This window comes from Papaver somniferum, chromosome 5 (assembly GCF_003573695.1).
Source record: "Papaver somniferum cultivar HN1 chromosome 5, ASM357369v1, whole genome shotgun sequence".
Classification (NCBI taxonomy): domain Eukaryota; kingdom Viridiplantae; phylum Streptophyta; class Magnoliopsida; order Ranunculales; family Papaveraceae; genus Papaver; species Papaver somniferum.
This window is the reverse complement of record NC_039362.1, coordinates 149867782-149939870: the sequence shown is the minus strand read 5'-3', so window position 1 is coordinate 149939870 and position 72089 is coordinate 149867782. Positions and strand designations below refer to the sequence as shown.

At 36.3% G+C, this 72089-nt stretch overlaps 2 protein-coding genes and 1 pseudogene across 2 annotated transcripts; 1 reads left to right on the top strand and 2 right to left on the bottom strand.

Annotated features, from left to right (window-relative positions):
• The first annotated feature begins 31449 nt into the window (after window positions 1-31449).
• On the top strand, window positions 31450-32198 carry LOC113279854. Its single transcript, XM_026528506.1, has 2 exons — window positions 31450-31725; window positions 31818-32198. The coding sequence occupies exons 1-2, from the start codon at window positions 31450-31452 to the stop codon at window positions 32196-32198; spliced, it is 657 nt and encodes a 218-aa protein (XP_026384291.1).
• A 5422-nt stretch (window positions 32199-37620) lies between these two features.
• LOC113277966 lies at window positions 37621-39995 on the bottom strand (annotated as a pseudogene).
• A 23501-nt stretch (window positions 39996-63496) lies between these two features.
• On the bottom strand, window positions 63497-66529 carry LOC113283178 (COBRA-like protein 7). The gene is made up of 2 exons (XM_026532352.1): window positions 65712-66529; window positions 63497-65280 (listed from the first exon to the last, which is right to left on the bottom strand). The coding sequence occupies exons 1-2, from the start codon at window positions 66322-66324 to the stop codon at window positions 63866-63868; spliced, it is 2028 nt and encodes a 675-aa protein (XP_026388137.1). The 5' UTR covers window positions 66325-66529; the 3' UTR covers window positions 63497-63865.
• Between the last annotated feature and the right edge of the window lie 5560 nt (window positions 66530-72089).

Genomic DNA, 72089 nt, shown 5'->3' with positions numbered 1-72089 from the left:
TTTTTCAATGAAATGAGTATTGATTGATGGATTGCTGGCATTGAAAAACCATACCTAAAACTACAATGAAATATCCCCAACTAGTTTATGTATATCTCAATTAATTGTTCCTTATCGTAGTCCGCAATTCATTAAGTATAAAGAGCTATCTTAATTGTGGGACCCAAAAATCTATTTTATGACTAAAATTATTAGTATTTTTTAGCGGTAAGGCCAAGTGATGAGGGATTTTTCTCAACTATAACTTATTTAAAGCTAAGGTAAAGGGATTTTAGGGCAACTTCACTATAGTGTCGTGCAATCCCTTAGCTATACTGTACAGAAACTTAGTTTCCGTGCAAATAGTGCAAAATGAGAACTTAGTTTCCGCTTATTTTTTCCCAATTTTTTTACCGTGGAATATTTGTATAGGTTAAAAGATAATTAAGAGGAAAAAAATAGATATAATAGGTAAAAAAAAAGTTTTAGTAAAAAAAAAAAGAATGAAAAAGAGAAGTTTTAGTATAAAACTGCGAAAACCAGAAACGGATACTCAATTTCCGTGTACAATCTCACGGGTACTCAGTATCCGTCTCAACTAACAAACGGATACTCAGTTTCTGTAAAGTATAAATCTACACGAAAACTGAATTTCCATGTGATTTCCCTTCTCTACCACCCGCATCAGATGTGATACACTTTTAAATATAGATAAGAGATATCGCTACACTTAATTAACTACATGGAAGACCATAATGGTTGGATTTCACTACAGATAGGGAACAACTAAGGAAAATCCCTCGTCATAGTGTTTGGCTTAAGACGGATCAGATGTGTTCTCTTCACTAGCTAAGCCAAAGCTTTTAACTATATTATAGTTAAGATATGCGTCATAGTATTTGTCCATAGCTATCTTGTAGCTAAAGCTAAAAACTAGATCCCCATGGTGCTTGACATTAGAACCGCCTACAACTAGCTAAAAAATTGGAAACACGTTTGCAATTCTTCGTTCCCCTTTCGTACCCATTGAGCTTTCCCATAATGCTGGAATTATACATGTCTCCACGAAAAAGTTGTGATAAGTATCCCCAGTTGTAATAAAAATAAATTATCAAGATAGAACCAAAATCCCTTCTATCAAGATGGATATATAGAAGTGCCAGAATGGCTTATACTGTTATACATGACAGGAGGTCGTCTTCGTGATTAAGAAAGATGTTCAAGTCATCTCACTTGAACATTTGCTGCTAGATGAAAGTTAAATCTAGAAAAAAATAATATGGAACCATATAAAATTTTCCAAAATGATACATAACCAGCATTGATTTCCACATCGCTGATATAACATCCCAAAATTCAACTACTTCATAAATTGAACCATAAAGATCGTCTGAAGAATGTACTTCGGGCAGATGGTAGGAGTGTAGAAGTCTACAAGGAGTTTGGTGAGGTTGTAATGTTTGACACAACATGTTTGGCAAACAAGTATGACTTACCATTCATGTCCTTTGTCGGGGTGAATCACCATGGTCAATCACTCTTACTTGGGTGTGGATTGATTCCAAATGAAGATGCACAAACTTTTGTTTGGATATTTAGCAAGTGTCTTGCATGCATGTCCGGATGTGCTCCTCAAGGAATAGTAACTGACCAAGACAGTGGAATGTAGAATGCCATTGAGATCGTTTTTCCTCAAACAAAGCACAGGTGGTAGAAGCAGGCCTGCCAGGCCACCAAATGTTGGGATAGGAGTAATATATATCCCACCACAAAGCCAAAAAATCCCGCCCTCCAAAAATTCCCGCCCTGTGCTGTTGCCCAAGACGCGCCACTTCAGAACCGGGCCTGGTTCTGTTCACTGCAGTTCTCCAATGTTTGAGTTTAAAGGCACACTTTGTAGGCATGCAGTTAATGTACTACTAATCCGTAATGATGTACGGTTGCTTCTAGATAAGTACATCCTAAGGAGATGGAGAAAGTATGTGAAGAGATGCTACTCAAAAGTTAAAGTGAGTTTTAATTGTTTGGAGAATGACATCGAAAGTGTGCGTCGTAATGAGCTTTGCTCAAACTTTAGCAAGATTGCGGAGTGGGGAACAGCGAATGAGGAACAGTACAATCATATTAAACAGTGGTTAGCTTATCTAGAGAATGAACTAAAACTTGGTGGACGGAGTTGTACGTGTGTTAAATGGAGCCAATCAAATAATGGTTGAATTTTTATTTTGTAGAAACTTTTAATACTTGCAGTTGATTATGTCGGACAAAATGAGTTTTTAATGTTTTGATTTTATGGTTTACCTTCGAACTTGTAGGGGGAAGCTACCTCTAGGCCTTCTATATCCTGAATAGAGTACCCTTTAAAGGATCAGATAAAATCCAAATGATTTGTAGAAAGGTAGACAACCTTCTTTTGCATACTTCAAAGTGTGGAGGTGTTTGGCTAAGGTTCAGATCCCTAAACCTAAAGCAACCAAGATAGGACCCAAAACTGTTGATTGTGTCTTCATAGGGTATCCTGAGCATACACCTGCATATAGATTTATGGTTGTGAGTTCTGATATTTCTGAAATTGGTGTGAATACTATTATGGAGTCTAGGGATGCTGTGTTTTTTGAAAATGTTTTTCCATTAAAATCTGACTCTCGTAAGAGAGGTGTTGATCCCCTAGATGTCCCTTCAACCAGTCAGACTTTACCTTTAGAGGAAGATGAAGTAGAAATTGATCCTAGGAGAAGTAAAAGGGCTAGAACCAAAACCTCCTTTGGACCTGACTTCGTAACACTAGAAGAGTCTAATCCTCAGACCTATAGAGAAGCCATGAGTTCTTCTGAAGCTCCGTGGTGGAAAGAGTCTTCTTTTAGTGAAATGGACTCAGTCCATCTGAACCAGACTTGGGAGCTTGCTAATTTACCTCCAGGGAGTAAGACCATAGGATGTAAATGAGTCTTTAATAGGAAACGTAAGGTAGATGGAACTATGAAAAAAATATAAGGCTAGGTTGGTAGCTAAAGGCTATAAACTGAAAGAAGGTGTAAATTTCCTTGATTCTTATTCACATGTGACGAGAATTACTTCCGTTGAGATGCTAATTGCTATTGCTTTCATAAGAAAAAACTTAGAGATACATCAGATGGATGTTAAGAATTTTTTTTTAGAAAAGTGAATTAGATAAAGAAATTTACATAGACCAACCGGAGGACTTTGTAGTGAAAGGTTATGAAGACAAAGTTTGTAAGTTGAACAAATTTTTATATGTTTTTTTTTTAAAAACAGTGATATGAAAATTTGATCATATGATAATGAGTAGTGGATTTAAGTTAATAAATGAAATAAGTATATTTACAAGTAACTTGTTGAGGATGCATGTGTGATTGTATGTATGTTGCTGATATGCTTATACTTGATACAAACATAGATGTGATTAATTCCACTAAAAACATGCGTTGAATGAGAACGTTGACTTGAAAGACTTAGGCCTTGTTGATGTAATCTTAGGGATGAGGATTAATTTGTGGTTAAGAGATTCAATCAGTATGATTGTAATCATGTTTGTACTCCGTACGATTCTTCTTATAGACTCACGATAAATAAGGGTAAGGAGTATCTTAACTTGAATACTCAAGAGTTATAGGATGTCTGATGAATTTAATGAACTATAAGAGTCCAGACATTGCCTATATTGTGAGTAAGTTAGGTAGATATAACCTGTAATCCAGAACAAGCGCATTGGGATATACTTAGTAGAGTAATATGGTACCTAAATTATTCTATAACCTTTTGTTTGGTTTGTGAAAGGTATCTTGCTGTCCTTGAGGGATTTTGTGATGCTAACTGGATAGTTAACTCAGAGGAGTCTAATCTACGAGTGGATATATTTTCGCTCTAGTTTGAGGGTCTGTTTTTGGAAGATTTCCAAACAGAAATGTTTTGCTCAAATTCACCATGGAATTTGAGAGTATTACGTTAGATAAAGCACGAGAGGGGTCCGAGTGACTAAGATGCTTTTTAGAAGACATTCCTCTCTGGCATAGGCCTGTGCCAGCTATATCTATACTTTGTGTTAGCCAAGCAGTAATAGCTAAAGCTAAGTATAACTAATCTCAATTGGCGTTTTTTCCATTGATTGGATTATGTTCAAGGAGGATATCGCAGACCCTTTGACGAAAGGTTTGTCCAAAGAGATAGTTAATAATGCATCAAAGGGGATTGGGCTTAAGCTCATTAAATAAACTTTCCATGAAGGATACTCTACCTTGATGACTGGAGATCCCAAGATCAAGGTTTTGAATGAGACAACTAATTTTTGGTGGGTCAAGGTAAACACTATCAGAGAATTTCATTCTCTGCCCCTTCCCTATGTTGTAGACGTGATAGTGTGACTGCATGTGAAGGATGACTTTTAACTAAGTCTTAATGAGTTCTATAGTTTCAATTTAAGATTGAAGTGGGATGTAGCAGTAAACACTCTTGATGGAACTCACCTATCTGAATGTGGAAGTGGGTCGCTTCCTATGAGAATATAGCTGATTCTCTAGAGCATTCTGAGAAACGGGATTTGTACAGGGCCAAAAAGGACACAACGGCACGAACTTGAAAGCACCTAGAGAGATATCACGCGTGGTTATTATCGCGGATTACACCAAGCGATGGAAGTTCAAGACATCGCGTTCACTGTCCTTCAAGTAGTTCCGGCAATTTCTAACTAAGCAAAGGTTCAAGACCTCATGGACACCTCTTGCCTAAGTGGTATTTATCGCTTTCTGTTTTCTGATTTGTATCGGTATTTCATTCATGTGGGGGATTGTTGGAGAAAATGAGTTTTTAATGTTTTGATTTTATGGTCTTGGTGAGAATGGAACTTAGGACCTTTGGGTCTCTAAGAGCTCTTACTCATTTTCTATGAGTGAATGAAATAGGTCCTTTAGTCCCACATTGGACATAACTAAAAAGGAGTTCCAATATATAGATATTCCTTTATGGATAGTTAGTAAAAAAATGTGGGTGGAACGGGTGGGTCGAAATATTTTGTTTCCACTAAGGGCTTGGGCTTAGGGATCGAGTTCGTGCTTGCGCCATGGACTTTGATCGACCAAGACTTTCCTTTTTGGAAAAAATTCTTATGATTTGTTTCCTAATCATTTTGAAAATCAAAACAAATTCTGTCTTAAATATGGGGGCGTGTGACCCGGGTGAATTTATTCTCTTACCAAAAACATTTTTCTTAACGTATTTATTTGCACGGATGTCGACATTTTCTTACCGTTTTTTGAATGTTGATGACAGAATTATGTCGACATCATGGCAGCATTATTTCTCATGCAGTATTGATTCGCACATTAATGTGCATTGATTTCACTCTCTCTGTTTGCCTATAAAAAGAATTCAAAACTTTCATTTTCATTTGTGTCCAGAAGAGCTACTATCCTCTTCTTTTCGTCTCTCTCCCTCTGTGTGGTCTTTTTCTTTTCTTCCATGCTTTGCTGTTGAGTTCCTATGAGTGGGAAAGTATTGTAGTGATAAAAATATTTGCAACGGTCAGTTTTATCCTGTATACAACTTGACCATAGGGTATAGGCATCACTCATTCTTGAGGCGTACCGGTCAACTATTGTGTTAAGGACAGCGTGTTGAACATGTGACTCTGTCCTCTGTTTGCTGTCCATTTGAGTGTTTATTTACTTTCCAGAAATTTTACTTCTAACATCTTTCTTTGAGTGTTTATTGTTACAGTTTCAACAATCTTAACACAATAGTCTTTTCTATCTGTAACAATGGGTAAGAACGATGTTGATGGGTCAGCAAAATTTTCTGGGGAGCTCATCCGTTTTGTCAAATCGATCACTTCCATTATAAAGGAGATAAGTATCAATAATTTTTGTTTATTTGATTGTTACTTGTATTTAATTATTGCACCCAACAATCATGGATGTTATTTGTGGAGTGAAAAAGCAAAAATGAATTTTTGGGTCAGCTGTAGAGTTTCGAGTTTATCTCTTAACCTAGAAAGAATTTTGATAAACCCTTTTGGAATAATGTAGTAGACATATTGATAGTTACCCACGTAAAATTTCAGAATTTTTTGAGTCGTAAAATTATTTTTTCGATACTTTACAAAACAGAGAAATGTTCCTGAAAAATTCTGACGAACTGAAATTTGTTGTTGACAATATTAGTTTTTATGGGGTAACCATGAGTTTTTTTTTGAAGTTGTGGTTCAAACAAAGTTTGTAAATCTAGATGTTATCTTCAAAATTCATATTTTATTTTCAGATTCGGAATTTTGGTTTGTGAATAAAGGTTCCATCTACAAGGGACATGGCTAATAGGCGCATGTGGCTGAAAGTAAATCTTCCAAAGATAGCAAATGTGAGAACATCAAATGCAACACTTTGCATAGCTCTCATAAAAAAGGTTGTTTCACAGACCTAAATCTAGCATTACTTTAATTAAGGGTGTTTGTTATGTTTGTAAAATTCCTGGTCAAATGGCAGTATTTGTAGATAACGTAAAACCTTAATAAGTTGAAAGTTAATGCTAATTTAGTTGAAAACAAACTAGTACAAGTTTAGTGGCATGATGTCAGAAGTTATTTTAATAACCAATGTGAGATATTTGTGAGTGGATTCTGGAGCCACCAAGCATGTTTCTTGAAACATAGACCTGTTCACCTTCTATCATAGGATAAAGGATGTAGAGAAACTTTATATGAGTAACTCATTTGCGACAGAAGTTGCATAAAAAAGAAAGGTCGAACAGCAGCTCATATCTGTAATATCCTCACGTTAAATGAAGTTTTCATGTTCTGGGCATATGCAAGAATCTTGTATGTTGTTCAGTTGAAGTTGATAAAAGACTTAAATTTTAACTGAATCAGGAAAACTTGTCGTAACTAAGGGAAATGATTTTTTTAAGCAACGGTTAATTGACTTGGGGTCCATATAAGCTTAACGAAAATCTGATGAAGTGAACATGATTGATTCGTGTGCTTTCTTTTGTGTGATTGAATGTTTTGCATGTTAGATTTGGAAATGTAAATTAAGTCAATGCATAAACTAGCTAATGAAGGCTGCATACCCAAATTTAGTTTGGAATACGGACACAAATGTGAAATATGCGTAGAATCAAGTATGCTAGAAAACCTTTTAGCAAAAATGTTCACAGAAATTCTAAACCCTTAGAATTAATTCACTCAAACCTAGTTGGCATGAAATCGGTTCAAACTAGAAGTGGTAAGAAATGGTTTGTTACTTTTATAGACGATTGTACGAGATATTGTCATTTATATTTTCTTAGAGGTAAGGATGATGCCTTAGAAGCCTTTAAGATATATAAACTATAATTTCAAAACCAATTAAATGATACCATTAAAACAGTTAGGTCTGACCGTGGTGGTGAATATAAAATACTTATAGGATATTTTTGTATATAAACTGGCTTAATACACGAAGTTACCCCTCATTATTTACCTCAGTCTAATGGTGTAGTTGAACGTAAGAACCGTACCATTAAAGAGATGATGAATGCCATGTTAATTAGTTCAGGATTACCTTCGAACTTGTAGGGGGGAAGCTACCTCTAGGCCTTCTATATCCTGAATAGAGTACCCTTTAAAGGATCAGATAAAATCCAAATGATTTGTAGAAAGGTAGACAACCTTCTTTTGCATACTTCAAAGTGTGGAGGTGTTTGGCTAAGGTTCAGATCCCTAAACCTAAAGCAACCAAGATAGGACCCAAAACTGTTGATTGTGTCTTCATAGGGTATCCTGAGCATACACCTGCATATAGATTTATGGTTGTGAGTTCTGATATTTCTGAAATTGGTGTGAATACTATTATGGAGTCTAGGGATGCTTTGTTTTTTGAAAATATTTTCCATCAAAATCTGACTCTCGTAAGAGAGGTGTTGATTTCCTAGATGTCCCTTCAACCAGTCAAACTTTACCTTTAGATGAAGATGAAGTAGAAATTGATCCTAGGATAAGTAAAAGGGCTAGAACCAAAACCTCCTCTGGACCTGACTTCGTAACACTAGAAGAGTCTAATCCTCAGACCTATAGAGAAGCCATGAGTTCTTCTGAAGCTCCGTGGTGGAAAGAGTCTTCTTTTAGTGAAATGGACTCAATCCATCTGAACCAGACTTGGGAGCTTGCTAGTTTACCTCCAGGTAGTAAGACCATAGGATGTAAATGAGTCTTTAAGAGGAAACGTAAGGTAGATGGAACTATGAAAAAATATAAGGCTAGGTTGGCAGCTAAAGGCTATAAACTGAAAGAGGGTGTAAATTTCCTTTTCACATGTGACGAGAATTACTTCCGCTGAGATGCTAATTGCTATTGCTTTCATAAAAATAAAATTCAGAGATACATCAGATGGATGTTAAGAAAACTTTTTTAGAAACGTGAATTAGAGCAAACAATATCCACAGTTAGATGAAAACCTGATTTAGATTCAAGCTAATATTTCTCAACCGTTAGATCGAAAACTTAGCTTGTTATACACACTTGACAATGCACATTTCTAGGTTTGTTAACCGTACCCAAACGTATGCACTTGTTGGTTCAACAATAGTTAACCAAAAGGTTAGCCATATGAGCATTTCATATCAACCATGTTCTTGTTCACCATAACTAGTTCAAATGACTTCAAGATAAACTAGTTAGAGAGTTGTTCAATTGCAAGGAAATCTCATGTACTACACAAGATACAATTGAAGCAAAGATGATTTGATTCACTTGAATAGGTTCATGAACTTTTATAGGCATGGTTTGAAAACTGCATTCCTTAGTCTTTTTAAGTTTAAGCTCAGAAATCATCTTTAGATATATAACCTTCTCAAGTTCGCAGACTAGGTTCGCGGACTTAAGCAACCGGGCAGAGTTCAAAATCTCAAAATCTCGGCAAAAGACTGTCCGCCGGTTCGCGGACACAGCTAGTTCGTAAACTCCAGCAGAATTTCTCGGGAAGAGAAGTTCGGTAGTTCGCGGACTGAGTTCACGGACTTGGCAAAGCCATTCTTCCGGTTTCTCTTGATCAACAAAGTTCGCAAACTTTGGTTCAAGCAATAGGACTTATACATAAATGTGTTTCCATAACAATGCTTATGTTCATCATTGGTTATTTAATCTAAACTCTCATTAAAACCATTGAAACATTCTTAGAGGACTTTATATAGTTGTTATACTATTTATCGTCAAAAAATTTTTCAAGATGATTGAAACATACTAGGTAAAGATAAACTTGATCGAAGCGAAAAGCTTACCAACACATATTTCGAGATATAGATAAGAGAGGTGTACTCGGCTCGAAATACCAAATGTGTATCATCCAAGTCTATATATATAGCATACGACTTCTTGTCTCAAAGAGTAGGAGATAGAGTAAATAGACTTTTGAGTGGCATATAAGTTCAAGTCTTCACATACCTTTTTGTCGAGAAGTTCCACCGGTTCCTTGAGTAGTTCTTCTACTTGTACGATGAATCGCCATGAAGTCCTTGAGTTCAACTACACTTTCTATCCTAGTCCGAGACTTAGCTATAATAGACTAGAAATCAAGACTTATAGTTTTGATCACTAACATTGACAAACATGCTTGAGATAGCAACGCATGCGAGTTCGACCGAGCAATGCTCTAACAATCTCCCTCTTTGTCGATTTTAGTGACAAAATTATCAATACATATGAAATAAAAAAAAAAAGATAAAGAAACTTTAGTAGCTCCTAATCCACATGTCTAATCTTCAACATTCCTCGAAATCTTTGTCGCTTCCTAGTACTCCAATGATCCCAAAGGTTGTAATTTTAACATCACCGTTGTTGAAGATCCGTAGCTATAACAATGAGAAATCATCGGTCTCGATCATTGTTATATAGTATCGTAGTATTATCACACAGTGTCAAAGTCCAATTGTATCACAACTTCAACAATAATACTATGGTGATATGTATCACTCCCCCTTAGTCAATACTCCATCTTACATGGAAACCACTCCCCCTTACACAATGATCTGAAAACCATATGTATTTGTAGTGTAAACTACATATTAATTCTCCCCCTTTTTGTCAATAAAATTGGCAAAGGTACAAGAACGGGATCATAATGAAATTTCCGTAAGAGACATTTCATGACTAAAATAAAATACATACCATCTAATTTAGATGCAATCATATAGCTGAAGCTAATAGCATTCATCAAGGAGTTTAAAGATACAAGATAACCCCTCTAATATTCCACAACCGAACACCCCTCAAGATATGACCATTAAGCACAGGTTTAAAAGAACTCTCCCCCATTTGATGTCATTCCCTAAAGAACAATAAGAGCGACCTTAATTTCAAAGGAAAAGAAGGATTTTTATTGGACACCAAAAAAGAATGATTTAATATATCCAAAAACTCAATTAAATTAATCACAAGTAAAACCCATGATTAATTTAATCGGAATACACAATCAAATTAAACACAAAGGTGATCCACTTAATTGATTATGCTCGACATAAGAGAACTTACTGAGCATACGACTAACATAACCATTAGACAATGAATAGGATAGTCGTTCATATACTCAACATAAGAGGAATCTTACGGAGTATGAAAATATTCAACTAGATTAATTACAAGAGAACCCATAATTAATCTAATTGGAATACACAACCAAACTAATTACAAAAGTAATCAATTTAATTGTCATTTGTTTTGCTCAACATAAGAAGACTTACTGAGCAATAACTAAATAACCAAACAAGATGATTAATTTTGTTCAAAAATGCTCAACATAAAGTACCTTATGGAACAACCAACAAAGCTAATCAAAATAATCAACTTGGTTGTATCGTGCTCAACATAAGACACATTACGGAGCCTCAAAGTATTACATAAAAATGGATCAGGGATGATCAATACTGCGGAATACACAAGGATTCATTCTATCTTTCCATCACTATTTGTATAACGATATTAATAAACATTGTTAGAGCATTTCTCGGTCAACCTCGCATGCGTTGCTATCTCAAGCATGTTTGTCAATGTTAGTGATCAAAACTATAAGTCTTGATTTCTAGTCTATTTTAGCTAATTCTCGGACTAGGATAGAAAGTGTAGTTGAGCTCAAAGACTTCATGGAAATTCATCATATAAGAAGAAGAACTACTCAAGGAACCGGTGGAACTTCTCGACAAAAAGGTATGTGAAGACTTGAACTTATCTGTCACTCAAAAGTCTATCTACTCTATCTCCTACTCTTTGAGACAAGAAGTCGTGTGCTATATATATAGACTGGATTACACACATTTGGTATTTCGAGACGAGTATACCTCGCCTATCTATATCTCAAAATATGTGTTGGTAAGCGTTTCGCTTCGATTAAGTTTATCTTTACCTAGTGACGAAAGTCATGATATGTTTCAATCACTTTGAAAATTGCTTTGACGAGAAATGGTTTGTGAATAACAACAATATAATGTCCTCTAAGAATGTTTCAATGATTGAAATGAGAGTTTAGAGTACATAACCAATGGTGGACATGAACATTGTTGTGGAAACACATTTATGTATAAGTCCTATTTCTTGAACCAAAGTTTGCGAACTTTGTTGATCAAGAGAAACCGGAGAATGGCGTGAGCCAAGTCCGTGAACTCAGTCCTCGAACTGCCGAACTTCTCATCCCGAGAAATTCTGCTGGAGTTGACAAACTATACTAGTCCGCAAACCCAGTCCGCGAACCGGCGGAAGGTCTTTGCCGAGATTTTCTGCTGGAGTTTGTAAACTCTACCGGTTGCTTAAGTCCATGAACCTAGTCTGCGAACTTGAGAAAGATTATATATCTAAAGATGATTTCTGAACTTAAACTTATAAAGACTAAGGAATGAAGTTTCCAAATTGTGGCTATAAAGTTCATGAACCGATTCGAGTGAATCAAATCATCTTTGCTTCAATTGTGTCTTGTGTAGTACATGAGATTTCCTTGCAATTGAACCAATTATGGTGAAGATGAACATGGTTGATATGAGATGCTCATATAGCTAACCTTTTGGTTGACTATTATTGAACCAACAAGTGCATACGTTTGGGTACGGTTAACAAACCTAGAAACGTGCATTGTCAAGTGTGTATAAAAATCTAAGTTTTTGATCTAACGGTTGAGAAATATTAGCTTGAATCTAAATCAGGTTTTCATCTAACTGTGGATATTGTTTGCTTTGTGACCAAGGAAAAACCCTGATTTGAGAGACTATATAAAGGAGACATCTAGTATTGTGTAAAACTAATCCCCACACCTTATGTGTGATACTAGTTTGCGTACTAGAGTCAATTATCCTTTAACCCTCTGGTTTTCTTTTCTTATACCGGGTTAACGACTTAAAGACTTCATTTGGATTGTGAATCCAGACCGATACTACTTTTATCGTAATTGTGTTATCTGATCTTGCATCTTCTATCGTACGAGTACAATCAGATTGATTGGATTGAGATTGATATCTCCTATAGGCAAGATATAAAAAGCAATCACAAACATCTTCATCTCATCATTTGTGATTCCACAACACCTTGTTTCGCTACCATATGATTAAGATTGTTGTGAGGTGATTGATTAATCTAGGCTGTTCTTCGGGAATATAAGACTGGATTATCAATTGGTTCCTGTTCACCTTGATTATTATCAAAAGACGGAACAAAACCTTTAGGGTTTATCTGTGGGAGACAGATTGATCCTTTGATAGACTTGTCTGTGTGAGACAGATTTATCATTTGATAGACTTGTCTGTGTGAGACAGATTTGTTTATTGTTAAAGCCTGCGATTTTGGGTCGTATCAACTCTTAGTTGTGGGTGAGATCATTTAAGGGAATCAAGTGCGCAGTATTCTGCTGGGATCAGAGGCGTAGGAGCGTAACTGTACCTTGGATCAGTGGGAGATTGATTGGGGTTCATCTACAGTCCAGTCCTGTTAGAGTACTGCTCGGTCAAACTCGCATGCGTTGCTATCTCAAGAATGTTTGTCAATGTTAGTTATTAAAACTATAAGTCTTAATTTCTAGTCTATTATAGCTAAGTCTCAGACTAGGATAGTAAGTGTAGTTGAGCTCAAGGACTTCATGGCGATTCATCATACAAGTGGAAGAAATACTCAAGGAACCGGTGGAACTTCTCGACAAAAAGGTATGTGAAAACTTGAACTTATCTGTCACTCAAAAATATATCTATTCTATCTCCTACTTCTTGAGACAAAAGTCGTATGCTATATATATAGACTTAGATTATACACATTTGGTATTTCGAGCCGAGTATACCTCGCCTATCTATATCTCGAAATATATGTTGGTATGCGTTTTGCTTCTACCATTTTTTTTTACCTAGTGACGCAAGTCATGTAAGTTTCCATCATCTTGAAAATTGCTTTGACGAGAAATAATGTAACAACTATATAACGTCCTCTAAGAATATTTCAATGATTGGAATGAGAGCTTAGATTACATAACCATAGTGGTAATAAGTATGTTGTGGAAACACATATGTGCATAAGTCCCATGCTGGAAATCGTCTTGTAGCCAAGTCCGCGAACTCAGTCCGCGAACTGCCGAAGTTCTCAAACCCGAGAATTTCTGCTGAGTTATCAAACTATGTTGCATGAGCCAAGTCCGTGAACCCAGTCTGCGAACCCGAAAATTTCTGCTGGAGTTTGAAAAATCTTTCCAGTACTTCAAGTCCGCGAACCTAGTCTGCGAACTTGTATAGGTTATATATCTAAAGATGATTTCTGAACTTAACTCATAAAGACTAAAGAATGCTTTTGCAAACCGTGGATATAAAGTTCATGAACCAATTCATGTGAATCGAATCATCTTTGCTTCAATTGTGTCTTGTGCATTACATGAGATTTCCTTGCAATTGAACAACTCTCTAACTAGTTCATGTGAGTTATTTGAACTAGTTATGGTGAAGAAGAAAGTGGTTGGTATGAAATGCTCAAATGGCTAACCTTTTGGTTGACTATTATTGAACCAACAATGCACATGTTTGGGTACGATTTACAAACATAGAAGCTTGCAGTTCATTTGTGTATGAAAAGCTAAGATGTCGATCTAACGGTTGGGATATATTAGCTTGAATCTAAATCAGGTTTTCATTTAACGGTGGATAGCGTTTGCTTTGTGAGCAAGGCGAAACCCTAATTTGAAAGACTATATAAGGGGACATCTAGCAACTCTACAAACTAATCCCCACACGTCCGTGTGATACTAATTTGTAAGCTAGAGTCGATTCTCCTTTAACCCTCTGTTTTTCTTTTCTCAAACCGGGTTAACGACTTAAAGAATTCATTGGGATTGTGAAGCTAGACCGATACTACTTTTATCGTAGTTGTGTGATCTGATCTTTCATCTTCTATCGTATGAGTACAATCAGATTGATTGGTTTGAGATCGTGAGAGTTCTCCGATAGGCAAGATATAAAAGTAATCACAAATATCTTCGTCTCATCGTTTGCGATTCCACGACGTCTTGTTTCGCTACCATACGATTAAGATTGTTGTGAGGTGATTGATTAATATAGGATATTCTTCAGGAATATAAGGCCGGATTATCAATTGGTTTCTGTTCACCTTGATTATATATCAAAAGACGAAACAAAAACTTTAGGGTTTTTCTGTGGGAGACAGATTTATCCTTTGATAGACTTTTATGTGTGAGACAGATTTGTTTATTGTTAAAGCCTGCGATTTTGGGTCGTAGCAACTCTTAGTTGTGGGTGAGATCAGCTAAGGGAATCAAGTGCGTAGTATCCTGCTGGGATCAGAGGCGTAGGGGTGCAACTGTACCTTGGATCAGTGGGAGACTGATTGGGGTGCAACTACAGTCCAATTCGAAGTTAGCTTGGAGTAGGCTAGTGTATGTAGCGGCTTAATACAGTGTGTATTCAATCTGGACTAGGTCCCGGGGTTTTTCTGCATTTGCGGTTTCCTCGTTAATAAAACCTCTGGTGTATATGTTATTCCTTTTCCGCATTATATTTCTTTATATAATAGAAATAATACAGGTTGTGCGTTTGATCTAATCAATTGGAAATCTGACCTTTGGTTGTTGATTTATATTGATTGATCCTTGGATATTGGTCTTGGTACCGTCCAAGTTATTCCTAGTATTTGATTAGTACTCACAGTTTTTATTTGAGGAAATCAAATAAGGATATAGATATAAACTCGTCGATATACTTTTAATTGATTGAGTCTTGTTGATTCTCTTAAAAGTGTATTTGAGTTTGTCCATACAGATTGCTAAAAGAAATATTGGGTGGTGTTGTTAGACCCCCGTTTTTCAATTGGTATCAGAGCAGGCAAACGCGTTTAAAGAACTCAAAAGTTTGTGTTTGTGGCGACCTGACTATATGGACTATAAAGTCTCAATTGACGCTTCACCAGGTTTGAAAAACAACCGTAGAAAAAGGTCTGATAAACTAGTTGCTCTACAAAAGAGGTTAGAAGAACAAATCCGGATCCATTCTGGTCTTGTTGCAGAAATTGCAACTCTTAAGGATTTTATATCTTGCAAGAGTATCTCGTTAATTCAGAGAGAATCCAGTTGTTCCTTTTCAAAGAATAGTCACAATTCAGATAATGTTCAACAACTGTTCGTTGAGAAAACTGACATGATTAGGAGCCACTCAGACAAATATCAAAGGTCTGTCCCATATGGCTGTTCGTTCGATCCTCCTCAACCAGCCTATATGTCATCCCTTAAGAGTGTGGAGGTTGCATGTAATCCTTGCAAGAAAAATATACAACCTCTTGTTACTCTAAAAGGACATGCAAAACTATCAGGAAATTCCAAAAAAAGAAGTACTGATGGTATAGGTAACCTTGCTTCCTGTCCTACCTCTCCTCTTCAATGATGTAGTGATAATAGTTGCAGCCATTCTCTACATGTGTTAGGCGACTCTCCTCTGTGTTGGTCATCCGCCGTCTCTAAAGATAAAGAAGATTATACAACCAAAACGAAAGGATAAACTCTGATTGGTTGTTATTCCTCATGTTCAGAACCATGAAATACTGATATAACTCTGAACAATTCCTCTTGGAAAAAATCAATGAATGACGAGTTGGATCAACTTTATAGACATGACATATGGGATCTTGTACCATGCCGGTCCAAAATATATGATAGTGGTTCTAAATGGACATCCAGGAATGATGAAGATGATGTAGGTTCTGTAAAAGTTAATATCAGGCTTGTCTCTCGAGGATACTCACAATTTGAGGATTTTGAGTTTAAAGGAACTCATGTTCCCGTAAAGTGTTCTGAGTCGATTCAACCTACTAATAAATGTGGTAGGTCCTGTATGACAAGTATTTCCAGGGACAAAAGAAGGAGGATCTCTTCTCATATAACTAACCTTGAAAAATCACAATGTGATAAACAAGGGGAGCTTTTGGATCGCAACGTCTCTATCTAACCCTATTGACGTTCGCATCCCCATTCCTAACTTGAGAAAATGAGGATTTGCGTCTTTTTAACTCAAGTAATGTTTCCTAAAATAGTCTGCTAATATCCATATAAATCCTTAAATCTACTAAAGTTGTTGTATTCCAGGGTTTGAGGCGTTCATAAATGTGTGACTAGTTCTTAAAGGAATACTAGTTCATGGATGCTGTAACTAGAAGCCCCGCAAGAAGGAATGCAGCTGAAGAAGAGTACGTACGTCGGTGTACATGAATTTCCTCTACAAGCACGAAGAAAGTGAAGGCTACAATCTTTAATAAAGATCTCTCCTCGAACTGGTTCGTTTCCTTTTATCAAAGTAGTGCCGATTTCAGGGACCTGGTAAAAGAATTCATCAGCAAAAGAAACGATTTAAAATCTCAAATCGCTTCATCTTTGGAAGAACTTGTTCACTATAAACGAATGATGGCATCAATAACATAAACTGTTCGTAAGCTAAGAAGGGAACCCAGTAAGTTGATACTTATTCCAAAATAATTGGAAGAATTGACTGATCCTATTATCAACAGTTTCTTCAATAGTGAAAAGGAGTTTTATGTAGATGCCCTAAGAAAGATCTACCATGCCTAGAATGTCTTTTTTTGGTTTAGTTGGAAGAATAACTAGTTCTTTGAATAGCGATGATTGTGACTACACATAGCTATTATTTCTCATCTTCTTATATTATTTTTTAGGTTTATTGTGTTTTAAAATTCTAAAAATATTTGGAGGATGATGGTTTACAATAATTAATCTTATGATTTGTTATATTGCAATGTTTATGGGATTTGTGTGTTTACGTCCTTGAACTTTGTTGTCCCATATTTTGTCAAAAGTAAAGTCGTTCATGATCGGTATTCATGTATTGATTTAAAGATGAATAGACTTTTGACATACACAAAAGTTAAGCCTATATTGTCAATTATTTGATGGAAGATAGGTTAAAATCTTTTGTGAACAAGGATAAAGTCTATTATTGTTATGCAAATAATGATTGAAAATTGAATAAATCCTTGTATATTTCACAGTATTGATCTTCTTTGATTCATATCCTATGAAATACTGTGAGGCTCCGTAATATGTCTTATGTTGAGCATGATATGACTAAGTTGATTATTTTTGATTAGCTTGGTTGGTTGTTCCGTAAGGTATGTTATGTTGAGCATTTGTAAACTAAATTAATCATCTCGTTTGGTTATTTGCTCCGTAAGTTCTCTTATGTCGAGCAAAACAAATGACAATTAAATTGATTACTTTCGCGATTAGTTTGGTTGTTTGTATTCTAATTAGATTAATTATGGGTTCTCTTGCAATTAGTCTAGTTGAGCATTCATATATTCCATAGGATTTTTCTTGTGTTGAGTGTATGAACGGCTATCCTAATAATTTTCCAATGGTTTTGGTAGTCATATGTTCCGTAAGTTTACTTATGTTGAGCATAAACAATTAAGTTGATCACCTTGTGTGTTTAATTTGATTGCATACTCCAATTAAATTAATCATGGGTTTACTTGTGATTAATTTGATTGAGTTGTTGGATATAGAAAATCATTTATCATGGTTTTTGGTGTCCAATAAGAAATCCTTCTTTTCTCTCGAAATTAAGGTCGCTCTTGTTGTTCCCTTGGGAATGACATCAAATGGGGGAGAGTTCTTTTGAACTTGTGCTTAATGGTCATATCTTGAGGGGTGTGCGGATGTGGAATTTTAGAGGGGCTATCTTGTATCTTTAAACTCCTTGATTAATGCTATTAGCTTCGGCTATATGATTGCATCTAAATTAAGATGATGTGCGTCTTTTCTTTTAGTCATGAAATGTCTCTTGTGGAAATTTCATTATGATCCCATTCTTGTACCTTTGCCAATTTTATTGACAAAAAGGGGGAGAATTAATATGTAGTTCACACTACAAATACATATGGTTTTCGGATCATTGTGTAAGGGGGAGTAGTTTCCATGATAGAGATGGAGTATTGACTAAGGGGAAGTGATACATATCACCATAGTATTATTGTTGAAGTTGTGATACAATTGGACTTTGACACTGTATAATAATACTATGATACTGTATAACAATGATCGAGAATCTCGAGTTTTCTCATTGTTATGGCTACGGATCTTCAACAACGGTGATGCTAAACTTACAACCTTTGGGATCATTGGAGTACTTGGAAGGACGAAGATTTCAAGGAATGTTGAAGATTAGACTTATGGAATAGGAGCTACTAAAGTTTAATTATCTTTTTTGTATTCCATATGTATTGATAGTTTTGTCACTAAAATTGAAAAAGGGGGAGATTGTTAGAATACTGCTCGGTCAAACTCGCATGTGTTGCTATCTCAAGCATATTTGTCATAGTTAGTGACCAGAACTATAAGTCTTGATTTCTAGTCTATTGTAGATAAGTCTCGGACTAGGATAGTAAGTGTAGTTGAGCTCAAGGACTTCATGGAGATTCATCATACAAGTGGAAGAACTACTCAAGGAACCAGTGGAACTTCTCGACAAAAATGTATGTGAAGACTTGAACTTATCTGTCACTCAAAAGTCTATCTATTCTATCTCCTACTTCTTGAGACAAAAGTCGTATTCTATATATATAGACTTAGATTATACACATTTGGTATTTCGAGCTGAGTATACCTCACCTATATATATCTCGAAATATGTGTTGCTAAGCGTTTTGCTTCGACCATTTTTTTCTTTACCTAGTGAGGCAAGTCATGTACGTTTCGATCATCTTGAAAATTGCTTTGATGAGAAATAGTGTAACAACTATACAACGTCCTCTAAGAATGTTTCAATGATTGGAATGAGAGTTTAGATTACATAACCATAGTGGACATAAGTATGTTGTGGAAACACATATGTGCATAAGTCCCATGCTGGAAATCGGCTTGTAGCCAAGTCCGCAAACTCAGTCCGCGAACTGCCGAAGTTCTCAAACCCGAGAATTTCTGCTAAGTTATCAAACTATGCTGCGTGAGCCAAGTCCGCGAACCCTGTCTGTGAACCAGTGAATCTCTCGAACCCAAGAATTTCTGCTGGAGTTTGAAAACTCTTTCCATTACTTCAAGTACGCGAACCTGGTCTGCGAACTTGTATAGGTTATATATCTAAAGATGATCTCTAAACTTAACTCATAAAGACTAAGGAATGCTTTTGCAAACCGTGGCTATAAAGTTCATAAACCGATTCATATGAATCGAATCATCTTTGCTTCAATTGTGTCTTGTGTAGTACATGAGATTTCCTTGCAATTGAACAACTCTCTAACTAGTTCATGTGAGTTATTTGAACTAGTTATGGTGAAGAAGAAAGTGGTTGGTATGAAATGCTCAAATGGCTAACCTTTTGGTTGACTATTATTGAACCAACAATGCACACGTTTGGGGACGGTTTACAAACCTAGAAGCGTGCAGTTCATTTGTGTATCACAAGCTAAGATTTCGATCTAACGGTTGAGATATATTAGCTTGAATCTAAATCAGGTTTTCATCTAACAGTGGATAGCGTTTTCTTTGTGAGCAAGGCGAAACCATGATTTTAAAGACTATATAAGGGGACATCTAAGAACTCTACAAACTAATCCCCACACGTCTGTGTGATACTAGTTTGTAAGCTAGAGTCGATTCTCCTTTAACCCTCTGGTTTTATTTTCTCAAACCGGGTTAACGACTTAAAAACTTCATTGGGACTGTGAAGCCAGACCGGTACTACTTTTATCGTAGTTGTGTGATCTTATCTTGCATCTTCTATCGTACGAGTACAATCAGATTGATTGGCTTGATATCGTGAGAGTTCTCCGATAGGAAAGATATAAAAGTAATCACAAACATCTTCGTCTCATCATTTGTGATTCCACGACGTCTTGTTTCGCTACCATACGATTAAGATAGTTGTGAGGTAATTGATTAATCTAGGCTGTTCTTCGAGAATATAAGACCGGATTATCAATTGGTTTCTGTTCACCTTGATTATATATCAAAAGACGAAACAAAAACTTTAGGGTTTCTCTATGGGAAACAGATTTATCCATTGATAGACTTTTCTATGTGAGACAGATTTGTTTATTGTTAAAGCCTGCGATTTTGGGTCGTAGCATCTCTTAGTTGTGGGTGAGATCAGCTAAGGGAATCAAGTGCGTAGTATCCTGCTGGGAACAGAGGCGTAGGGGTGCAACTGTACCTTGGATCAGTGGGAGACTGATTGGGGTTCAACTACAGTCCAGTCCGAAGTTATCTTGGAGTAGGCTAGTGTCTGTAGCGGCTTAATACAGTGTGTATTCAATCTGGACTAGGTCCCGGGGTTTTTCTGCATTTGCGGTTTCCTCGTTAACAAAACTTCTGGTGTTCGTGTTAATCATTTTCCGCATTATATTTTTTTATATGTTAAAAATAATACATGTTGTGCGTTTGATCTAATCAATTGGAAATCCGACCTTTGGTTGTTGATTGATCCCTGGACATTGGTCTTTGGTACCGTCCAAGTTTTTCCTTGTATTTGATTAGTACTCACAGTTTCTGTTTGAGGAAATCAAATAAGGATAGAGATATAAACTCGTCGATATACTTTTAATTGATTGAGTCTTGTTGATCCTCTTAAAAGTGTATTCGAGTTTGTCCATACAGATTGCTAAGTGAAATATTGGGTGGTTTTTTTAGACCCCCGTTTTTTCAAGTCCGATATTAGCTTGAAGTAGGCTAGTGTCTGTATCGGCTTAATACAGTGTGTGTTCAATCTGGACTAGGTGCCGGGTTTTTCTGCATTTGCGGTTTCCTCGTTAACAAAATATCTAGTGTCTGTGTTATTTCAATTTCCGCATTATATTGTTTTATCTTTATAATTGAAATAATACAGGTTGTGCGTTAGATCATCAATTAGAGTAATCCAACCTTTGGTTGTTGATTTCCATTGATTGATTCTTGGATATTGGTCTTTAGTATCATCCAAGTTATTCCTTGTGTTTGATTAAAGACTTGCTGATTTTTATTAGCTCGAGTAAATCAAAACAAGAGAGAGATATTAACTCCTTGAGATACTTTTACCTAGATTGAGTCTGACTGTCTAGTTGATTCTCTAGAAAGTATTTCGGAGTTTTTCCATACAGATTGCTAAGCGAAATATTGGGTGGTGTTGTTAGACCCCCGCTTTTTCAGATATGATCCTTGAAAACAAAAGATTTTAACCTATCTTCCATCAAATAAATTGACAATATAGGCTTAACTTTTATATTTGTCAAAAGTACATTCATTCTTTTACCAGTACGTGAATACCGACCACGAAGACTTTACTTTTGAAAAAGTATGGGAGAATCAAAGTTCACGGATGCAAACACACATATCCCATAACAAATTGCAATATCACAAAATCATAAAGATTAATACTACAATAACATCTTTTTAATATTTTTAGAAAATAAAACCAAATCTAGAAAAGAAAAAGATGAAAATAAAAAATAGCTATGTGTAGTCACAATCATTGCTATTCAAAGCACTAGTTATTCTTCCAACTAAACCAAAAAGAAGACATACTAGGCAACAGAAAATAAACTCAGTTTTCCTTGATGATTTCGTACCTCTGGAATGGTCCATCGAAATAGGAGTCACTGATATCCCTGATTTTGTTGTCCGTAGAGACACCATGTTCATGAGTCAGAACGTTAGTTTTTCGATCAACAATGCGTGCAAAGTGTCGAGCCTTAGCGCAGTCAAGAATAACTTTCTTCTGATTCCTGATCAAGATATTCTGAGTACCAAGGATTTTTGCTTGTACATCAATGAGTTGGTTGATCTGCAGTTGAAGGTTAGCAAGTTCGTTCTTTACTTCATTCTGAACGAGAATTAAATCCTTGACAGATTCTCCAATCCAAGAGTTATACTCTTTCCTTTCAATCATCTTCTTCAGAATAAACTCTTGAGAAGGATCACTTCCTTTGAGATCATCCTCTACAGTAGGGTTAACTTCTTCTTTGGGAATAGTTTCCATCGAGTTCCTTTCTAAAGATTAATGAAGGCATATATGAGAAATATATATGTTCAAGTGTACACCCTAGATAGAAACGCTAGAGTTTCTTGAGGAGATATGGACGTTCGTGGTCTAAGCCATGCGCCAAGAAAATGGACCCAACCAGGAAAACTGCCTACTGTGACTCTTTCAAAAAAATTAGCCCTAAATAGAAAGGTCTCAGTGAAGAAAGAAAGAAATACTAAAAACTTTCATTATAAGATATCAAACATACGAACTAATGAAAATCAGCTAATTACTTGAGCATCTCTCAAACATCATCCTTGTATCTCTCAAGTTAGATACAAGAACGATACTTTCTGCTACTAGGTAGCAGAGGGAGACATAGTCTCACCAAAGGTTTTGAAAGAGTAGTTGTGATTTTCACCAGGATATATAATCTCAGTATTTCTTGTCTTCCCATGGTAGTTTCCATCTTTAGGGAAATTTCTCATAACTCTTCCTGAAAGCTCAAGAGAGGGAGCTTTCTGATTACTGAGTCTAGGACCTATAGAGATTGGTTCTAGAGGATTTTCCGAAATGGGTCTCCATACTCTAGACTTAGATTTACCAGAGTTGTTCTTATAAGCACAAGACACGCTTTCATTAGCAGCACACGAATTTATACCACTAGAATGCACCAAAGTCCTGTAATGATTTCTAGGAAGGAGATCATTTTTATAAGATGCCTGGTTTCCTGTGAGCATGAGGTTCACTGCAGTAGTCGACCGACTATTTACTCCGTTGACAGTGGAGAGAAGCAAATTACGAAGTTTAGAAATTTGTTTCTTCCTGGAAAAGCAACGGATAACATAGTGATTTCCCACAAAAGGTACAGGTTCGTGGAGAAGACGCAACTGACGGGATCTGTTTTAACTTTACAGCCCTGTGAGAAGATTGTAAGTTATATAAACTTTTCTCGACACAATCTTCTTTTGAAGGATATTTCTTCATGTACTGTATATCGAGAGGAACAGTTGGAACAGAAGAATTTTTCCTTAAGATATAGTTTTCCTTTTCCAAGGTCATACACTGTTCACGAGCAAGTGAAAGTGATGCTTCTAGGTTTTCTTTCTCAACACGAAGTCCGTCAAGATCAGATGAATGTGTCTTGATCAAACGTTTTTCTCTAATTGAGCCTTCTTTGATGACCTTTTCGAGATCACAAATCTTTTCACGCTGTAGATTATTCTTTTGAAGAAGTTTATCAATATCCTTAAAAAAGGACTCAATAATGTTATAGAGTACACATTCTCGATCAATAGACTTTTCAAATTCATCGATGAGTTGATCATGATTCTGAAGATCAGCAAACTCAGTAGAATTTTTTGCAATTCTGGTGAGCTCTATTTCAGCTTTCGTCATTGTATCCAATGTATCATTGGATAAAGAGTGACCAACACAAAATGAGACAATCTTCCTACCTCGGGATTCGGAAGAATCAACTAAGGAGAAATCCTTTGAGGTATTCCCGAGACAACTGGCATAGTTTAAATCTTTAGAAGACATCTTGGTATGCATAAGAGATTCTGTCCTCAGACTCAGATTGCTACAAACACAGACTTGTAAGGTCTTGAACGTGTTTGCCTGCTCTGATCCCAATTGAAAAAGCGGGGGTCTAACAACACCACCCAATATTTCGCTTAGCAATCTGTATGGACAAACTCGAATATACTTTTAATAGAATCAACAAGACTCAATCAATTAAAAGTACATCAACGAGTTTATATCTCTCTCTCTTGATTTGATTTCCTAAAACAGAAACTGCGAGTACAAATCAAATGCAAGGAATAACTTGGATGGTACCAAAGACCAATATCCAAGGATCAATCAATGACAATCAACAACCAAAGGTTTATTACTCTAATTGATGATCTAACACACAACCTGTATTATTTCAATTATAAAGATAAAACAATATAATGTGAATATTGAAATAACACAGACACCAGAAATTTTGTTGACGAGGAAACCGTAAATGCAGAAAAACCACGGGACCTAGTCCAGATTGAACACACACTGTATTAAGCCGCTACAGACACTAGCCTACTATAAGCTAACTTCGGACTGGACTGTAGTTGAACCCCAATCAGTCTCCCACTGATCCAAGGTACAGTTGTACTCCCCACGCCTCTGATCCCAGCAGGATGCCGCGCACTTGATTCCCTTAACTAATCTCAACCACAACTAAGAGTTTCTACGACCCAAAATCGCAGGCTTTAACAATAAACAAATCTGTCTCACATAGACAAGTCTATCAAAGGATCAATCTGTCTCCCACAGAAAAACCCTAAAAGTTTTTGTTCCATCTTTTGATAATAATCAAGGTGAACAGGAACCAATTGATAATCCGGTCTTATATTCCCGAAGAACATCCTAGATTAATCAATTACCTCACAATAATATTAATCGTATGGTAGCGAAACAATATGTTGCGGAATCAAAAACAATGAGACGAAGATGTTTGTAATTACTTTTTATATCTTGGCTATCGGAGATATTAATCTCAAGGCAATCAATCTGATTGTACTTAGAAGATGCAAGATCAGATCACACAACTAAGATAAAAGTAGTATCGGTCTGGCTTCACAATCGCAATGAAGTCTTTAATTCGTTAACCTGGTTTTAGAAGAATAAAATCAAAAGTTAAAGGAGAATCGACTCTAGTATGCAAACTAGTATCACACGTAAGGTGTGGGGATTAGTTTTGCACAATACTAGATGTCTCCTTTATATAATCTTTCAAATCAGGGTTTTGCCTTGGTCACAAAGCAAACAATATCCACCGTTAGATGAAAACCTGATTTAGGTTCAAGCTAATATTTCTCAACCGTTAGATCGAAAACTTAGCTTGTTATACACACTTGACAATGCACGTTTCTAGGTTTGTTAACCGTACCCAAACGTATGCACTTGTTGGTTAAACAATAGTTAACCAAAAGGTTAGCCATATGAGCATTTCATATCAGCCATGTTCTTCTTCACCATAACTAGTTCAAATGACTTCAAGATGAACTAGTTAGAGAGTTGTTCAATTGCAAGGAAATCTCATGTACTACACAAGACACAATTGAAGCAAAGATGATTTGATTCACTTGAATCGGTTCATGAACTTTTATAGGCACGGTTTGCAAACTGCATTCCTTAGTCTTTTTAAGTTTAAGCTCAGAAATCATCTTTAGATATATAACCTTCTCAAGTTCGCAGACTAGGTTCGCGGACTTAAGCAATCGGGCAGAGTTTACAAACTCCAGCAGAAAATCTCGACAAAATACTTTCCGCCGGTTCGCGTACTGGGTTCGCGGACGCAGCTAGTTCGTAAACTCCAGCAGAATTTCTCGGGAAGAGAAGTTCGGCAGTTCGTGGACTGAGTTCGCGGACTTGGCAAAGCTATTCTTCCGGTTTCTCTTGATCAACAAAGTTCGCAAACTTTGGTTCAAGGAATAGGACTTATACATAAATATGTTTCCACAACAATGCTTATGTCCATCATTAGTTATGTAATCTAAACTCTCATTCCAACCATTGAAACATTCTTAGAGGACGTTATACAGTTGTTACACTATTTCTCGTCAAAGCAATTTTCAAGATGATTGAAACATACTAGGTAAAGATAAACTTGATCGAAGCGAAAATCTTACCAACACATATTTCGAGATATATATAAGCGAGGTATACTCGGCTCGAAATACCAAATGTGTATAATCCAAGTCTATATATATAGCATACGACTTCTTGTCCCAAAGAGTAGGAGATAGAGTAGATAGACTTTTGAGTGACAGATAAGTTCAAGTCTTCACATACCTTTTTGTCGAGAAGTTCCACCGGTTCCTTGAGTAGTTCTTCTACTTGTACGATGAATCTCCATGAAGTCCTTGAGCTTAACTACACTTTCTATCCTAGTCCGAGACTTAGCTATAATAGACTAGAAATCAAGACTATAGTTTTGATCAACATTGACAAACATGCTTGAGATAGAAACGCATGTGAGTTCGACCGAGCAATGCTCTAACAGATTGAGGTAAGAATTTAAAATTTTAGGTTTTTTTTTCTTGATTTTTGAATATGATGAAAATTTGATGAAATTGATGATTGATGGTTGATACAATGCATGATTTAGACGATATTTTTACGTGATTTAAATGATATGTGATTGAAATTGATTTTTAGAATTTTTAGGGTTTAATTTGATTATTTGTGATGAACAAAAAATGAAATTGTTGATAATTTGATTATTTGTGATGAATTGATAATGATAATTTAGTTTGTATGGACGAAAATGAATGATAATAATAATTTAGTTTGTATGGATGAATTGATAATGATCATTTAGTTTGTATGGATGAAAATGAATGACAATGATAATGATATTTGTTTTCATGTTTGTTATTGATTGTAGTATGAGTATGAGTATGGATGAAATGGATGAAATCCTAGATCGGTTGAATATAGTTTCATCAAAGAATTGTGATAGACATGCATGTCACGATGTTACAGAAGACCCTCGCAAAGTAAGATTTAGAGGTAGTTTGAATGAAATTGAAGTGTGTTATAATATTGTAGTGCAAGATAATCCGGTATCAAAACGATATTGTGACAATTGTGGCTTTTCTTCTATTTTCGAGTTTAATTTCGCCAATGGGGATAGAGCCTTAGTTGAAGCCGTAACTGAGAGATGGTGGTCAAAAACGAAGAGCTTTCATTTTCGGGAGTTTGAAATTGGTCTCCTTCCTTTAGATTGGTAGATATTAACGGGAATTCCCACTGGTGACGACCAGTAGTTATGCCGCAGTTGGGTAGTGATCTAACATATCCTGCTCTAGATGATTTATATTTTTTGGATATCAAAAATTATGGTACATGGGACTCTAAGAAAAATTCATTTTCCTTAGAAGTATTGAGAGAGTACATTGAAAGTAGAAAAGTCCAGGATAATACTGGGTGTGCAGATATATTGACACGAGCATTCTTTATGTGGTGTTTTGGTCATTTTCTTCTAGCGCATTCTACTGGAAAAGTAGATAAACGTTGGGTTCTGCTGTTGGCCGACTTAGATAGAGTTGGGGAGTATGATTGGGGTCTAGATTCGTTAGGTAATACCTATAAATATCTCGACGTTTGTTCAACCAAGGGTACGAATATAACTGACATGGCTATGGTACTTGAGTATTGGTACTATTACTACTTCTGCAACATGCAACCCTTGCTTTGCAATACACCTGGAGGACATTTTGATGTTTTCCCAAAGATTTGTCTCTTCAAGAAGATTATGATTGCATCAAGGAAGAGAGGACATCAAGAAGGACAAAAGGATACTTTGAAACACTCAGTCAAAAGCGCAAGAATACAGATTGACACTTGAACAAAGGAAAAGATAGTTTGTATTCTGTAGGAGACCAATATGAGTATGCACTAAATCTATCCAAAAAGAGAATTCTGTTTTTTGACTTTGAAAAACACACAAGAGTTAGTTGTTACTTGGCAGAGAGATTCCAGAGGCAGATTAAAGGTGAGATTGTAGTCCCAACAAATCCTCCAAATTTGGAACAGATTGATGACAGAGATATTGTAGAGGGCACCGACTATTATGTAGTCACTGAGGATCAATATAACATTTAGTGGAATAAGAAGAGTGTTGGAGCTTATGCCACTGAGTCATACCATGCACAAAACGTCGATGAGATAGTATTGGGTAGCTCAGCTGTTCCTCGCCGTTTGTTTCCTAGTCATCCACCTCCTGACATGATGTCCCAAACATATAACTATGACATACAGAATGATACCCCATCATAACTGCCGGAGATAGATTAGATTTTACCATTTTCCAATGAAGCCGGCGTAGCACGTCAATTACAAGTTCCAAGGGTTCCTTGTCCGTATAACTTTCGGGATATGAATTTGACATTGGTAAGTACAATTACATTTTTACTCGTTTTCATTTTAAGTTTCTTGAAAATTTGACTAAATTCTCTAATTTATACTTGTATGAATATTGCATTGGGTTTATGGAACAACAATGTTCATACCAGCTTGGAGCTCGTCAACTCGTATGGGAGGAGACATAAAAAATGGCTACAACTTCATGTTCCTCATCTGGAAGATCTACATCTTCTTCAGTACCATATACTACATCAAAAATACCAAACAATCCAAATGAAGCTTCTTCATCATAAGACCTCACATTAGGTGGTTATGAATGGGCTACAGGTCAACAATTTTACACCCCTACGATCGAAGAAGGAGCTATTTCATCACAATATCAACAACAAATAAATGAATTTACTGCGTTGTTGAAGGAAAGAGAACCTAACATTGTTTATGATACTCAGTCCGCCCAACAACAATCCCTTAATTTCTTTGACCTGAATTAAATTACTTGTCGTAGTGTTTAAAGTACTTGTCGTAGTGTTTATGAAACCATATGGAGTGTTATTTGTTTTTTTATGGAGTATTATACTTTTTAAGTGATTTTTATTTTATGGAGTGTTATTTGTGTTTTTATTTATTTATTTTTATGGCCTGTTTTAAGTTTTTTTTGCTTTATGGGGTGGTATAAGAGCTTTATGTTTTCGTTGTATTAGGTACATTATGCAGGGAGCTTTGAGAAGAACTTTGTCCGGCCTTCCGGATGATGAGGATGATATTGAGACGAATGTTATAGATTGGAGACGCAGAGGAGGCAGGGAATACGTCAACCCGTCCCGAATGTATAAAGACCCGTCAGACAGTGTACAGAAAACGTGTAGATGCCGATGCTCGTATGATGCACCAATACTTCAACTTCAATTGTATGTATGGGCCAAAGAAGTTCAAAGGTCGGTTTGCTCTGCCTCGTCCACTTTTTCTGAGAATTTTAGAGCAAGTTTGTGATTATGACCATGATTTTCGTCAAAAAACGGATGCTTGCGGTATTCCTGGCCATACTCCATATATGAAAATGCTTGCCGTCATGAAACATTTTGCCAAAGGCATTGCACCGAATTCCTTAGATGATTACACACGAATGGGAGGGACCACTATCTACCATTATGCTATGAAGTTTATGCATTGCACCAGATTTATAATGGTCGATACATGCGTCAACCTACCGCTCAAGATACAGAAAGGATTTTAGCAGAAAATGAACTTTGGGGATTTCCTGGTATGTTTGGTAGTGTCGATTTTTTTCACTAGGCATGGAGAGCATGTCCAATAGATCAGGCAGGATCCCACTCCGGCTATAAGCCATATCCCTCGGTTATTTAGCAGGCGGTAGCTACATATGATATATGGATCTGGCATTCCTATTTTGGGTTGGGTGGGCAGAACAATGATCTTAATGTCTTGTATGCTTCGGGTTTGTTCGATAGACAACTTCTTGGTGTAACACCTCCTTTTCATTATCAGATCAATGGAAGGAATTACGACAAGGGGTACTACCTAGGAGATGGTGCATATCCTATGTATGGTTGTATCGTGCAAGCATACAAACCCGCATCAAACAATAGAGAATATCTTTTCAATCAATACCAAAAAGCTAAAAAGAAGGACATAGAACATGCATTTGGTGGTCTAAAAGGTAAGTTTAGCATTATATTGAAACCTTGTTGTTATTACAAAAAATAGGACATGAAGGCAATTATGAGGGGGTGCTTGATAATTTACAATATATGTGTTGAGATGGAATATCGAAATGAGGATTGGGGGAGATGAACCTTAACCGCCAGTTCAAGGAAACGTAAGGCTAGCTCCTCATATATTGTACAACCCTGCGATTTGGGAGGAACTTCGCTTGGAACTCACTACAGACATTTGGAACCAACATGGAGAAGGTTTGAGAGATGGTGATATTTCAAACATGGTTATGGATGATGCCTTGCCGGAAGTTGATGAGGGTACATCCGATGTGGACACCGACGAAGACCAATATGACCCTCAAGGAGATGGTGCATTTTATGAGAACGGAGAGTAAATTTCATATTCACCTATTTATTTAACCATAATACTCCTTTATTTTAATCAAGCACGTTTTCATTAATAAGTAGACATTTTAATTAGTTCTTTTTTTCACTTAAGTACGTTTACAATTACATTACATATTTAACTATAACTTCATAATACTTATTCATAATACTTATTCATGCATATACTTCTTCCATACTTCTTCATAATACTTCTTCATGCATATGCTTCATAACCAAATATCTCCGAAGCGGTGTTATGAATGAACGACATTCTACGATCCGTTTCGTATAAAGTCATAGCATCTTCACGATTATCATTTGATGCCCTTAATGAAATGACAAAAATCTTGCAATAACGCTTGATGTTTGCTAACCGACATTGTAGTTGTTTTTTGCATCTTCCATTAGCATTACCATTAATTGTCACAAATTCTTCAACTACTTGTTCCTAAAAGATGGTTCTTTGAGACATATAGAAAGGATTTGTGTTATTAATTTTGTGAAAACTTCTCACCAAATCATTGTCTTCGGCAATTGAGAATGCAACCATGCTTGAATTTTGGTTTGAGAATTTAGGAAAAGAATAAGAGATTGAAACTTCACAAGTTTGGGGTAGGGATTTTGAGTTCATGTGATGAGTTTATGTAGAGAGAAGAAATGATCCAAGTTTGGGTTGGAAATGTAGCTGTTAGACAAAACGCTAAACCAAACAACGTTCAGGCGCTGAATAGAACAACGCTTTACTTATTAGACGCAAGATCAAAAACTAGCCGTTATTTTCAACGGCAGGGAAGGTATCGTTGTACCATTCCGCGCTTTGACGCTGAACCATTCAACGCTTTTCTTCTTAGACATCAGATCAAGATGACCGTTGTATTTTCAACGACTCAGATTTAATAGCCGTTTGAAACCTCAACAACTATATTTTCAGGCTACCCTATAAATAGAGAACTACTTCTCCTTCATACCTCACACCAAAATCAATTGATTATCTTCTTCATTGATTTTCTTCTTCTTCTTCACATAATTTTGTTCATATAAAATTATGGCACACTTTACTACAAGAGAAGAAGAGGCACTAATTTATGGTTGGGTTATAGCAAGCAACGATCCGATTCATGGAAAAGATCAAAAAGGTACAATATTTTGGGGTAAGATTATTGAAGAGTGCAATAAAAGAAACGGCCCTGATGGTGTCGAAAGAGATAAAAAGTCATTGCAAACAAAGTGCAACACATTGACAGGCGAAGTGAAAAGATATATTTCACATGTTAGGCCCTACTTCCGAAACATACCTACAGGGATGACGAAGGCGGATTATGTAAGTACCTCAAAAAAATTTAATATTTTCTTTCTTCCATTTTGATATCTTTCTTTCTTTCTCTAAATTTTTCCTTTCATTTTTTTTCCTAGTATTATCATGGGAAAAAGAATTATGAAGCAGAGGTTGGAATACTTTGGAAGCACGAATCGATTTTCCAGATCCTGAAGACATATCAACCCGATTACAACCCAGCGGTGAATAATGATGATGGAGCCGGTACTTCCACTCAACCTACTCAACAAACTCAAGCTACTCAAGAAAATGAAGCTGATAATATGGATGAAGATTTGGAAAATATGGCAAGGTTTGGTAGCACTTCATCTACTCATAATTCTGAAACCTCGGACATATCAAAGAGAAGACGCTATTTCGAACAAATAGATGACGTTAGAAGTGAAGGGAGAGATCAAGCAAAGAAAAGGGCTCGTGAGGCTAAAGCATCACAAAAATCAGATGAAAAAAATGGATAAACTCATCGAACTTCTTGAAAACGCACAAGCACAAAGAGCTTCCAAGTATGAAACAGAGGAAGCGTATCTGAAGAAGAACATGGAAACCTCTTCAATATTGGCACAAACGTAGCAAAGAGAATCGGACATGAAGATCCTACGACAACCCACTTATGAATTACAGGATTGGGAGAAACCCGTTTACAAAATATGGAAGAACGAGATTTTGGCCCGTTATGGATTAGACCTTATCCCCTAAATTAAAGTGATATATTAGTAATAATTTAAGTTATTTAGAAGTAGGATTTCAATTTCAATGTACTTTTTTTTATGTTTTAAGTTATTTAGAAGTAGGATTTTAATTTCAATTTAGTTTTTTATGTTTTATATTATTTGGAAGTAGGATTTTTTAGAAGTAGGATTTCAATTTCAATGTACTTTTTTATGTTTTAAGTTATTTAGAAGTATGATTTCAATTTCAATGTAGTTTTTTATGTTTTAAGTTATTTTAATTTAATGTATTTTTTTAATTTCTTCAAAAAACATTGTAACCTTGTTTTCCAATGTAATGGAAGATTTCCCTTTGGTAAATTCTCAAATTTTGAAACAAACAACCATTGGAATAAAATGCCAAACATTTAGAAAATGAAATTCTGTAAAAAGAAATAGCTGTTGGTGGGGAAAAAAGTCAAGCACTGAATGGTGCAGCGTCCACATCCAACGCTGAATCGAACAACGTCCATATGAGCGCTGAACAATTCAGCGTTGATGCCCTGAAATATTCGCAAAACGCTGAACTGTTCGGCGTTTGAACCACTTTTTCAGCGCTGAATTATTCAGAGTTTCAATCTCACTGCTACTTCAACTGCGAGCAGTTCCTAGGAGAGAGAAGTATCCAGAAGTAGTGTTAACTTTTTTCCCACACTTTTTTCTTGATTTGCAACACTTTTTGGCCAATCTAGCAGATCAATCTAGCCCATAGGGGTTAGCCTAAACGAATCCCAACCCTTGCGTTCTTTAAATAGATTCCAAATTTAAGAACGAATTCCTAAATTGTTAAGTGTATGAACATATTCCTAACTTAGGATCAAAAAAAATTCCTAACTACGTGTATAAACAGATTCCTAACTTACCCTTTCTATATGGTTAATCCGAGTGTTTTCTAACTTGACTTATTAAATTTTAAGCTTACCAACCTACTTCTTGGATATTCGGGAACTTTTTTATTTTGTATATTTAAAATCCGCAAATAAGCTCTCTTTTTCTACGTGGTGCTCAACTTACATTTTTTTTTTGAAGCATGCATTTATTAAAGAAAAGATCAAGTTACAATTTGACGGGGTATGTGGTACCCACTGAGTCATGGTAGATAATTTGACTAATTGTATGGTCCCAAATTTTGGTAGAGAAATTCCTTAGTTGACTTCCATCTGCCGCATGATTGGCCAAGCCATCTGCTGCCTGATTCCTTTCTCTGTAGTTGTCGTTGATTGCAGCATACGGGATCTGTCGCATTCTATTCTTTATTTCCTCAATCATCCCTAAGATGTACCAAGGGGGGTAATCTGAGGATGTGATGAATTGCATAAGGTTCTCTGAATCCATTTCAAAGATAACTTTTGGCCATTGCCTTTCTATTGCTGATCTTGTTGCCAAAAGAAGAGCCCATGTTTATGCAATTAAGGCATTCGTAATTCCTAAAGGTTGATCCAAAGCCATTATAGTTCGTGCGTCTGAGTCCCTGCAAATGAAACCTGCACCTGCGAAACCCGGGTGACCTCTTGCTGCCCCATCTGTGTTAACTTTAATCCAATTCATATTCGGGGTGGACCATCCTACCCAAATTTTCGATATCCTTTTGGTGCCTCTTGAATGGTTAAGTGTCGGGGAATCTCCTGGTAGCACCGGAGGTAAGGAGTTTTGTGCCGCAGAATATTCTTGATGTTGTTTTTGAGCCCATGCTAAGATTTCTTCTGATGTTGTTTGCTTTTGGCAGTATATTAGTTCATTCCAAGACAACCATAGAGTCCAAAATAGAAAACAGAAGGAGGATATGACAGATATTGGTGTCGAATGTTGTAGGAGTTGGGAAATGGTCGTTTGAGGTGTTAAAACAAATGTTGGGGTATAATTGGAGTTTGGTATGGTTGTGAGCTTAGTGAGAAAGGTGTTCCATGAAGAAGTCGCGATTGGGCAGTGAATTAGTAGATGGGTCATTGTTTCCGGATCATTGTTGCATCCGGGACAAATGTCGGAATTGGTAAGATGGATGTGATGTAAGACAGAGAAGGTTGCTAGACCTTCATTGATTGCTTTCCACAAGAAAAACTGAATTTTTGGTGGACATGGTAAAGTCCACAGGAATTTGGTAGGTGGGAGGGGGGGTTTGAGTAGGTTGATCATGGTTAGACATTTGTATCCCGATGAAGTAGTGTATTTTCCAGATTTTGAATGTGGCCAGATAATTTTATCTTCTGGGCTATCCCGAGGAAGGTGAATGTTTATGATTTTTTGGGTTATAAGATTGGGTAGAGTGTTTAATTTTTCCTGATTCCAATTATGAGAATTCGGATCAATGATATCAGCTACCTTGCGGATATGATAACATTGTGCTGGGTCTAGGTTTGGGGAGTTTGGGATCCAGTTGGCTTCTATTGGTGTTGATAATCCATTTCCAATATGATGAATAATCAGTTGTTGCATGGTAGGAAAGATTGTTGCAAGTTGTCTCCATTGTGCACTGGAGGAAGATGGTATGATATCAATGCCTTGTAGAATTGGTTGGTGATTGAGATATCTTTCATTAAATAGACTTCCACATATGGAATTAGGTTGCTCATGCAGGCTCCAAATCCGTTTCATTAGAACATCCTTGTTATGATCACTGCTTTTTCTTATGCCTAGCCCGCCTTCGAATATTGGTTTTGTCACTTTATCCCAACCAATAGGGTGAAGCTTTCTAACTGACGAATCATGTCCCCAGAAGAAATTCCTGGTGATACGATCTATTTGTTTGTGAACATTGGTGGGTAGGTATTGGGTTTGCATAATGTGGTTTGAAGTGGGGGTTAGGGAGGTTTTAATGGGCATTCTTCTTCCCTCTTGTGTTAGACATTTTGTCATCCAACCTTTTGCTTTTCTTGCTAGTCTTTGAAGGAGGGGTGCGAAAGTGCGATTATATGCTCGTCCTTGCTTGAATTGAACTCCTAGGTAAATAGGGGGATTTGATGTGGCCGACATATTGAAGAACTGTTGTAGACTGCTCACCTTGCTTGGATCTAATCTCGGATGGTGGATAATTACAGATTTGATGTGGTGCTAAACTTACTAATTAGCGCTCTATATAATGACTTTAGAAAATTAAAACAAGCATAATTTTATTTTTTTAATTGTTGTAGCAAGTTTAGTTGATCCAGGGACTCATCAAGGAACTATCTCATCTTCTGTCGAAGAGTATAATTTAATTCTGGAGGTTGAATACTTTTAGAGTGATAGTTTTCTTCACTTAGAAAATCTTAAAGATAATAGCTCATGGATCTGGACTGGCATTTATAGATGCATAACAGTGATTAAGGAGAATAACTTCTGGGACATTAGATGTGCAAATAAGGTTAAAATCTGGAAGGATAGATGGATCATATGACTAGATCAACCTCCTGAGCTAGTTAGCTTGGAAATTGTTTCGACGATAAATTTTGTTAAAGATCTGTTCATACCAGGAACCAAAACCTGGAATGTTTAGCTTGTGCAAGATAGTTTTCGTACTGATACTGCTAATAAGATTCTGTCGATGCAGGTCCCTCTGGATGGCTCTGATACCTTAATCTTGTTACCTGACAGGAAAGGAATATTTTCTGTCAAAAGTGCTTACAAAGTACTGTGTAGTTATGATAATGATAATGTTGTTTCTCAGGTGGTTACTAGTGTAATTTGGAGTGCCCTATGGAAATGTAGAACTCCTCACAAAGTTAAACTTTGGTTTGGAAGTCTCTTAAGAATATCATCCCAACAAGGGATAAAATCTTTAGATATAAGCCATAAATAGATACCCATTGTAGTCTAGAACTGATCAAATAGATTTTGAGCATTTTGATAATCTTCCATAGTATATCCTAGACTGGGCTAAGGGCAACTCCTATGGAGCCAAAAATCATCCATATCTTTGTGATGATCCACATTTTATGGAACAAAAAGTGCTACTATGAATGATTTTAACATCCATATATTTGTGAAGTCCAGAGGGGACCCCTCGAATGTGTGGAGCTAGCTGTGGAGAGTCCATCCGGTCATAGGATGACCAGATACCCATCCGGACATTTAGTGACCGGATGTATGTATATTTTTTTTAACTTTTTTCTCATCCGGTCACTAAATGATCGAATGGAGTTTTTTATGTTTTTTGAAAAGGAAATCAGGGACAGATATAAGTGTTGCAGGATATGGTAACAGTTTATTTCTTTCAGCCGAAAAAGAGTAACGGTTTACTCAACAACTTTTAAAAGCGTGCTAACTTTAATTTTTTTAAATCCTGCCAGTTCATGTTCGGATGGTTTTTTTTTCCATCCATAGTAGGTTTTACCTCCACTTTTTGCTGAGGGTCCACATATATGTGGATACTCCTTAAGTTATGGATGATTTTACCTCCGTACTATAGGAGTTGCTCTAAGGAAGATATGACCAATTGTATTCAGATTATTTATTTCAATAAAATCACCCATTTTGAATTAAAAAAAAAAAAAAAGTTTAGTTGATCCACTGAATACTACGATTTTAAATAAATGTAAAATCTGTTGCCATAGAATTCCATTAGTCAGAATACCTTCCTAATACTCTCAAAACTCAGGGAGCTTTCTTCTTGGCAATTGAAACTTTTCTGAATTTTTGAGTTGGAAGCCCACAGACCTCATTAATGGAGACCCCGTGTAATGGTTGCTGGGAGTCCTGGACACTCGGAATTGAACCCACCGTTTGCCTCCACAAATTCCTGTTTCGATAGGTTTGAGTACGTATTGACGCGGAAAGTAAAACAGAAGACACATGATGACACATTTAGGTCAATGTGTGTATTTAAACCAAATTTTGAAATCATGCAGTCATTCACTAAAAAAAGAAACTCTAAGAAAAGAACAGGAAAAAGCACGCAAGATAACGAGCATGACAAGACAACGATGAAGAGGAAACTAAAAGAGAAGATGGGTTTACGTTCTCTTCAAGGCGTGCATTATCATGTTCAAAAGGTGGTGGAAAAACTAGATCTTAATAAGGTTGAAGTGCCAGCGCCTAAGGCCGACAATAAGGTTGAGGAAAGATTGCATTCCTTAATTTATAAAAATCATGATGTCTTTGTTCCTGAACAGATAATATTATCATTGTATTTGAATCTTACTGTATTTCACTTCGCATATAATCCATCAAGTTTTCTTTCACTGCTTTCTTGATTCTTTCTTCTCTATTCTTTTCATGTACAAAGGGTTTTTTCTCAGTTGATTATAAATATTCAGAGTTGGGAGCCACAACTTAGTAAAATAATATCAGAATTACAGCAAACAGAACCATATTTACCCAAGTACCGGGAGCAGTGGCTTGGGATGGCAAAATCCCCGGAAGTGAACACTCTTCCCCGTTGAAGAAAACTTTGATAGGATATCCGTCTCCTTCAACAATATAAAGGCCAGGGGTCTTCTTCTTTGAAAATGAAATAACAGATTGTTGTTTCCCTGGAACCCGGGGATCCTTTTCTGGTCTAGAACCATCTACTTCTCCTACCAGGTAGTTTAAACCTTCAAGACCATGCATAAAGATGGTGTTATCAGAGCCATTAAGTGCAGTACCATTGAAGGAATACGTTTTCTCGAACCCAGGAACAGCCTTCCTAAATTGCAGTGCAACAAACCAGTCCACAAAATTTGTTTCGCCCCAGTTGAAGAGTTTGATCCTTGCACTCCAACCTTTTGCATAATCTGAGTTGATATGCCAGTTAATGCTGACTCCACAATTATCTGAACATGGTGCAGGTTCTGAGATCGGCAAGTGTTTAAGGTCAGCCCATTGTTCGGCCATCTGAGTCCGGTTGTCAAACAGAACAAGAAGAGCGTATGCTGGAAGAAGACGAGCAGGTGAATTGGTACTACAGGTATTGCTTGGGTTCCTAGGGCAACCGTTCGTTATAGAACGCTGAGAATGAAACACAACATTTGGGACTTGCATTCTTTGGTTGTATAATCTTGCACAAAACTTGCCAACTCGCGACTGCAGTCTTATTAATTGGTAATCCACTTGAATCTGGGAATAAACTTGGACTAACACCACGTGGTGACTCACACTTGAAATGTTGATTGAGTGTGCCCTTGATCTGAAAGTTCTGTGGTACAGCAAGATCCGTCTTGTTGAGATATGGTGGCATTTTCTGTACTGTTAACTGGAAGATAGAAGTTGACCTGCTTGGATCCATAGAAGGAGGCAAGATTGTTCCATTTCTGCAACAAAATGGTATCCCTCCTGGAGTTGAATCATTTGTTTTCTCAAGAGGTAGATCAACAATAGTCGGGTTTCTCTGACAATTCAAAACATTAGCGAAATCCATATCCTTGAAGTAGATCTCCTGAGGTCCAAACAAGCAATCTCTTGATTCCATAATAGACGGATATGCTCCCTTCATGGTGGTAATAAACTCCTGCCTCATCCACCTCCAACTCAACTTCCAATAGTCCAATCGCCTAACTGGATTATAATTCGAGATAGAAACTTGAGCAGTATATTCGGAATCATATGATCTTAGAATATCATACATAATTACCAAATCAGCTTTTTTACGATTAAAGATCTCTTCTTCAGTAACGTTTGTTCTGAAATTTGGGTCTTTTACACAACAAACATACATTGTACTGTCCCCTGCAGAAGTCATTCACAATGGATTAAGAACACAAATTCAATTTCAAGAAACGCTTGATTTCTTACAAAAAAAAAAAAAAAAAAAAAAAAAAAAAAAAAAAAAAAAAAAAAAAAAAAAAAAAAAAAAAAAAAAAAAAAAAAAAAAAAAAAAAGTTAATCTATTCAATAACCATAACCATTGCACCTAACCTGTCCAACATTACTCAACTCACATCTAACCCAGCAACAACACAGATGATTTCAATTCTTGCAAAACATCAAATTCAATCCTAAATTAAGAAGTGGGAGAAAAGTGAGACAATTACCTTGCATAGTTGGAGATGGACAAGAAAATCCATCATTGAGAAGAGAAATTGTCTTAGGCATAGGAACAAGAGGACTTTCAACACCAAACACAGTACCAACTAAATCAATCTTGGCCTCCATTTGTGGCAGATCACCAGCAGTTTCAATAGCAGACATCAAATCAGTACTAGGAAAATCAGCAAAAACAGCACCACCTTCAAGACTAGTAGTATTAGCAGGAAAAGGTGTACCATCTGCTAATACAGCATTAGAAGCTGACACCAAGAATTCTTTGTGTCGAAAGCCTATGAACAATCTCCATGCTTTCAAATCTTCAACACCATTGTTGAGTATTTGAACTGCTGCTTCGAATCGGTATGGCTGCTCAGGATCAGTTGTCTTTGGGGGTAATTTTCTTGAGTTTGTATGTGTGTATGAAAGGAAAATGCTATTGCAATTATCAGAAATTGGCGGTGGTGGTGGTGGTGATGGTGATGGTGATGGTGGTATTTGTGAGTTTGTGGGAATAATTGCTATGACACTCAAAATCAGGAAGATATGTAGCGAAGCTGTAAGCGAAGAAACAGAGAGTGTTGTTATGAAAATGACGGTATTACAATGGAAGCTACTGTAAACCTTAATCTTAGAACTCACACTAGACTAGAAAAAATCTTAACCCCCTTTTACAGTACTCTCCTGCTTATATATGGCTTTACAAGTGGATGACAATTCTACACTCTCCTACTGTTTTGGGTACCCCACTCATACGTGGCATTCCCTCCCTTCTTCTGGAACTAGCACGGGGTACATTAGCGTTGGGTTGAGCCAATAGCGGAACGACACGTCATGAGGGCAAATTATGTGGGGTATGAGCGGGTGTAAAGCAAGAAAATTGCATAAGTTTATGTTGTTACGGCAGCCTGGCCGGTATCTATTTTGCAACAAAAAAAAAAAGATTGCTCGATTTTACGACAAAAATAATCATAGGGTCTTGTTAACTTGTATACCCGTATACATGTTAAGGTTCTCTAAAACAACAATTTCTTGCATCGAAACAAGATTTGTTTGTTTTATTGCATTAAAAACAGTAATTCTTTGCATTGGGAACAAAATTTGTTGTTTTTAGTGTAAAAAAAATCAATTTCTAGTAGAATAAGACAAAAAACACGATTTTCAAAGAAATTAAATAATTCTTTATTAAACCTTAACATGTATACGGTTATACAAGTTAACAAAAACCATAATCACAAACAAGCACTGAATTTGTTAGAGAAACTCTTTAAGACATATCCTCCTGTTAATTTTCTCAAGGTTAGTGTTTGATTTCAAACATTTTTAACAACTGATGGACCCTAAAAAAACGTATATCTTAAATTGAGGGCAAATAAAAACTACTTTGAAGTATGATAAATCCCACACGGAAGCGCCATGAAATCCACTAAAAAGTTGGTTAGCCAGACTGTTTTGGGTCGTTCAAATGAGCAATACAGGCACAAAATGGTAGTACAGGTGGATGCATACCAAAATCAGAAGAGGTTAGGGGGTGGTTCATTGCCAACTTTCAAGATATACAAAAATGGTTCAAGAGTTTGTTTCTGTCGACAAATGGATCTTTTTTCACCAGTTCTTTAAGTAAAAAAAGGAGTTACGAGGTCTGACATAAAGTAGACTATTCCAGAAAAAACAAGGCTGTTAATGGAGGTGCCAGGTTAAGTGGGACTGCACCAAGCCAAGGCAAAACTTGTTTTGTCCTATATAAAAATCTATTTCGTCTTATTTTGGTTTTGGTACACCCCCACTTAATCTGGTACCCCTATTAGCAATCTTGAGAAAAAAGAGTATCATTATGGCAACCCAACCTCATTGATGCAAATTCCATTTGCTATGTGCATGGCTCCTTTTATCTATGTTGCATCAGTACTTGAATCCGTTTGATACGTCTAACCCAAAATCTAACTCTGCGCCACCTACCAAAAACGTCTTGCGTTGATGAAATTCCGCCTGTTGAAATTTTATGCGTTGGTTACCCTTTAACATCTCCCAGCTCTCCTTACCAAGTACCCCTTAACGCAGTCTAACTCCAATGTCTTTCTGTTTATTATTAGTCTTTTTACCTGACGGAATATCGTGATCCATTGATTTCTACCAAGAAAACCCCAATTCTAGACACCTCACTAATCAATTTTTGACGCGGTCTGGTAAATTAAGGATGATACCAAAGTGCATATAAGATCAATTGAAAAATGCTTTTTCTTATATAAATTTTGGTTCCCTCGTTGTAATTTGGCACCCCATTAACAACCGTTTACCGTGTTAGCACTTGTAACGAGGTTTAGGGCAGCTTAATCACAGGGCAGCTTAATCACAGGACAAAAATGAAACGAGGAGAAATTATAAAATTAATTAATTTGTCAAATATAAGATTAGAATCCAACACTCTAAAACGCCACAATTCCCCGCCTTTCCGCATCACTGAGTGTCTAAAATGAAAATTTTGCAAAGCATGTTTTAGCCGAAATTTCTACGAAGCTCCAGCACTTTTCACTTAGGTTATGTACAATTTTCCTTTCACCTCATCTAAGTCAATTATTATAAAAAAAGGATAGATGAACCGTCAGAAAAATCGTGAAAAAAAAAAAACGTATACTCACATTTGTGGGACCCAAAAACCCACCTTATAAATCTCCGACGGCGGGGGACGCCTAATTTATGTGTGTGACTCCCAGATGATCGACTCCCAGACGATCGAGAGACATACGATGTATCAACTTGTCAGCGTCTCTGAAAGGTTGATTCACCTCGACATGAATATCTGTAAAAGTCTTCATCTTTGACTTGATATTTCTGGAGCGTTCCCCGGAAGAACTAAAAGGGTGGTTGTAACTGGAAGTCACCATTATCTGAGACGAAATACATGGAGTCATGGATATACCAACAACAAACACGCAACAAAAATGGTAACAATCCAACCTCTTACCTATTTACAATTTCACTAGCTGTAGTGATTATAACATCATAATCTCGAAAACTTGCTCGTTCCTTCAAACCTGCAAAGACGAGCAAAATTCATTACTCAAAATCATAACTTGATTTTCATAAAACCGTGAACAACCCACGTGAATTTTAACATCCACTGTTTTTTCAAAAATTGGACAGACGTCCATTCTACAATTGTGAAAACTCACATATAGACATTATTTCACCATGTATAATTGTCTACTTTCAATAGTTGTTCAAAATCAAAACATTGATTTTACAAGAAATATATTTTAACGTGAAACGCACGTCTATATATGTTTTTGCTCCCTTGAGAGTATATTTTCAAAAATTTGTGAAAGCTTACATATCGAAAATAAGTTTTTCATGAAAGCTCATAGACAATTTTTTTACTAACAGACGCACGTCTATTCAAAAAAAAAAAAGAAAAAACTTTTTCTCTCGTACAAGCATCCACCTTTGAAACGAAAGTTTATTAGAATCATATTTTAAAAAAAAATCTCTCATACGTTAGGGATTATTGCTAGTTTCTTAAACTAACGAACGAACGTCCGTTCCTAAAATAAGGGTTTTACAAAAAAAACTCACGTCTATACATGCATATGTATATATAATTTTAACATGAAAAACTCATGAACAAGTTATCAAGTTCTGAAAAAGAAATAAAAAAAAAAGAGTGGTGCTCCACCAATTTACATTTTCTAGTTACAGATGAAATAAGTAATTGAACTTAGTCGTAAGATTGAATGTTACCGGATTTTCGATTGTACGAGCGAACCATGGCTTGAACAAAGATCCCAGTAGCATGATAGAGCATCTTCTGACTGAGGATGCTGTCTCTCAGAGTATACGTAGATGTGTAGTCTCTCAGCTGAGGCAACGGCATATCTCATGAATACTGAGCAAATTCAGTAATTACTTCTATATAGAATCGAAAGATTGGACGGCTCCCAGACAGCTTACCTGCTAGTATAGAGCAATAACGTCTTCAGGATGTAACAATATTTTCCCTGACTATATAAAGGAAATATGATGCTTCAACAAGTCCATATTTCTCAATTCTCGGATAATTAATGCTCCTAGACAGCATGCCTGCTAGTATAGAGCCATCAATTAATTATCTCTAATCCTTAAATTCATTAACTGAATATTCAGGAATATTTTACGTTCTTCATAATATTTCGTTACTTCAATTCGTGGTTCTTCCCAGCAGAATTCCATGGGTTAGTGATAAATATTCAACGTACGGGCATCTGAGCCGCTATCGAGTAATCCCCGACCAAAATGGTGCAAGTGTACTTAGAAATAATGCACTAACGAGCACCTGAATGCACGGACGAGCATTCCAAAGAACCTATGCAAAATAGGAAGAAAATAATAATAATAAAATATTAGCTAAGGCGCTAGGGGACTGGGCCCACCGGCGGGACAGTCATGTCGTGGCCAGTCCCACGCCCAATTCTATATTTTATCATATTTTTATTATTTTCCTTGATCTCATGAAATCCCTTCATTTGAACAAATATTCTTCATTTTTAAGGAAACTCCTCAGTTTCATGGTGTTTCCTCCGTATCAAAGAAATAATAAAAATTAGGAAAGGTGTTGCGGGACCAAGCCTACTAGCTGGACTGGTCATGCCCTAGTTGTGGCCGGTCCCACACCTTGCATTCCTTATTATTATTTCCTTCATCCCATGAAATTCCTTGATTTCATGATATTTCCTTCACATCAAGGAAAAGATATAAAATTAGGGAAGACTCGCGGGACCGGGCCCAAGCCGGCCGACCATGCCCTAGTCGTGGACGGTCCCACACGCCCTTATTTTATTATTATTATTATTATTATTATTATTATTGTTATTATTATTATTATTGTTATTATTATTAATATTTGTTTCCTTTATCTCATGGAAACTCCTTCACTTCAAGGAAACTCCTTGGTTTCAACAAACTCCTTGATTTCATGATATTTCCCTAGAATCATGAAAATAATATAAAATTAGGAAAAGTATCATTGGACCGGGCTTATTACCCGGCCGGCCATGCCCGTCCCACACTTCATGATTCCTTATTTTATTTTTATTATTTCCATCATCTCATGGAAATTCCTTAACCTTATGAAACTCCTCAATTTCATGGTATTTCCTTCACATCAAGGAAATTACATAAAATTGGGAAAGGTGTCACGGGACCGGGATTGCTAGCCGGTCCCACACCTTGTAATACCTTATTTTATTTATTATTTCCATCGTCTCATGGAAACTCCTCAGTTTCAGCAAAACCCTGAATTCTACGTATTTTCTCAAGTGTTGCTCAAATGCGCATCAGAAAATGTCAAAACTCTCAGAACTGAGACACGAACACTTCGGTGACATGAGCATATTACCTTGACCGACCAAGGTTGGCTCTTTGGCTTGCAAGAGGCTAGTCCCACACATTTTCATCATTTGACCTAATTTGTTCACATTAGGTTCAAAACTCTTCCAAACAACTTGGAATTTCATAAAACAATCGTCAGTCGGTCCCATGACCAACCAGGGCCGGTTTCATGACCCCTTGGCCGGTCCTTCATCTCTTCATAATTTATTAGGTTTTATCACCTAAAGCTCAGAGGAGCATTATTTCAATAAATGATTAAACCAGCATTTGATCATCTTTTCACCAACTGGTCTTCAAGAGCCTTTGGTATTTTGCTCACTAGAGCATCTGGGCGTTACATGGTCGACTCATCATCCCATGTAGCCGGTACCTCCTTCACTTCGTGTTTGATTTTCAATAAATCATCAATTGATCAACAATTGATCAAAATTAGGGTTTCGAATCCAAAGCTCTGCAAAATATAATTCTGGGCAGATTCAAACACTAATAATTTTACGTTGATCCCGTGATCAACATTTTAATTAATCATACTCGGTTCAGTTACCAGTATTTTAAATTAATATTTTATTTTGCTACTGCTACCAATAATTCATCAAACGAGCAACATTTTCTCAGACTAAGGAATATTGGTTCAAATATCAATATTCAACAATCCATCGAATGAGCAATATTTGCTCACCTTAACTATCAACATTTACTCGAGAATTACACCTCTGTCTCAACAGACACGTTCAATTCATGAGTTTTAGAACATTTGCAAAACACGTTCGACTCAGCAATACAAGGACTCATCGTCCCATAAAGTAAGAAACTGACTAACTAAATACACGCCTGCCTTGCAGACTCCACAATCACGAGACATCAATCGTGTCACATGGGGGATATTAACTAGGGTTTTGGTCTGGCGGTCTACGGCACGTGTGTTCATACACACGATGAGAATGTGACCTAGTCGTGCAATCAGTTGGAGTAGTTAGCAAAGTAGTGGATGGAAAAACAACCAAGTCTCCGCACGATGAGAAACTGGTTTTAACACGATTTCCACTTCCCCACTCTTTGACTCCAACAACTGTCACACTTCATGGGATCAAGGTGTTTACAATTCTGGTAATATAAATAAGTCTCTGAATCATGATTGAAAAAGGAACACAATCTCTCACCAACAGACAACAAGAGATTAAGAATTCAACATCTGAGCAATTACTCTTAACAGCGAAAATTCAATCAATCAGAACTTATCTTATTTCTTCACGCAGAATATACAACACACGTACAATCTTCGATCACCATTGATCTCACACATATCTCAGCTTCCCTCTTACAGATCCACCCATCCTCTCTTATGACCGAATTGACTCTGGAATGGCCATTGTCTTGGTTTAGGCCGGAGTCCTACAGATTGATCTCTCGAACTTAAAGCACTCCCTTCTTGCAGTGCATCTGTGTGAGGTTAAGCATTTCGATCGGTTCAAGGAGTCTCCTCTGCACGTTCGTCTCCTCAATTTCGTAAAAACCAGCAAATCGTTTTTCCCCATCTACAATTATATAGGGGTTCTTACTACTATTATATACCAAATGAATTTGTTGAAATTCGTTATGGTTGACATGACACCTATCAGATATGTGGCATGTAAGGGTTTCTAGATTATTATAATATAGTTGATTATTTTATTTTTCACTTGTATTTTTTTTTGAATTATTTCTAGGATGGTTTTATTTATAATAATCATAGAAAAAAAAAACTTAATATTTCATATATTAGGAAAATGTTCTACTAATTAGCTCTTTTGCAAGGTCACCAATTACAGGATATCCCAAACTTTTGATGTGAAGCTCAAAGAGAAAGAGAAGGATCGATTTCTATTTAAAGAATGTGGTGGACAAGAATATATAAAAGTAACTAGGACATTTCGGTTATCCCAAGACGTAAGAAGATCGTAGAAGAAGTAAAAATGAAGAGAATATTTCGCGAAAAATTGTAAAGATCATAAATTATTGGATTTCTCGATGTTTTGATGCGAAGAACAATGAGAAAGTGAATGATTAACTTCTACATAACGAATGTGGGGGGCAGGAATATACAAAAGTAGCTAGGTCATTTAGTTTATCCCAAACTATAAGAGGATCGTTAAAAGGAAAAAATGATGAAAAGGAAAAAATGATGAGAATATTTTGAACAAAATCGTAGGTTGAGGATCTTCTACTCAGACGATGCAATTGAGCCATGTGATGTAGCGCCACTTATTTCCGTTACAGGTGGAATGACACAAGTATCGGTTCATCGTGATCTCCATCAATACGACGTGTATGCGTGCGAAATTAAATTAATTAAAACTAGTTTGGATGAACTTCCAATGTCATACCGGATAATTTATAGATAGGAAATCCAGCGAAGTACTTGTGATTTCAGTTATTGTATAAAAACTGGCATATGGCTTTGCCGTTCAGCTGCACACAAATCTCTAAAAAAGTGGGACAACTATAGACACCTTAAATTTTCCATGAATTGGTCCATGAAAACTCGACGCCATATCGTGCCCCCTTTGTATACATATATAAATTAGAAATTCATTCAAAGGGTTAACTTAGGGAGTCAGAAACCCTTACATTAAAATGAGTAGAGCCATCGAATGTTGGGATAACAGGATCGTCCCTAACATTTGATTAACTACTTTTAAAGCTTGAAAAATACAAGACAGAGGGAAATTAACCCAATAAATAAAAAAATAATTCTAAAAGTTTAGCTTCCTTAGGTAGAACACCAGCCACGTTGTTTGTTGATCTCGGGACAAAGAAAAAACATAACAAATTTGAACAAGAGATAATTTCCTATTTTACTTCCTCCATAATAGTTTGATTCTGCCAATTTATCTGGGAAGGTAAGTCATTTAAGTAATAAAAAAAGTTCTTACAATTTCCTTCAACACTGACATTTAAAAATCTGCATTCTCTTGCCCATTTATCTCCCTGCAGAGTCCTAGTTCTAGAGATGATGCTGAGATGGGTCCTGCTCTTCCTTGTTGAAAGTTACCTGCATCAGTTCTGAGAATTAAGGAAAAAGTTGCTGGTACAATTTATGAAACCCAGGATGCATCTAAGTTAATTTTACTTTTAAGTCTCATGGGAGCCTTCCAAGTTGCCGTTATATTTCTAGAAAGATTTCCAGATCGTTTGTGACACTATATTTCTCTTTATGTCAGAAGTTCAAGTGTCTCTGTATTTCTAATGCTAGTTGTAAATAAGATTGTTGCTTCTTTTCAAAAGTTTTGTTACATCTTTCTTTCCATATAAACCAAAAAAATTTCATTATAATTTCTAGAAGAAGGACTGGGTTGGCCTTTTCTATGCAATTAATACTTACATATATCTAAAAATGTGGTTGAAATACTAAAGTTTAACTCAACTGGATATGGACCTGTTGCCCATACTGATTTGCACATTGATAGTGGAAGAATAGGTGTTCTATAAATTCTTTTTCCTCACAACCAAAGGTACACTTAGGTGAGACCTATTTCATAAATCTGGACAACTTAAAGTTTGTAGAGGCTACATTCTAAAAGCACTTCCATGTGAAGATTTTTATTTTTTTTGAGACAGATCTAAAGCCCATAGACCTTTCCAAAAAGAGTCAGACAAACCTAAGTTATAGTTGTTAATTGTTCTTTCGTTTAATTTTGAGTACATGGATTTAACTATGAAATTACCCGATGTTGTTTGAAGCCATCTAAGTTTATCTGGTTTTGTCTCTAAATTCATTCATAAAGTTATCCTAATCCCTCAAATTTGCTCTGCTATAGGATTTGGGAATTTATAGTGAATTAAAGTTTCATTTCACTTTTTGGTGATTGGATCAATTAGATCCACCACAAGTGTTAAGTGAGAATTAGTTGCATTCCTGAATTGACTCAGGTTTCCAACTAAATTAGGTACCCAGATATCCTCCTATATATTTATACTTTGTGTATTTCCAACTTCCCATATGTTATATTGTTCAACTAACTTTATTCCTTTGTAAATACATTTCCAAATCCAAGAACTCGTAGAGAGAATTTTACCTCTAAAGATAGAGGTTTTCCTAAAATATTTAGGTTTTAGTTGAGTAACCCAAAGAGCATTAGGTTCTGTTAATAATCTCCAAGCTAATTTTTCTATTAGAGCTAAGTTAAACTTATGTGCATTTCTGAAACCTAGACCCATTTACTAACGGGTTTGCAAAGGCAAGAGTATGATTGTATTGGTGGATTCTTTACCCCACCAAAAATCCCTTTGTAATTAAGGCATTTATTTTGTTGGTAATTTTTTTAGGAATGATAAAGCAGCCCATCTGATAGCTTGCTAGCTAGCTAGATTTGCTTTATCGTGAATCATTTTACTTGCCCGAGCAAGAATTTTTACTTTCCACCCTTGAATTTTGTGTTCCATTTTTTTATTATACCTTAAAATATTTTTTTTTTTTAAAAATTATCTATAAAGAGTGGTGCACCTAGGTAAGAATCTTTTAACTTTATTTTTAAAATTTTTAAGATTTTATACATCATTTTTTGATGTTAGGGTTGGACTTTCTTACTAAAAAACACCCCTGATTATCAAAATTAATCAGCTGGCATGAGGCTTTACTAAAAATTTCTATGATTTGTAAAATAGAATTACATTCTTTGAGGCCAGCTCTAATAAATAACACACAACCATCAGCAAAAAATAAGTAAGAGATTGGGTTATTTTTAGGGGTTATTTTGACTCCATAATTGATTTTCTTAGTTTCTTTAGACATGAGCAGTCTAGAAAAAATCTCCATATAGATAATAAAGAGGTAAGGAGATAACGAGTCTCCTTGCCTCAGACCTCTAGTTGGTTTAAAATAGTTACCATGTCTACCAGTGAGCAAAACTGCTATGGAAGTTGTTGAGATACATTGATGGATGAGGTTACAAAAGAATAGATCAAAACCAAAAGCTTTTAGAGCCGTGATTAAAAAATCCAAATTAACTCTGTCAAAATATTTAGATATATCAATTTTAATACCCATCCCAACTTGTTTAACTTTTTCTTTTTAAAAGAATGAATTATTTCCTGAGCAATAACTATGTTTTCTGTGATTTTGTCTTTGAAAACGCAGGGGTACCAAGATACACCGTCAACTTTTTCTTAGGCAATCTGTATGGACAAACTCAACACAACTCCGAGAATAAAAACTCAATCAAGGAAAGTGTCTAAAGTTATCTCTCTCTCTCTCTCTCTCTCTCTTGTTGTTAGAATGTTTATAGAATTGAATTCGTGAACCTAACTACAAAGAGTTCTTGGACGGTACCAAAGACCAATGTCCAAGGATCAATCAAGTATTTTCCAACTAACAAGGTTGGACCTAGCCACTAGTATAGATTTGTACCTATCAACTATACCATCTGATTTCAACTTAATCATATACACTCATTTGCAACCAAAAATATTCATATGTGGTTCAAGTTTCACTAATGCCCAAGTACTATTATCTTGCAAAGTTATATGCTCTCCTACCATTTAGACTTACCACTTAGGATCTTTCATACCACTTTTAAATGTATTTAGCTCCTGTGGAATAGCTAATAAAAAGATGAATGCGACATGTACATGATGTTTAACTGAAAAATCCAATACATGGTCATGATTGGATTTGGATTTGAAATACCTTTCATAAACCTAATAACAAAAGACCTTGTAGTAACAGAAGTAGAATCAGAGAAAAGTTCAGTATTTGAAGAATCGTTGTCTTGACAAGATTTTATGAACATAAGTGCTAGAATAATTTGAAAAATAGAATTCAGTTTTAGAAAAGACAACATTTTTAGAAATATGAAGTTTCTTTTGAATATGATCATAGCATTTTTATCCTTTATGCAATGAACTATATCTTATGATTTCATTAAACAATTTGAAGAAGATAAACTAGAACTTGTTGAAACACTAAAGAGTTTGGACATGTTAAAAACTGAGTTGAAAAAAGTTTCAGCTGATGTTGTTCATGTTCGTGAACTACTCAATGAGGACATTTTCTCTGAAGAGCTTTTGGAAACAGTTGATGACAAATTCAAGGGTCTCAAAACCGGTGAAGAGTATGGAAAATCCAGTTTGTTTTGTTTCTTCTTATTTTGTTTAATATCTAGGAAACCTCTCTTGAGGATTTTATTCTTGAGAATGATAACTCGGGTTAGGTATAGCAAAGATTGTGATTACGCATAGCTATTTCCAACATTTTTCGTCTTGCATGTTTTTATAGTTATTTATTTAAATTCTAGAGTTATTGGAACATGAACTTGCAGTGTATAATCATTATTGGTTTAATTATTGCAAAAATTCTTATGATATATTTGTGCCTTTATGTTCACGTGGATCGAGCTAATATTTCATATATGCTCAGAAGTTAAATCTATTATGTTTTTATAAATGGAAAATAAAACAAACTCTTTGAGATTTTTATCGCAGTATTGATCTTTTTGTGATCACACTTTTGTGTTTTGCTGCTTGACACACTCCGTAAGATTCTCTTACGTTAAGTAAAATCGAGTAAAATGTCTCATTGTTCGTAACTTGCCTTGAGATCAATTTATGTCGATACTATGGATAAAAATCCTTGTGATTTGTTAATGTCCAAAATCCTTCTTTTTCACGAAAGTAAGGTCACTCATGTTTTTTTCGCTCGGGAATGACATTTATGGGGGAGAGTTCTTAAATGAACTTATGCTTAATTGTTATATTTTTGTGGGGAGTGTATAAAGTGGATGCTTGTATCTTTTTAATCTCCTAGGATGAGCGCTAAGTGTTTATTACTATGTGATATCATCTAAACAAGGTGATATGAGGAGTTACATTTTAACTATGTTATTCAGTAATATCTCCATATTCCTTAAAACTTGAGATATATTTTGGTTGTATTCATTACAATCCCGTGATTTTCGTACCTTTGTTAATTTTATTGACAAAAATGGGAGAACTATTTAATAATTTCATACTACATACATATGGTTTAGGATCATTATGTAAAGGGGAGTGAATCATTTAAGCAACAGGTTTACCTATTAAACAACAGATGTAAGTATTGATTAAAGGGGAGAAACATATCACTATAGTATTACTTCAAAGTTGAGATACTATTGAACTTTAGAGAGAAGATAATAATACTATGTTTATGTATAAAAACGATTGGGGGTATTTATTTTCAAAAAGTTGTTATCGCTATGGAATCCGTTCTTCAACAACAATAATGCTGAGTTGAACACGTTTAAAATCATTGCAACTTGAAATAACGAAGAGTTCAAGAAGAGTTTGAGAAACCAATGAAATCAAGAAGACATGGTAGATCGAGAAGTTTTTTTAAAATTTTATTTTTGTTATCCATATATATTAAATATTTTTGTCACTAAAATTGACAAAGGGGGAGATTGTTAGAGAATTGCTCGGTCGAACTCACAAGTGTTCCTATATCAAGCTTGTTGTCAAATTTAGTTGCCAAAACTATATCTTGATTCCTAGTCTACAATTAGTTAAGTCTCGGTATAGGATAATGGAGTTGAGAAACGAACCAGTCATCATTTGCATTCTACCGTTTAAAGGTGAAGATCAACCCGAAGCTTTTGGAGAACTTCATCAATAAAAGGTAAGTGAAGACTGAACCACCTATTTCTAAAGTTATATTCACTTTTCTATCTTGAGAGGATTGTCGCATAACTAATTAGGCTAGCTTGCATAGACAATAATTTCGAGTCGAGAACTAATTACTTAGTTTAAGAATTTCTCGAAATATAATGACTAAGCTTAATGAACATTTGTTCATTCTTGATCAAATTTGGTAGAAAACAATTTATTTTTTGGAAACAAATCATGATTGAAGTTTATCGTTCAAATCGCCTGGAACAATGATATGTGTCATTGATGTTATTCAGGAATGTTTCGAACCGATTTAAAAATATAGAACTACTATATTCAGAATTTATCTGAAGTTGTATTACATGTATTCGTATACGTAGCGGAGTAGCTATATATCGACTTTCATATTTGTGTGATATGCATACTCGTATGTACATCATGAGAAAATGTGTTTGTTTCATGATCCGTATAGGTATGTATATTCGTATACAAACCATTGTGGAACTATGGTAAGGGAACCGAATTAAAATAATCAAACCGGTATATGAGCCAAAATAGTTTTATGTTCTAGAGCCAATTTAGTACCCAAACTAGTACGTAAACTTAACCTTATGTGAACTCCGAAACCGTAAAAGGTCCAAAGTTCGCAAACCGGTACGTGAACTAATTTTTTTTGTAGATTCCGGAACTTTGAATTAGTTCAAAGTTTGCAAACCGGTACGTGAACTGAAGAGTTCTGTAAGAGTCTGGAACTCGGTAATTGCATAAGTGTGCAGAGCAGTTTATGAAATGAGAAGTTTTGTTGACTCCGGAACTCGATCATTGCATGTAAGTTTTCAAACCAGTCCACGTACTATGACTCAGCCGATTCACGGACATTTCAAGTACTTGTACTTTGTACATTTACAAACTATGTCGATTGTGATTCAATTGCGATTAAATTATTTCCTTGAAGTAATTTTCATTTGATAAACTCTCTAATTAACACTAGACTCACTAGATTATATAATTGTGACTAAATGTTAATGTCTTGTAAACATGAAGAATAAGTTTTAAGCTTTCAAGTTCAAACAGGCTAGTTTCGGCTAACCATATTGAACATAGTCTTTATACACGGTTCGGTTACGGTTTACCTAACCATAGTGCATATCTTGTATATGTGAATAAGATTTAAAAATTTCATCTAATGGTGAATATTGATTGCTTGGTTGTTCCAAAGTTATATTAGCTTAAACCTAAAGCAAGGAACCTAGGCTTTGAAGTCTATATAAGGGGAACTCTTGGAAACTGAGATCTTTGAATCCTAACACTAATTTTTGGCTTGTCCTAGTTGTATCTAGAGTCGTCCTCTCCAGAAACCCTTTTAGGGTTTAGCGACTACAAAGACTTCATCGGGATTCGTGAAGTCAGGTCCAGTTATCTTTTATCTTGATAACTTGAGTATCCTGATCTTGATTGTTTGTAGAACCTTGCTCCATCAATCAAGATAGATAATAATCAACACTCTTCGTCTCCTACTTTGTGGATTCCGCAAGTTTTAAACTTGTGAGGTGAATAATAATATAGGGTGCACTTCGGGTTGCATAAGTCCGAAATTTTAGGATAGCCAGACTATTATATAAGTTGCTATCGATTTCCATCTCCTGGATTTATCGTTTGATCTGATCATCTGTTTAGATCGTAAATCAGGAAATCAATAAATAGGCTTAACCTGTGGGAGGAAGATTTAGTTTAAAGTCTTCAAGTGAGTTGAAGAAACTCCTAGTTGGTGTGAGACCATCTAAGGGAATCAATTGTGCAGAGTCATGTTGGGATTCAAGAGGCATTTGGAGCTAGGCGCGGCCAAAATTAGAGTTTTGGCATAAATTAACCGTGATGTTTGGCTTTGGGCCCGAAGTTGCCATGTATTGGGTGGCAAACTTGTACGGATGAGATCTGCATATCAGGTGGAAGGGTAGTCGTTGATTGTTGCAACCCTTCGTTTGACTGTGCTAGGGCCGCATCGCTTTGGCATGTTTCAGGCGGCCAAAATTGAGGTTTTGGCCCAAACCGTGATGTTTGGCCTTGGGCCAGAAGTTGCCATGTGTTAGGTGGCGAACTTGTACGGCTGAGATCTGCATCTCAGATGGAAGGGTAGCCATTGATTGTTGCAACCCTTCGTTTGGCATCCAGCGGCATGGTGGTAGGGCCGCATGGATTTGGCATGTGTTAGGCGCGGCCAAAATTAGGGTTTTGGCATAAACCGTGATGTTTGGACTTGGGCCGGAAGTTTCCATGCGTTAGGTGGAGAACGTGTACGGCTGAGATCTTCATCTCAGATGGAAGGGTAGCCGTTGATTGTTGCAACCCTTCGTTTGGCAGCCAGCGGCATGGTGGTAGGACCGCATGGCTTTGGCATGTTTTAGGCGCAGCCAAAATTAGGATTTTGGCATAAACCGTGATGTTTGGACTTGGGCCGGAAGTTTCCATGCGTTAGGTGGAGAACTTGTATGGCTGAGATCTGCATCTCAGATGGAAGGGTAGCCGTTGATTGTTGCAACCCTTCGTTTGGCAGACATCGGCATGGTGGTAGGGCCGCGTGGCTTTGGCATGTTTTAGGCACGGCCAAAATTAGGGTTTTGGCATAAACTGTGATGTTTGGCCTTGGGAGGGAAGTTGCCATGTGTTAGGTGGCGAACTTGTACGGCTGATATCTGCATCTCAGATGGAAGGGTAGACGTTGATTGTTGCAACCCTTCGTTTGGCAGCCAGGGGCATGGTGGTAGGGACGCATGGCTTTGGCATGTTTTAGGCGCGGCCAAAATTAGGGTTTGGGCATAAACCGTGATGTTTGGCCTTGGGCCGGAAGTTGTCATGCGTTAGGTGGCGAACTTGTATAGCTGAGATCTGCATCTCAGATGGAATGGTAGTCGTTGATTGTTGCAACCCTTCGTTTGGCAACCAGCGGCATGGTGGTAAGGTCGCATGGCTTTGGAACAGTGGTGCGGATGGCATGGTTGGCATGCCTTGGCGCGGAGATGTGGCTGGTATGACATGCCTTTGGCACAGTGGTGCGGCTGGCATGGTTGGCATACCTTGGCGCGGAGATGTGGCTGGCATGGCATGCCTTTAGCACAGTGGTGCGGCTGGCATGGTTGCATGCCTTGGCGCGGAGATGTGGCTGGCATGACATGCCTTTGGCACAGTGGTGCGGCTGGCATGTTTGGCATGCCTTGGCGCGGAGATGTGGCTGGCATGTCATTCCTTTGGCACAGTGGTGCGGCTGGCATGGTTGGCATGCCTTGGCGCAGAGATGTGGCTGGCATGGCATGCCTTTGGCACAGTGGTGCGGCTGGAATGCCTTGGCGCGGAGATGTGGCTGGCATGGTATGCCATTGGCACCGTGGTGCATCTGGCATGGTTGGAATGCCTTGGCGCAGAGATGTGGATGGCATGGTTGGCATTCCTTGGCGCGGAGATGTGGCTGGCATGGTATGGCATTGGCACTGTTGTGCGGCTGACATGGTTGGCATGCCTTGGCGCGGAGATGTTTTTTTTTTATTCAAAAAAGATTTTCATTGAATATAGATAGAAACTACAGCGTGTTCTTGAAGTACCCAACCTTGTATATCTGGTGGGATATCATCAAAATATTCAAAATCTACCCTTAGAAGTCTAGCCCTCTTGGAAATCTTATCAGCTACTCCATTGGAATTTCTCCTGACTGAGACACATTTTCAATGATCAATTTTATTCAAAAGATACTTCATATCCAAAACTAAGCCTTGATTCATCCAATGAACACAAGAAACTGGTTCATTAATGGACTTAACCAGGACTTCATGGTCAGACTCAAAAACTACATAACTAAAACATTTTGAAATTGCCAGAGAAAATGCTTCCTCCATTGCCCTGCATTCCAGTTCCTCCACTTCAATGCCCTGCTTCATTCCTCTATCTGAATATTTTCCTTGCACACCAAGGCAGTTACCTGCAAAATCACTAATAATTAGACCTGTAGCACCCTGAAGATTTTCTTTATTATAAGAAGCATTTACATTGATTTTAATATAACCAAAATCTGGAGGATTCCATTTATGAACCTGCAACTAAGGATTAGAAACAACATTAATATTTGGGACATGATAGATCATCTTATTAATACTATACAAGCTCATAATCCTGTTAGGATTATGGTTCTGAAAAAATTTGGAACATTTGTCCTTCCAAAATGTCCAAACAAAGACCATAAGAAGATTGTTAATGTCTTCTCTTGGTATTCCTGTTCCAAAATTCAAATTAACACCTGTGTGAAACCAAGATATAACCCAATTTCTAAAAGAACCATGTTGTGTCAAAATATTTCCAACATTAATGCTTAAGGCTAACCAGATGGATCTAGCATATGGACAGTTGAGAAAAATATGATCACTGGATTCACTAGTATAACCACACAAGCTACAATGTAAATCAATGCCAGTTTTATATCTAGACAATTCATCTCTAGTTGGAACAATGTCCTTAACACATTTCCAAACAAACAACTTGACTTTGTGAGGCAATTTCACTTTCCATAAATGTTTCCAAACCTGCTGGGGTATGGCATTAGTACATGCAGTAACTGTAGAGTGTCTAGTCATAACATTATACACACTCTTAACTGAAAACAAACCTTTCCTGTCAGGCAACCAAATCAGAGAATCATTTCCTGTAGCCAGTCAGTATTGGGGGTTCTGTCGTGGAATACAGCGTATATAAAAAAAAAGGTACCCCAGTAATTTTTACGTAGGCATGTTGAATGATTCAATAAATGTGCTAGTGGTCGTAGTGACGTCATGTCAGATGTAAAGTTTTACGATTTTAACCCTAAGCTAAAAACCACCATTAACACCAACAGGATGCTACGTACTTGATTCCCTTATATGATCTCACCCAAAACTAAGAGTTGCTACGACCCAAAGTAGAAAACTTTAATAAACAAATCTGTATCACACAGAAAAATCTATGATAATAGATAAATCCGTCTCCCATGAATATACCTATGAGTTTTGTTCCGTCTTTTGATAAATCAAGGTGAACAGGAACTAATTGATAAACCGGTCTTATATTCCCGAAGAACAGACTAGTATTATCAATCACCTCAGAATAGTCTTAATCGATGCAACGAAAAAATATATTGTGGAATCACAAACGATGAGACGAAGATGTTTGTGATTACTTTTTATCTTGCCTATCGGAGATAGAAATCTCAAGCAAATTATTACAATTGTACTCGTACGATAGAAACAGCAAGATTGGATCACAAAACTATAAAAAAAAGTAATATCGGTCTGGATTCACAATCCCAATGAAGTCTTTAAGTCGTTAACCTGGTTTAGAAGAAGAAACTAAAGGTTAAAGGAGAATCGACTCTAGCTTAGCACAACTAGTATCACACAGAATGTGCGGGGATTAGGTTTCCTAGTTACTAGAGTTCTCCCTTATATAGTCTTTCAAATCAGGGTTTGCAATCAATGTTAGCTTAGTAACAAAGCATTCAATATTCACCGTTAGATGAAAACCTGGTTAGATTCAAGCTAATATTTATCAACCATTAGATCGAAAACATAGCTTGTTATACACAAATAAAATGCACGTTCCTGGGCTTGTGTAACCGTACTCAAACTTGTATATTAGTTGGTTCAATAATAGTTAACCAAATGGTTAGCCATATGATCACTTTCATATCAACTATGTTCTTCTTCACCATAACTAGTTCAAATGACTCAAATGATCTAGTTAGAGAGTTGTTCAATTGCAAGGAAATCTTATGTACTACACAAGACACAATTGAAGCAAAAACGATTTGATTCACATGAATCGTTTCATGAACTCTATAGCCACGGTTTTCAATTGCATTCCTTAGTTTATAAAGATAAGTTCACTAAACATCGTTTTTAGACATAACCTACTCAAGTTCGCGGATGGAGTTCACAAAAACTCCAGCAGAAATTCTCGGGTTTGAGAACTTCGCCAGTTCACGGACTGGGTTCGCGGACTGAGTTCGCGGACTTAGCTCACGCACTACTCCGGTTCACTTGATCAACAAAGTTCGCAAACTTCGGTTGAATCAATAAGGAATTATACATATATGTGTTTCCACAACAATGCTTATATCCTCCAAATGGTTATATAGTCTAAACTCTCATTTCAATCATTGAAACATTCTCAGAGGACGTTATATAGTTGTTATTCACAAACCATTTCTCGTCAGAGCAATTTTCAAAGTGATTGAAACATAACATGAATTTCGTCACTAGGTAAAGATGAACTTGGCTAAAGCGAAAGCTTTACCAACACATATTTCGAGAAATAGATAGGCGAGGTAAACTCAGCTCGAAATACCAAATGTGTATAATCTAAGTCTATATAGCAAAACGACTTTTGTCTCAAGATAGGAGATAAATAGACTTTTGAGTGATATATAAGTTTAGGTCTCCACATACCTTTTAGTCGATGAAGATCTACCAGTTCCTTGAGTAGTCCTTCGTCTTGTATGATAATTGCCATGGAGTTCTTGAGCTCAACTACACTTTTTATCCTAGTCCGAGACCTTAGCTATAATAGACTAGAAATAAATACTTATAGTTTTGATCACTAACATTGACAAACATGCTTGAGATATCAACGCATGCGAGTTCGACCGAGCAATACTCTAAAAGACCTAGATAGAGAAACAGATCCAGAGAGGAAGAGTTAAATCGAGAACGTTGAGTTCATCCATGGCTGTCGATGGTGGTGCTTGAGTTCTTGGAAAATAATTGTTCTTCTTTGCTAAAACAGTAAGTAATCCGAACCCCCTTAATTGTTTTTGTTAAAATTGACACATGAATGATTTGTTTTATTTTTTTAGTCGATTATAGTTAACGTTTAACATGATTCAGTGATGAAATTAGGGTTTCTGAATTGGGGATTGTGATGGGTTTTAAAAATTAGGGTTTTTCCAATTTTAAAATTTGTATGAATTGCATTTAGGGTTGACACAAGGACTCTGTGACCAAGGACATTCATCAAATCATGATCACCAACACAAGCATAACAATCTCCCTTATACTGAGGTGCTATAGATTTAATTGCATCAGTTGAATCCTCGAACCATTCGAAACAGGAACACATTGTACTAAAGCAGATCAAGAATTTCTTCCCCAAATTCACACCATCTTCAACTCTTTGAGGTTTGCGAATATCATTGTAGGGAAAAAATTTACACCTTGAATGAAGCCAAGGACAATCAATGGATTCATGGATTTTTTTGTTACACATGACATTTCACATTCCTGAAAATTGTATACAAAGATCATAATCATTATTATATGAACCTTAAATATGAATCGAACTTATTCTAATTAAACTTACCTTTGTTACATTTGAGCTACAAGCCATTGTGTTGACGTAAAAAGGCCTGAATTTTTTGTTATTGTTGCACATATACTCAAAAAGAGACTCCATATCTTAATTTATAGAAATATGGATGAGAAAAGTAGAAGATGACCGTTTGAATTTTAATGGTCGGAATCGGTAGCCGTCCATTTCAAGCATCTACCACGTGTCAGCATCTTAGATAATAGGACATGATGGGAATTTCTAAAACAAAACATGTTAGCCGTCCATTTTAAAAAAAAAAAAAATTGCCACTATCACTGTTAGAGCACTGCTCGGTCAAACTCGCAAACATTTCTATTTCAAGCTTGTTTGTCAATGTCAGTGATCAAAACTGTAAGTCTTGATTTCTAGTCTACTTATAGAGATGTCTCGGACTAGGATAGATTGTGTAGTTGAGCATTAGACTTCACGATGTTCATCATTTGAAGAAGAATAACTACTAAGGAGAGCTTGTGGAACTTAATCAACAAAAGTTATGTGGAGACTAAATCTCATATATCACTTGGAAAGTCTATTTCTACTTTATCTCTTATAGTGAGACAAAAGTCGTATTGCTATATAGTATTCGATTATGCACATTTGAGATTTCGAGCTGAGTTTAACTCGCTTACATATTTCTCGAAATATGTGTTGGTAAGCTTTCGCTTCAACCAAGTTCATCTTATATTCTGGACGAAAGTCAAAAGATGATCATGTGAAAATCTCCGAGTAACATCTTACATGGTTTGTGTGATACAATCATTTGGTATAGACTTGGAATGTTTCGTTATGATTATTTCAATAACTTGAAAATTTATTTGATGCTAATAGTTCGTGAAAACAGCTATTGTCATCCTCTAAGAATGTTTCAATGATTGAAATAGAGTTTAGAACACTTAACCATTACTGGACTATGAACATAGTATGTATCCGTGCATATATGTGATCCATGTCCGGGAACCATAGTATGCATACCCGTATACGTACCTGTTGGTTTGTGAAAGTTTGGGAGCCTAAGTACACATACCGGTACGCGTACTGGCGTAAGGTTTGGGTCCGGGAATTTCTGATGTGTTTGGAGGTATGTGTACCAGTTTGCATACTGGCGAACCCAAACTCAGTCCGACTACTTAAGTATGCGTACCCGTTTGCATACTTGAGTGGTTAAAGTTCTAGAATCGGTTTTTTCATGAACTAATACATTTATATAATAAGGAGTGCATTCTATGCAATCCGTGGCTATAATGTTCATGAATTGATTCGAGTGAATCAAACCGATTTTGCTTCAATTGTGTTCTTGTATACTTCTATGAGAATGTAGCAATTGAACAACTCTATAACTAGTTTCATTTGAGTCATTTGAACTAGTTGTGATTAAGATGAATAAGGTTGATATGAGAATGTTCATATAGCTAACTTCAGTTAACTACTGTTGAGCCAACCTAGTATACACGTTTAGGTACGGTTACTCAAACCTAAATGAAGGTACATTTCATTTGTGTATAACAAGCTAAGTTCGATCTAACGGTTGAAAGATATTAGCTTGAATCTAATCAAGTTTTCATCTAACTGTGAATATTGAATGCTTTGTTACCAAGGTAACTTAGATTGCAAACCCTGATTTGAAAACTATATAAGGGAGGAGTTTAACAACTATTTTATTTGTAGTTGTGTGTTCTGATCTTACTTCTACTATCGTGATTGAGTATTATCTTTGCTAATATTTGCTTGAGATTTATCTCCGATAGGCAAGATTAAAAGTAGTCACAAACATCTTCGTCTCATCGTTTGTGATTCCACAATATCTTGTTTCGCTTCCATACGATTAAGATTATTGTGAGGTGATTGATAATACTAGGCTATTATTCAGGAATATAAGTCCGGTTTGCCAATTGGTTCATGTGCACCTTGATTTATCAAAAGACGGAACAAAACTCATAGGTATTTCTGTGGGAGACAGATTTATCTATTCCAGTAGACTTTTCTGTGTGAGATAGATTTGTTTATCAAGTCTTCGCCTTTGGGTCGTAGCAACTCTTAGTTGCGGTGAGATCAACTAAGGGAATCAAGTGCGTAGAATGATGATGGGGTTCAGAGACGTAAGGAGCGCAATTGTACCTTGATCAGTGTGAGATTTGTTAGGGCTCAACTACATTCCATTCCGAAGTTCATTGGTAGTAGGCTAGTGTTTGTATCAGCTTAATACAGTGTGGTGTTCAAAGCTGGAATAGGTCCCGGGTTTTTTTGCATTTGCGGTTTCCTCGTTAATAAAATTTCTGGTGTCTGTGTTATTTCTTTTCCGCATTATATTTTGTTATATAATAGAAATATCACAGGTTGTGCGTTAAGTTCAATCAATTCTTGAATCCGACATTTGGATTGTTGATTGAATTGATTGACACTTGGATATTGGTTTGTGATACCGTCCAAGTTATTTCTATTATTCAATCGGGCTCGCATATTCTTATTTGTTTGATTGCAGATTGAATTGAGAAATTGAGATATAACTCTTTGATATACTTTTCTATAGATTGAGTCCGACTGTCTAGTTGATTCTCTTGAAAGTAAATTGGAGTTTGTCTATTCAGATTGCCGAACAAAATATTGGGTGTGGTTGTTAAACCCACGCTTTTTCAGTCGCAATCCTAGAACATAGGATATGGAAGTCATTTTCGTGAAACACAAAGGCCCTTTCAGTAGATGGGAGTTCACACGTGTTTGTCACATGCTCTATCTTTAAATTCCTGACTGTTGATTAAACTATGACGTGGCATCATTCCATCAATTTTAGAAATTAGGGTTAAAGCCGTCTTTATTTCACACATGTGAGTTCGCATGTGTCACAAATTGACCTTCCAACGGCTAACTTGAGAACGGGGCATTTTATTTAGTTTTTTCAAATTTTGGGATATTTCCACAAACGACCTCTCCAAATTGGGGCATTTATGTGGCTGATAAATTTACGGTGGAGGCTAGAAATCTACAAATTTCAATTCATGGAAAGAAGAATTAACGGCTTTTTTAAATAAGTTTATTGTATTAGATAAAAATAAAATTTCCTTTGAATACAGGTCTGTTGCTCAAAGCTCATAACAAGGTATGTCCTGAAATGATACCAGGACAATATTCGGCAGATCATATGTAATTTTCCGGTTTCCTGGCATTTCATCCTTACTTTCAAAAAAAATTGCGGCATTTCAACTCTTAGCCCTTTTCAAAAAAAACTTGAACCTAGTTTTCTTAAGCGTAAACGACTTTGGGTATGTTGTGCTTACGATTGGAAATCAAACTGTATATAATACTTACGGTTGGGTTTTTCCATCGCAGAGAGTATTTGTGGTTTGATTTCACGACCGTATGTTAAATTTAAAAAATCAAAAAAGAATTATTTACATTTTGATTTTGAAACACCAATTATCAATTGAGCTATTAGTTCAATCTAATCATTAACCTTACTTAGTTAAGTAATTCTAATCATCAGGACTCATTAGCACTAACTAATAGAGAGTATTCTAGTCATTTGATGACATGATTTTATCATCTTGTGAGCCCTCAAAACCAAAAACTTGGAACCCATGATAAGATTCTTCATGTTTCGTCGGGCTTCTAAGTACTCAAAAGAATTCATTCGTTAAGGTTATTTATTCATTTATGAGGTTAGATTGTATGTTGGTACTATCCAAGTCAAACTTGTATGTAATATAGACAAAGAAAACGTGGAAAACATTGGAATACAAGAGAATGCACAGAAGGCTGATGGAACCATATTGTTTGTAGACCAGAAGAACAACAAAGGTAAATTGATGGTATAATCAAACAAAATGTTTGGAAGACTAAAAGAAAAACACAAGTAATCTTGAGTCACGCTGTTTAATACTGTTCTAGTATACTGCAACCAAATATATATCAACATTACAAACTTCTAATAACTACATATCTTTAGTGGAGAAGCTCCAAAAACAGGTGACATATTTTTGAACCAGAAGAATATGAAAAGTTCATACTACTCCAAAGGTAGCTGGATTCCATATTTTCATCATTCAGGCTATCTCATGAACCAGAAATTTGGAGTTCCTGAACGATAATACCGCCAAAAAGAATAAAGAATCCTTCATTAACAAAAAAAAGGGGAGCCCTCATTGCTGCATCGACATGAGAACCACAAAACCTAAAACGACTGCCCAAATGCTTTTTACTGAACTAATTATAGAAGCACTGGATGGAAGTACTGAAGGAAGAGAACATTCCTCCCCGTTGAAGAAAACCTTTGTCGGAAACCCATCGCCTGCAACTATGTCTAATCCAGGAGTCTTCTTCTTAGAAAATGAAATAACAGATTGCTGTTTTCCTGGAACCCGGGGATCTTTTTCTGGTTTTGCTCCATCTACTTCTCCTACGAGGTAATTCAGACCTGGAAGACCCTGCATGAAGATGGTGTTCTCAGAGCCATTAAGTGCAGTGCCGTTGAAGGAATATGTTTTCTCGAACCCAGGAACAGCCTTCCTAAATTGCATTGCAGCAAACCAATCTGCAAAATTAGTTTCGCCCCAGTTAAAGAGAGTGATCCTTGCACTCCAACCTTTTGCGTAATCTGAGTTCACGTGCCAATTAATGCTGACTCCACAATTATCTGGACATGGTGCAGGTTCTGAGATCGGCAAGTGTTTAATTGCAGCCCAAGCTCTGGCCTTCAGAGTCCGGTTGTCAAATGGAACCAAAAGAGCATCTGATGGAAGAAGACGAGCTGGTGCAGTGGTACTACAGGTACTGCTTGGATTTTTAGGGCAACCACAAGCACATGTCTTGCACGGAATGACAGATTCGTTATAAAACGCTGAGAATGAGACACAACATTTGGGACTTGCATCCTTTGGTTGTGTAATGTTGCACACAACTTGCCAACTCGAAACTGCAGTCTTATTAATCGGTAACCCACTTGAATCTGGGAATAAACTTGGACTAACACGAATTGGTGACCCACACTTGAAATCTGGATTGAGTGTGCCATTTATCTGAAAGTTCTGTGGTGGAACAAGATCCGTCTTGTTGAGATATGGTGGCATCTTTTTAACTTGTAACTGGAAGATGGAAGTTGACCTGCTTGGATCCATAGAAGGAGGTAAGATAGTTCCATTTCTGCAACAAAATGGTATCATTCCTAGAGTTGTATCATTTGTTTTCTCAAGAGGTAGATCAACAATAGTCGGATTTTTTTGGCAATTCAAAACATTAGCGAAATCCATATCCTTGTAGTGAATCCCCTGAGGTCCAAATGTGCAATCTCTTGAATCCACAATCGACGGATATGCTCCCCTCATGGTGTTAATGAACTCCTGTCTCATCCACGTCCAACTCAATTTCCAATAATCCAATCGCCCAAGTGGATTATAATTCGATATAGAAACTTGAGCATAATATTCGGAATCATACGATCTCAGAATATCATACATGATCACCAAATCACCTTTTTTACGAGTTTCATACTCTTCTTTGGTAACATTTGCTACAAAATCTGGGTCTTTCACACAACAAACGTACATTGAACTGTTCCCTGCAGAAGTCATTCACAATGAATGAATGACACACATTCAATTACAAGAAGCACTTGATTTCATACAGAAAAGAGAGACCGCAAAACACACATCATATCAATTGAAGTACAAAATTCAATATCAAGAAATACTTGACTTAAATATTTAATCTGTTCAATAACCATAAGCCCCATATGCCTCCTCAATAGAGTTATACTGATACCAACAACCTAAGCTTGAAACTCGTTAGCAAGCATTCTAATTCCTACCACCAGAACAAATTGAAATAACCATAACCCACAGCAATAACACGGAGAAAACAAATTCTAAATTCATTTCTTATAGAACACATGATACTATCAATTTCAAGCACAAAATCAATATAAGCTAAGCAATTCACCAACAGAAATCAATAAGTGGGAGAAAAATGAGATGGAATTAAGGTTATTACCTTGCATTTTCGGGGAAGGACAAGCAAATCCATCATTAACAAGAGAAATATTCTTAGGCATAGGTACCAGAGGACGTTTTACCCCAAATACAGTACCAACTAAATCAATCTTAGCTTCCATTTGTGGCAAATCACCAGCAGTTTCAATAGCAGTCATCAAATCAGTACTAGGAAAACCAGCAAAAACAGCACCGCCTTCAAGACTAGTAGTATTAGCAGGAAAAGGTGTACCATCTGCTAACACAGCATTAGTAGCTGAAACTATATACTCCTCATGTTGAAACCCTATATACAACCTCCAAGATTTCAATTCATCCAAGCCGTTATTCAAAATCCTTGCAGTCGATTCAAATCTGTAAGGCTGGTCCGATGGATCAGTTGTGTTGGGAGTTAATTGTCTTGCTTTTGTGTGGGTGTATGATAAGAATACTCCATTACAAGTATCTGAAATTGGCGGCGGTGGTGGTGGTGCCAGTGGTGGAGCTGGTGGTGTTGTCGCTGCTGGTGGTGTAGTTGCCGCTGGTGGTGTAGTTGCTGCTGGTGGTGTTTGTGAGATTGAGATTGGGACAAGCGATAGGACATTCAAAATCAATAATATGTGAATCAAACCCATGATTTTGAGTTAGGGTTCAGCGAATGGAGATCTGAGTCTGATTCTGAACTTGAGGGAAGAAACTGAGATAGAGAGATGAGTTTTATGAAGAATGATGTGGAGAGACGCGTACAGCGAATGGAGGGTACAGCTTAGGAAAAGCTGTGAGATTTGAATTTGAAATGAAAAAGAAAAAGAAAAAGGTGGTGCCGGCTTTGTTTGAGTCGTTCAGCACTACTACGACATTATTACTTGAGACTTGGAAAGACTGTTTTCTTTTTCTTTTCTGTCTGAATGGAATTATCATGTTAGCTACCGGTTTTTCCGGTTCTAGGTCGAATTTTTGATCGTTTTTACTACTGCCATTTATTTTTATTTTTTATTATGATTATTATTGTAATTTGTTGAATTGATCAATGATTTGTTTAGAGTTGCATATGATTTTATTCCTTTGGTGTTTTGCTTTAGACAGTATTTCAAGAATGTGATGTCAACAACAATGCCACACGCTATCAACCAAGTCGTTTGCATGCCTAAACAAGAATGAGAAGAAGTCGTTTGGCATGATACATTGAGGAAAAAGTTTTGATTTCGCGCTGCTAGATCAAACTTGATCTCGTAGCATAATAGCCTAGCACATGGCATTTTCGTGATGTCATCCAACCCAAATTAACCCTAGTTAAATGTAAACTTTAACCTTATTTTAGATAGCTCCGATTTTTGACAAGATAAGACATGAATTGCTGGGTAATTCATTATCTATGAAGATTTGCGAATAAGAGCTACTGCAATGGCAGAACAGTTGAGATTCAACAATTATGAATCAATATAGTCCCGTAGATTTAACATCCATTCGTCATGTATATCCATAATTAAACTGCAAAGCTAGTAGCTAGCTAAACACACCCGGCTGAATATGATAGGATCTCCTTCAAGAAAACGGACATCAGCAGGGATTATATCACCAACCTTGATTCTGATTTATCTCCAGGATCAACAACAATTGCATCTTCTAGTTTCCAGTGTTCATTACGACAGACCTAATTAAACAAATATTCACCACAATTTTGCCACCACCACCCACGGTAGCCATTCATTAAATTGGAGAAACATGCAGAAGTGGGTTCACCTTAGCTTAGTGTTCATCATGATAGAAACCTTCATCGGTGACAATTAACTACGGCAAAACAATTGTGAGAGCTTAGTAACCATTTATACTTTTCGATCTGGAATGCAGTCGAAAAAAATGACATACTCAAAAAGTACAACATATGTTTACATCTAACTAAGGTTAGAGAGCTTGGGTTTGACAGTATCGAAAAGTGCCACATGCTCCATTACTATGCTGCTAGATCAAATATGATCTAGCAGCGCTAGAGAAAAATTATTTCCATTGATTGATTGCAACTTCCCTTTGTTGGTCGGTGACGATTCCTACTTAAAAGAGAGCAAAGAGCTCAAATAAGAAACAATCGAAATCTAAGATAAAAAAAAAGAAAAAAAAGCTTCTTCCTCCTCTTATAGCAAATCCTACGTGGAAGTCTTATTGAGACTCTTATTTAGGAGGACTAGTTAAATTGCACGCCTGATACGCCCGCCGCTTTAATCGATGAATGTGCGTTCTAAAGTTTATATGATTTTGTTACTTGAGCGTTAATATCCATTTACACAACGAAAATAAAATGCGAACAAAAAAACTATCAAAGTATCCATACAAGAGCAAGCATAGTTTACTTATTATTTTTGCATTTAAATTGTAACAAGAACTTGAAAAGAAATCTCTCCATAACTTATTGGTTGATTACCGATTTTGAAAAATCGGAAGTGCTATTTGGTTCCCTAATCTCCACCTCCTTATTTTCCTTCCTGCAATCTAAACTCCATGTTAGGGGAATGGTGAACCCCACCTGAACCTTGAAGTGAATCTCGATATGGATGTGGGGTTTAGATTATAGGGAGGTGAATAGGAAGGTGGAGAATAGGGAGGCAACTAGCATTTCCGTTGAAAAATAAATAAATGAATAAAAGAATTTAGTCTATTTTCTTTCTCATTCTCATAGCGCTGACATGTGCATTTTGTCAGTACCAAAGTGCAAAACCTCATTGCATGTGTGAGACGGAATTGTTTTCACCAAAACATACATTTATGGTTGTAGAAGGAAAAAATAAACACTTGTCGTGATTCGGAAACCCCAACTTTGTCTTCTCACCCACCTGGTCATACTATGTTATCTTTTTTTCCTCTTCCTATCTTCCTTTTTTGTTTCTCTCTCGAGAGACAATATTCATAACAACTAATACCCAAATCTTCGAACGATTAAAGCATCAAATTAGTGGAGCATATTTGTGTAACTCGATCAATTGAATGAAGTGATTGAATATTGAGACAAAAATTATTGCAGGAATTGTGTTATATAAATATGTGTGTAATTTACTAATCTGCTTGAGGAGACGAAGGCTTTGAAAAGATTTCAAGATCATTTTGCGTTATTTTTGTTTTACCTGCTACACTCACACTAACATCGTCGCCACTAATTGGGTACCCAACTCAGTTAAAACATGAATGGCATGTAGGGAATTGAAGTAATCGGTTGCTATGAATCAATTTTTTTCAGAAAGAATTAAAATTTCCATTTTATCGAATTTAAAATAAGTTGAACTTGAGGTCGATCAAATTTGTTGAAATTTGGTTTTCTTTAAAAAAAAATTGTTGAAATTTGCAAAATGGATTTATTTAATTGTTGGCAAGATTAGGACGTTTGAGGGGATTCAATACGAAGTCTTAATAATTATTCTCATCATTTCATTATTTTAAAATTTACACAATTACGGTGATGGTGTTGGTGGTGCTACTGGTTATGGAGTGTTGGCGGTGAAGTATTCAATGATGAACTGAAAAAATTGAATTTTTAATTTTAGTTTTAATGAAAGTTAGCAGAAGTGCTGATTACGGTGGTGGTACTGGTTACAACGTTGGTGATGATGGCGTTGTTTACCGTGGTGGCGATGTCTATTGACGGTGGGGGTGTTCAAGGAAAAAAAAGGAGAGCGACAAAGAAAACGAAGATCCAAATTAAGTGTTTTTCAATTAGATTATCAAGTTACAGTATTGCCCTTTGTTGCATTGTTGTGATAAAAAATAAGTGAGGGTAGTTTAGTAACTAAGGGTGGCCACGGTGCAAAAATACTCTTTTCTTTATATCAGTATAAAATAAGATATAAGATTTATACATAGAAAATATAGGACCCCATAACAAATAAACTATCTCTAATAGTATGGAGGATTGACCCTCAGAAAATCTTATATGTTGAGCTCTTAATCATTTAATTGTCTTTTAATTATTTATTAAAAATAAAAAATATGACATGGAGGTCATTCTGAATGTCAAGATAAGACTTTCTTTATTAAAACCTTCAAAATTAATATTGCATACCTCATATATTATAGGACCTACTTTTGGAGATGAATTTTTTCCATATGGAGATCTAAAATCCTACGTGTCATTAAAAAATAAATCTTTCATCTTCTATTGGAGATGCTCTTACTAACCCTACATAATGTTCTTGTGAATTATGGCCCATACCGGATACATAGGTTGCACAAGGCAAGATCAATACTTGAGAATAAACAACTTGAGAGACCACCGACTGAACTCAAGAAATAACTAGCCTTCAAGTATGCTAAGATCTTTATGATTGTCCGTCAGACCTTTAGACATATCTTGGCATTCTTTCTCAAAAGAAGGAAAGTCCAACCCCATCACGGAGCCAAATGAAGTGAGGTTTATCTCATAAATCATCTTTAGGATCACTAAACAATATCCGTAGATGTTTTCGTTTTTGAATTCAAAGTTACGTCAGGAAAAAAACTGTAGCTTAAGCTCATACCATTATTCAATCCTAGAATAGGTGCAGACAGTTATTGTTAGAGCATTGCTCGGTCGAACTCACAAGTGTTGATATATCAAGATTGTTTTCAAATTTAGTTGTCAAAACTATATCTTGATTTCTAGTATGCAATTAATTAGTTATGTCTCGGACTAGGATAGAAATGTAGTTGAGAAATAGTGGATCACGGCAGTCGTCATTGCGTTCTACCGTTTGAAGGCGAAGATCAACCGAAACTTTTGGAGAATTCATCAACAAAAGGTAAGTGAAGACTGAACCACCTGTATTCTCAAGTTATATTCACTTTTCTATCATTTGAGACGATGTCGCATAACTAATTTCAGACTATTATGCATAGACAAGAATTTCGAGTCATGTTTATCTTGATAATTAGTTCTCGAATATAATCACTAAGCTTAATGAATATTTTTTTCATATTTGATGAATTTCGGTTAAGGACAATTTATTGTTCGGAATCAAAATCATGTTTCAAGTTTTATTGTTCGTAGATAGTCTGGAACAGTGATATGTGTTATTGATGTTATTCAGGAGTGTTTCGAATCGATTTAGAGAGAAATATAAAACTACTATAGATTCGGATACAAGACAGTGCTATCAGTCTTACAAACTGGGAAAACTGTTATATGTCTGAACCCGTATTACATGTACTTGTACACGTAGAGGAGTAGTTATATATATATATCGACTTACAGATGTGTGGTACGTATATTCTTATGTATATCGTATGGAAATCTGTTTAACTCGTGAACAAGATCGGTATGCATACTTGTATGCAAATCATTTTTGAATTGTGGTTACGGAATCGGTTTTGTTTCCAAATCGGTACGCAAACTGAAACAGTTTTGTGTTCCCGACCTCGGCTGTGTTTCCAAACCGGTATACAAATCGATTTATTTCTGTGAAATTCGGAACCGGTGACAGTCTTAAGTTTTCCAAACCGGTACGCAAAGTTAAAAATTTCTGTTAACTTCGGAACTTGGTTTGGTTAAATGATTATAAACCGGTACGCTTACTATGACTGAACCGATTCACGAATGGCAATGGTATTTGTACCTTGTACACCTACTAACCATGTCGACTATATTTTCAAGTGTGTTTAAATTATTTCTAGGAGATAATTAGCATTTGATTAAATCTCAAAAAAACACTAAACTTATTTGATCACATGTTTGCGGCTCAGTGTTAAGGTATTATGTGTTCATGAAAATGAATATTAAGCTTTTAAGTTCAATCGGATAGTTTCGGCTAACCATATTGAACATCATATTTGTACACGACTAGGTTATAGTTTTACCTAAACAGAGTGTATATCTTGTTTATATGAATCAGATTCAACGATTCATCTAACGGTGGATATTGTTTGTTTAGTTCCAAAGCTATCTTAGCTTAAACCTAAAGCAACTTATGCTTTGAATTTCTATAAAAAGGGAACTTCAAGCAAATGAGATCTTTGAATCCCGATACTACTTTTTGGTGTGTCCTAGTTGTGTCTAGAGTCGTCCTCTTCTTAACCCTTTTAGGGTTTAGCGACTACAAAGTCTCTATAGGATTCGTGAAGCCAGGTCCAGTTATCTTTCCTTGATAACTCGTACATCCTGATCTTGTTCGATTGTTGATTTTTATCACTTGAACAAGATAGATAGAAACCACAAAGTTCTCTTCGTCTCAAACTTTGTGAATCCACATGTTTTATACCTGTGAGGTGAATAATAATCTAGGATGCACTTCGGGTTGCATAAGTCCGGATTTTGAGGTTCGCTAAACTTTGTCTATTGCTATCGATTTCCACACCTTTGATCAAACTATTTGATTGTAAAAGGAAATCATATATAGTCTTAATGTGTGGGAAGCATATTTGGTTTAAAGTCTTCAATTGA

Excerpts from the sequence above, each read along its gene's own strand:
- LOC113283178 (XM_026532352.1), bottom strand. The coding sequence starts at position 66,324 with ATGGGTTTGATTCACATATTATTGATTTTGAATGTCCTATCGCTTGTC. Across the intron at positions 65,281-65,711 it reads TCCTTCCCCGAAAATGCAAG|GGAACAGTTCAATGTACGTT; the intron begins GTAATAACCTTA and ends TGACTTCTGCAG.
- LOC113279854 (XM_026528506.1), top strand. The coding sequence starts at position 31,450 with ATGGCACACTTTACTACAAGAGAAGAAGAGGCACTAATTTATGGTTGG. Across the intron at positions 31,726-31,817 it reads GGATGACGAAGGCGGATTAT|TATTATCATGGGAAAAAGAA; the intron begins GTAAGTACCTCA and ends TTTTTTTCCTAG.